General features: G+C 41.9%; 1 protein-coding gene across 5 annotated transcripts; it reads left to right on the top strand.

Annotated features, from left to right (window-relative positions):
• Nucleotides 1–23,887: 23,887 nt before the first annotated feature.
• MMP12 (matrix metallopeptidase 12) lies at nt 23,888–63,371 on the top strand. Of its 5 annotated transcripts, XM_077893259.1 has the most exons (14): nt 23,890–24,240; nt 24,440–24,531; nt 43,289–43,479; nt 48,550–48,621; nt 48,893–48,955; nt 50,072–50,319; nt 50,901–51,049; nt 51,133–51,258; nt 54,066–54,227; nt 54,777–54,900; nt 60,270–60,403; nt 60,766–60,925; nt 61,670–61,773; nt 62,679–63,371. In XM_077893259.1, the coding sequence occupies exons 6-14, from the start codon at nt 50,102–50,104 to the stop codon at nt 62,777–62,779; spliced, it is 1,278 nt and encodes a 425-aa protein (XP_077749385.1). In that variant the 5' UTR covers nt 23,890–24,240; nt 24,440–24,531; nt 43,289–43,479; nt 48,550–48,621; nt 48,893–48,955; nt 50,072–50,101; the 3' UTR covers nt 62,780–63,371. The 5 variants fall into 5 exon arrangements, with proteins under 5 accessions (XP_077749383.1, XP_077749385.1, XP_077749386.1 ...); XM_077893260.1 differs by lacking the exon at nt 24,440–24,531; XM_077893261.1 differs by lacking the exon at nt 43,289–43,479.
• The last annotated feature ends 8,718 nt before the right edge of the window (nt 63,372–72,089 follow it).

Here is a 72,089-nt window from a genome sequence, read left to right as displayed (position 1 = left end):
TCAGCAATCAGACAAGAAAAAGAAATAAAAGGCATCCAAATTGGCAAGGAAGAAGTCAAACTTTCACTATTTGCAGGTGACATGATACTCTATGTAGAAAGTCTAAAAGACTCCACCAAAAATTACTAGAACTCATACAGGAATTCAGCGAAGTCATAGGATATAAAGTCAATGTGCAGAAATCTGTTGTATTTCTGTACACCAATAACACAGCAGCAGAAAAAGAAATCAAGAAATCGATCCCATTTGCAATAGCACCAAAAACAATAAGATACCTAGGAATAAATATAACTTAAGTAGTAAAAGATCTGTGCCCTGGAAACTACAGAACACCGATGAAAGAAATTGAAGAGGGCACAAAGAAAGGGAAAAGTATTCCATGTTCATGGATAGAAAGAACAAATATTGTTAAAATATCTATACTATCCCGGGACACCTGGGTGGCTTAGTGGTTGAGCATCTGCCTTCAGCTCAGGTTGTGGTTCCCAGGTCCTGGGATCAAGTCCCGCATTGGGCTCCCTGCAGGGAGTCTGCTTCTCCCTCTGCCTGTGTCTCTGCCTCTCTTTCTGTGTCTCTCATGAATAAATAAATAAAATATTTTTTAAAAATCTATACTCTACAAAGTAATCTACACATTTAATGCAATCTTTATCAAATTACCACCAGCATTTTTCACAGAGCTGAAACAAACAATCCTAAAATTTGTATGGAACCAGAAAAGACTCCAAATAGCCAAAAGACTGTTGAAACAGAAAACCAAAGCTGTATCACAAAGGCATCACAATGCCAGATTTCAAGCTGTATTACAAAGCTGTGATCATCAAAACAGTATGGGCCTGGCACAAAAACAGACACATAGATCAATGGAACAGAATACAGAACCTAGAAATGGGCCCTCAACTCTATGGTCCACTCATCTTCAACAAAGCAGGAAAGAATATCCACTGGAAAAAAGACAGTCTTTTCAATAAATGGTATTGTGAAAACTGGACAGCTACATGCAGAAGAATGAAACTGGACCATTTTTTTCACACCATACACAAAGATAAACTCAAAATGGATGAGAGACCTTAATGTGAAATAGGAAATCATCAAAAATTCTAGGGAAGAACATAGGCAGAAACCTCTTTTTTCTCCTAAGATTTATTCATCTATTCATGAGTGACACAGAGAGAGAGGGAGAGAGAGAGAGGCAGAAACATAGGCATAGGGAGAAGCAGGTTCCCCACAGGAGCCCAGTGTGGAACTCAATCCCAGATCCTGGGATCACACCCTGAGCTGAAGGCAGACACTCAACTGCTGAACCACCCAGGTATACCAGAAACCTCTTTGACCTTGGCCACAGCAATGTCTTATTAGATGTGTCACTGGAGGCAATGGAAAAAAAGCAAAAATGAACTATTGAGACTTCATCAAGATAAAAGGCTTTGCACAGAAAAGGAAACAGTCTACAAAACTAAAAGGCAGCCTAACAGAATGGGAGAAGATATCTGCAAAATGATATATACCAGATAAAGGGCTAGTATCCAAGATCTATAAAAAACTTACCAAACTCAACACCCAAAAAACAAATAATCCAGTTAAGAAATGGGCAGAAGACATGAACAGACATTTCTCCAAAGAAGATATACATGCGGCCAACAGACACATGAAGAAATGTTCCAAGTCACTTGTCATCAGGGAAACAAATCAAAACCATAATGAGATCTCACCTCACACCAGTGAGAATGGCTAAAGTTAACAGTCAGGAAACAACAAATGTTGGTGAGGATACTGAAAAAGGGAAACCCTCGTACACTGTTGGTGGGAATGCAAGATGGTGCAGCCACTGTGGAGAACAGGATGGTGATTCCCCAAAAAGTTAAAAATAGAGCTACCCTATGACCCAGCAATTGCACTAGGTATTTACCTCAAAGATACAAATATAGTGATCCAAAAGGGTACCTGCACCTCAATGTTTACAGCAGCCGAACTATGGAAAGATCTCAAATGTCCATTGACTGATGAATGGATAAAGAAAATGTGGTCTCTATACAATGAGATGTTACTCAGCCATCAAAAAGAATAAAATCTTGCCATTTTCAACAATGTGAATGGAGCTAGAGATTATTATGCTAAGTGAAATAAGTCAGTCAGAGAAAGACAAATACCATATGATTTTACTCATTTGTGGAATTTAAGAAAGAAAACAGATGAACATATGGGAAGGGAGAAAAGAAGGGAAACAAACAATAACACTCTTAAGGATAGAAAACAAACTGAGGGTTCATGGAGAGAGGTGGGTGGGGGATGGGCTAGATGGGGGATGGGCATTAAGGAGGGAACTTGTGATGATGAGCACTGGGTGTTGTATGTAAGTGATGAATCACTGAATTCTACTCCAGAAATCAATAATTCACTATGTTAACTAACAAAATTTAAATTGAAAAAATAAAATAAAAAATAAAACAAATGATGAAGCACTCTTTGCAGTACTCCTGAGAAATTATATGGGTGTTGCTGGGGCTCAAAGCTTCCAGGCAAGATCTTGGAGCATGATGTTCTACACCCTCTTCCAGAAGATCCATAGTATGTGCTAGTGTATTAAAGGTACAAGTACTCCTGTGGCAAAGAAACTCTTTAACTTTGTTGAATAAGATTTCCCAAACATATGTGAACGTAGAAGATTATTTTCTTTCTTTTAGCCTCATTTTTAGAAAGATGTTTAACTCGGTTTCAGAAAAAAACTTCATTTGCTTGCATAGTCTCTCTTCTGCAGAGATAGATGATAGATAGATAAGAGATACAAAAATAGATATACAGTCAAGATTATTTCCCAGATCCTGTCTCTGCTCCAGTTGCAGTTCCACATTCCTGATTTGATTGGTGTTACCTGGAACACTTTAAGGAAAGTTCGTTATGAGTTGAGCACTTGGTCCTCATAGGATCTGCTATAGAATATGTAAGTAAAATATGGAGAACCCACTCAAGCAGCTATTCATGGACGACATGAAGAAACCAAGTGACTTTTTCTTGAGAAGCCCTACTACGTCCACAAATGTTGAAGTACAAATACGAGCTAATGTGCAACTTTGTTCAAGTGGACTAGCAGCCAGTAACAGTCTCTGCATCATATAATTGGGATGAAAACTTTGAAAAACCTCTAAGAGTGAATCTCTAGTCCAGAGGTTTTGGAATAGGTGCAACTGAGAAGATCCCACGCTGGTGTGAATCATTTTGCCCCTGAGATTATCCTTGGAGAATTTTCATGTCCAATTAAAAATAGTGTCCTGGATCTCCACATCCTTGTGTTAGGATACAAATGCCGAGAAATATACCTCACAGAACCTCTCAGAAAGAGATAGCACCGTACCTAGCTAGCTACGTCGTGGTCATGGAAAACAACCGGATTTTAAGGATTCTTTGCAAGGCTGTGAGCTTTACAATTGTTCCACTAGGTGGCACTGGCAATACTCTTTTGAAATGATGCAATGTCCCGATAATTTGTTTAAGTCACAAAACTAGAGCTTCCTTGCTGAGTGTAGGACGAGGAAGCTGGTAGAATGACTGATGCTTTAATTCCTGACATTATGCCACTGATTTTCAAATAAGGTTTGTGTCCCTGTCACTTACCCCTCAACTTGGGGAAGCTTCCTTCATGGAAACAGGCGTCAGGACGGTGTGTCTTGTCAGGTCACCACGACATGTGGCAAGCCCCTTGGAGCCAGGACTTTGAGTCACCAGGGCCCCTGGGTGGCAGACTTGAACATGCCCCACAAAATACACAACATGCACACAGCACAGAGCTGCATTCTAACGGGGAGCCAAACCCACTGACAACAAGAGGAAAGAAGTCCCCAGACCCCTAGGCCTGGGACCTGTACACTCACCTCTCAGGGGAACAGACCACCTAAGGTTTCTGAAGCTTCCTTCTGTCATGATTCAGTTGTCCTAATTTAGGGAGATTGGATACCTGCCATCCTGGAGTGTGCCAAATGCTGATCTAGAATTTCTCACCGCTCAATAAGCACTCTTGTTTAACCTGAAAGGACAACATTATGCCCTCAAATTCCGTACTGAGAGAAGGAAAAGTTCTCCTCCATATTCTCAGAATTCATTATAATCCACTCTAGAGTCAATCACTGAAAACTGTCACTGCACATCAACCAACCAAGAAACGAGCGTGGGGCAGATGCTATCCAGCCAACCTGTGAGTCTTGTGAACCTGGTTGTCACAGAGCTGGGCTCACACAAATCAAAATCAGAGCTTCATGGTTCATTACAAGTGAGGATCTCGCTGTTTCCATTTTCATAGCTTCAAGCTGGCTCCCAGGACATCAACTGGGCGTCCTCAGCAATGTTCCTACTTCCTGTGCCAAAAACATTTAAAATCGGTAACCCAAAGTGTGTTTTGGTTTGTTTTTTAGTATTTACATATACCAGCAAAATGCCTTTACTTGACAGCCTTCCCCGTCTTTCCTTGGACATGCTGAGCACTAAATGCCTGGTACTGGTCACAGTAGAGCAGTCACGGCCCCCTCCGATTCTGTCTGTAAAGGACTTGCTTTCTGTGGTTAAGGCATGGCCGTGCTTGGCTGGGTGCTTTAGCCAGCCTGTGTCTGGGCTCCTTGAGAGCCGCGTGGCATGTGCCTCTCTTTGCAAAGCAGTGAAAGGGAAAAGGGATTCTGAGAGCGCTAAGTACCTCTGAGCATGTGGGGAACAGTGTGTACACTTATGTTGGCTCTGTTTCTGGAAAATTCTTGTCCGGATCATTTCAAGGTAAGCAGAGGACTGGCACACTTACCATTGATGCCCACAGCCATGCTTAACTTTTCTGAGTGCACTCATCAGCTTTATCCCTCGTAAACAAGATGCCCTGCTGACTTCCCGGCCTCATAGGGGACATCTGAACCACTTCGTGGTTGGAGCAACAGCAAGATAAAATAAAGGTCAAGGAAGCAGGGCAATGGGGAGGTGAAATGCTGGACCATATTGAACAGTAGCAGTAACAGAAGCAGAGCATCTGAACAGCAAAACGACTGAAATTATGGGGCATTAGCTGGCAAATGAACTAATGAGTCAGAGCTAGTTCACCAGAACTGCATTATACATTCTGTACACGTATGATGCTTCTGCTTGATATTTACATTTAAGTTCAGAACATTTCCTGAAATCTCCAGATGCAGCAAATTTGGGAGTGGGGGGATATGACAATACTATATGTAGTTTGTTTACTGAAGATGAAAAAAATTAGAGGAACCAGTTAGATCAGTGGATTCAGGGCTTTCATTTACAGCTAAGAAACTGAGGCCAGGAGATAAGAGGTGATGTCTCCAAGATCTTAGGACAGTGTTGGAGATGGGTCCATTGCAGTCATCCCATCTTCCTCCTTCCAGGAGAATCCCCTCTACCCCGGGCCAGTGAACTAGGTGTGCAGACACACTGCTCATCACAGATCACAAGACACACTCGGTTCTTCCACAAGGCAACTGCCACTGTGATGGGCCACAGAGAGCTGTGTCTCTCTGGCCTTGGCTCATTGCTGCACCCTGCCAGGGAGAATTTGCAGCTCATCCTCTCCTCACAGCTGAGGTTGCTGGACCCTGACTGACCTTGGTCAGGAGCCATCGAAGGGGCCCCAGCTCAACCACCCAGGACTCAGTGAAGTATTTTCTCTGCCGGGACAACGTTGGCTTTGTATCCAATTTTGGCCCCCTGGTTTCTATGTTTTTCTAGGTTTGGAGCCCACACCACAGACCCTACTTTTGAGTGCTCCAGGGTGTTTCTACCCAGATCTTGGGTAACTCAAGGTCAGGTCCTTGCTGCAACCCAGAGGGTGGGCCTCCTTATTTGTGAGGCACTGGCCCTTTCCTACAGTGAAGACACAAACACTGAAACAAATACAACTATCTCGCTTTTGTTTGGTCTATCCTGCAGGTCTTCAAGTTTTCTTCCCCTGTTGTGCTCAGAGGTCAAGCTGGCTTCTTCACCAAGAAAGGAGCTGTCAGCTATGAGGACTGACACCTGTCCAGCACTGGAACACCCCCTTGGGACCCCTACACTGAAAAGTGTCAGCACAAAGCCAGCCACAACCTTTGCTCCTTCAGCTCTATCAATGTCACCTCCTAGAACATACAGATTCTGGGACCCCCTCCAGATCTTCTTTACCCAGAGTCTATGCCTGTCCCTGACATCTCTGAGGCTCCTCTTTCTACCAAATTCTTCTTCTCTTCCTCTCTCTGGCTTTGTTTGGCATCACTGGAGACCCCAACACGGAAGTATGTGTCCCAGACCTGTAGACCATCCACCCGTATCCAGCAGCCCCTTGGCCACCAGTAGGGATGCACGCATCACTGAGGGGTTCACCCTTGGTAGAACAGCTAGTGGAGGAGACTCATTCAGACCTTGGCAGTAGGGAATTCAGGGGACCCGTGATCTAGAGCAACCCTGTCCAACAGAAATTACAACACATTCACATACATAATTACAAATTTTATAGAAGCTACATTTAACAAATGAGAAAAAAATAGACAAAATAAGCTTTAATGATATTTTATCTCAATATATCTAAAATATCAGTATTTCAAATATAATTAAGATTTTAAAAATTAATAATAAGATATTTTACATTCTGTTTTTCATATGACATCTTTGGAATCCAGTGTGTATTTTATGCTTACTGCCAATAGTCTCTGCTCTGGTTAGTCGAGGTTCTGGTGCTCGGTAGCCATCTGTGCTGCAAAAGAGACAGAGTAGGTGTGGATGCGGCCCTGCACGTTGGCAGAGCAGCCAGAGGAGAGCAGAGGGGACCCTCCACGTGCAGCACCGTGGATCCCTTCACTTTCTATTAGCCGCCTTTTGTCTTCGTCCTATTCCAAATTCACCCTGATCTCGTGAGAACGCCCCTGCCCCTAAGTCCTGCCGTCACTGCAGCCCAACAACCCTTTCCAGCCTCCCTCCAGGAACAATGTGGAGGGGCTGTGGGCAGAATGGGCCCACTGCAGCCGTGTGCGGGGCAGGCCACACCAGAGGCCACAGCTGAGAGTGTAATACGGGCATGTCACCATCTGTGGAACCTGGTGCTTAGGGGCAGTGCTCAGCCTGCTCCCTGGGATGCTGGCGTGCTACCTGCAGACGGACACAGCTTCTCTAGGCCTTGACGATGAGCCCCAGCTCATCTAAAGTGACGGCGGTAGTAATGGAAGAGGACCTCCATACTCTCCTGGGCGCCACAACTGGTTCCGTGCTCCACATGCATTAATTTACTTACTGTCACACAAGTGACAACAAAGCACAGAGAGACTAAGAGCCTGTCCTAAGTCACACAACTGGTGTGGGGAAGGCTAGGGATCTATATGCAGATATTCAAACTGAAATAGTGCCCAGTAGGGGTGGATCACGGCTGCAGGGGTGAGGATGACTGGGCTCACTCCACCAGACGTGAAGCGCATACCCAGACCAAAGCTGAGGTCACAGCTCTAAGTCCTTGCACTTCATGTTCACATGGTCTGTAGGCCACTTCTCTTTGGTTTAGTCCAGTGACTAAGTGTTTCTCTACTGCTCTGCTTCTTGAGGATATGGAATTCTGGCTTAAAACTTCCAAGAAGGAGCAGGACGGATTCCACAATAAGAACCTCAGTCACCCACTTCTTCACCGTTAGGTAGGAGTCACCTACCTCCTCCCGGTTCTGGGTAAAGTGGAGGTTCTTCCCATGGTGCTGAAGGCATCTGCTCAACGACCGTCTTGTCCATGCTGAGTGGGCACTAGAATAGGGACACACAAGCTTAGAAACAAGGAAGCAGAACCCAGTAAGGATTTATGATTATTTGTCCGTGAAATACAACTTAACGTTTGTTGGAGCAATAGTTTTCCTTTACTGGATGTCTTCTCTAGACCCGTTCCAAGTATTATCTGTATTTCCTAGATATTTGCTAGAGGAGAGACCCAGTGGCTTCTACATTGCAAAGATTAGCCAGTCATCAAGGATTTCTCCCAAGGAAAGGTGAGGACGAGGTGGGATGACAGTCACTGCCCTCTGAGGCCCGGCCCAGCTGAGCCTAAAATCCTGCAGTGTAGTCAGAAGGGGTCCAGATGGGATCCTAAACCCATTTCCTCCCATGCTAAAACTGCATAACCAGCCACGTGACCCCATCAGCTGAAGCACACATCTTCCTCTTTTCCAACCACATGCCTGACTATTCCGGCATCGGTAACTGAATCAGCTCTGAGCACGCATCCCGTGGCTGAAAACATCAAATCTCCTGAGTCTAATCCCATTCATTGTTTTAAATCCATAGGGAGTGATGTAGTCATTCTACAGCTGCACGTTCACCTGGCCTCGCCCTGAGGGTCCAGTGCTGGAAGCCTGTCTCACGCTGCCTGAGGGTGCACTGGCCCAACTCCAGCCTGCCTGAAAGCCCTGCCTGAATTCCTGAATTCCATCTCTTTGGGAAAAGAAAGAAGATGCATTAAGGTGTTTCCTTTGGCAGAATAATCATTGATGATTCTTTACTTAGTGAGGAAGAACTAAGACTTTGGTCCCGAGGGCAAAAACACACCCTATGGAAGCGTGGTTTTACACTAGCTGAATGCCTGTTACCAGACATGATGATCGTGAGATCATCAGAATTGAGTCAAGCTTGGGAAGGCCCTTGGTGTATGCCCTCCAGACTAGTGCCCATAGTCGAAGCTCTGGGCAACAGGCACTCTACTGATGATAAGACCATTGCCCAAATCTCTTAGAGTCAAATTTAACTTTGAGTGTCTTATTCATTGCCTCTTCTTCACTAAACATAGTAATTCTGTGTATACAGCTGATGACTTCTGCTTCCTGGGGTGGTTGTATATTCCTCAGAAAGGAACTGAAATTAGGTTTAGGTGTAAAACTGGGCCAAACCATCCAAGCAAGAAGTTTAACTAAGAAGTGCCAGAAACATAATTAGCCAATCATGTGAATTGATAATACAGGTTAAACATACAAAATATCAGCTGATTTTTATTTTTTTAGGATTTTATTTATTTATTCATGAGAGACACAAAGATGAGAGAGAGAGGCAGAGACACAGAGGGAGAAGCAGGTTTCATGCAGGAAGTCAGATGTGACTCATCCCAGGACCCTGGGATCATGACCTGGGCCAAAGGCAGACGCTCAACCATTGGGCCACCAAGATGCTCCAATATCAAGTGATTTTTAAAACAGGGATTAAACACCTCTCCACGGCAGAGTGTCCTAACCGCTGGGAACATAAATGGTGGTTGAGGGTAGAGTAGGCTGGGAAACAGTGGGCACCTGAAATGGACTGGGCTCCCCTCCTCCCCTCTGTGAAAGTGCCAAGTCCCAGTGACACCTGAAGTAGATGTTCTCTGGGGTGCATAACTCTCCTGTGAGACAACACACAATTCAGACAGTCCCTGAATTAGGACAAGTGAGACAGGTGCTCATTCTTTCTATGCAGCACTGAGCAGTTTCAATTCTAATCTGTAGCAAACAACGGCAACCTTGGAGTCCTCCCATGTGGGTGGTTCCATGGGGGTGGTCCCATTGGTGCTGGTCCCCATGGGAGGTGGTCCCCTAGGGGAATGGTCCCTTGGGGTGGTCTCCATGGGGCATGGTCCTTGTAGCCAGAGCTATGGTGAGTTGGTAATGGGATAACATTACCAACTGGCTGGGGCCAGTTGTACAGCCTTGAATGGATCTGGCATCACTTGTTCTGCTTCAGGGTCATATAGACTACAGAAATTCCCAGGTTCCTGATCTTCTGACTCAAAAAGACCCTTGTATATGAGGTGCTCCCTGCTGGCCTGGAGGAGGGCTTGCACACAGGATCCAAGGGTTACAGGCATGAGGGAAAGAGGAGAAGGTGCGGGGGGGGGGGGGGGGGGGAGGGGGTCACGAGGGTCCCTGGAGAGGAGGACTGTGATATTTGCAGCTCTTTATCTTGCTGCTCGCTGCTATGGATGTAGGACCTTGGGAGATGTGTCTGCCCCTAGTTGGGCACAAATGTAACAGTGGTGGTTGTGTGGTATGTGTGTCCTCGGGGGCACGGGCCTTGGGAAGGGTGCTCACTCTTGCCATCTTCTACAAGCCCAGGGCACAGCTCTGTGCATGAGCTAGCTCACTCTTCTTCCCTCTTCTTCCTCAGGGAAGGAACAAATCCTAACTGATAGGATGGAAGGAAGCACAGTAAGCTCACTCACTGCATTTAGAGCTGGTTTATTTCACAGAAAAGCTCCTTTCATATTTCCCATAGTGAGAAATATTCCATCCTTTGCAGTTTCCGGTCGTTCTGTAAAACCTGTGACTTTTGTGTGGGATTTCCTGGTTTAGACCAATGGATTAGGGAGAGTTGTTAGTACATGACGGCTGAGCCAGTACAAACTCGACAGAGAAAATACAGCCCTGCAACAAGCTGGAGCTAGTAGGCCATTGGTAGTGTAAAGAATGACTAATTTATAGGAAAAAAGAAAACCATTTATAGTATAAGTAAATTTTATTATAGGTAAGAGTTTAAAAGCAAATGCTTAATTAATAACCCAGATGTTCTTGCTCGACGCTCGCTGCATCTCTGTGGCAGGGATGGCATTTATTCACCCTGCAGCACCCGGTCTTGCCATCATGCTCCTGTGCCAGGAAGTGTAACGTGTCCCAGACGATTCAGAGCAACATGAGGAGCAGACAGATGCAGCTGGCCCTTGGACAACCACACACCTGCCTGCAGATGTAGCTGAGCCTGCCCTGCAGCTATGGCCACCTAGGAGTCCCCGCCTTGAGGAGGGTCCGGGGCTTCTGTGCCGCAGAGCAGCCCCAGTGGGTGAGGACTCGGGTGCCCAGTGCAGTGCCCTCTGGCCCTTGGCACCCTCCTCAGCTGCAGCCTGGCCTCCTGCCGCTGGCTCTAGGCACTGGGCCTGACCTCCACCCAGGCACCTAGCAGCCTGCAGCCCTGCCCCTCTCCATCCCCCACCCCCCAGGCACAGGGGCAGCATATGGCATCCCTGCACCCATGGCCTAGTAAGATCTTGGGAGCTGGGGAGTGTGGTTGTGAATAAAGGCCTTGTGTCAACTCTTACAGAAAATAAGGGAAGGGAGGCCCCTGGGTGGCTCAGTCAGTTGAGCTTTGGACTCTTGGTTTTGGCTCAGGTCATGATCTCGGGGTGGAGGGATCAAGCCCCACGCTGAGCCCTGCCCTGGGCATGGAGTCTGCTAGGATTCTCCCTCTCTCTCCCTCTCTCTCTCTCTCCCCCTCAGCCCCTTGCCCCTCCCCTATACCCCTGCTGCAAGCTTGCTCTCTCTAAAAACAATCAATCAGTAAAAGTGTAAAGTGGACCCGTGCAGTTCAAACCTTCAAGGGTACCTGTAGACCCCTAGTCTAGTGACTCAGGATGCTCCTCCTCTTTCAGCAAGCACGCATTTGTCGAGCATGTGAACCTCTCCCCTCCAAAGCCGTGCTGGCACTCCAGACTTCACAAAGCAAGAAGGTGCGTGATTGACTCCAGTTTGGTTCTCTGATGTCACTCACCTCATCTCCTTTGTTCACTGCCCTTCAGCCACACGGGTGCCCTTCTGCTCTTCAGACAAACCAAGTTCATTTCAGCCCCAGGGTCTCTGTAGGTGCAATTCCTCTGCAGAGCCCAGCTCCCTGGCTCTTTGCACAGCTGGCTCAAGCTCCCTCTTACCCGCCTAGCCCCAGGTGGCAGACCCACAATGGTCTGCAGTGTTTCCTGCAGATCACAGCTGTCTGGAAGCATCATTTGTTTGTGTGCGAGGAGGTTCTGTGATGACAGCGGGATCTGCCCATCACACTGCGGAGTTAGCTGCTGTGCACGGCCAGGCACACATACACCTTCCCCGGATGAGTTGTGTGCTGGGAAGTCTGGGTCACTGTCCTAGCTCTGTTGCTCATCAGCTATGTGCCCTTAGGAAATTCACTTTGCATCTTTGAGAAGCACGTTCATCGTGTGTAGAGGATGGAGCCCTGTTTGCCCAAGCATTTGCACACACCATCCGAGAGGCCTCTGAGGCACATGCCAAGATGGGAAGCAGTGAGAGTCACCTGCGTGGGAAGCCTCCCACCCTCCTACCCAATGCCACCGCAATAAGGATATTTTACTTTTATTTTGCTAGACATTTGGGACTTACATGTAAGATTTCATTTGAAGAAAGGTCTCCACATTAATATTAAAAATACCAGTTTTTAAAATCACTGATTCTGGTCATTAGGTCTTCTTCCATCTTGAATTGTGACAACATCCGAAGCAGAAGTCACCCCTCTGGGCTTTCCTCAGCCAGCTCGAACTTCCTGTTACTATTCCCACTACCCGCTTTTGGAATCATCATCCAAATTCAGAACCTCAGAGTTATTTTTAACAGTCCCTTCTTCTTCCTCTTCTCCACACAGCCAGTTGCCCAATTGTCCCAAATGCCTTCTCCATCCACTTCATATTTTCTGTTCCCCAAGAATGGAAATAAGGTCCTGTGTAAGCCCTGGGTCAGGGGGTCAGGACTGGTAACCCTTGGCACGTTACAGTAGCCGCTGCATGGTGCTCCCTGGACACTGTGCGGCTGATCCATTACCCACACAACTACCAATTACTTGCTGTGGGTGAAGTGAGTCTCAACAATGTGCCCTGCAGGTGTCCTGGACATGGCTACACCATCTGCCAGGCCACAGCCCGCTTCACAGCTCTGTACACGGGCTCACCAGGACTGGGACGTGGGATCCCACCTTCCCAGCCTGGCATCTACATACAGCCTGGCTGGTAGTGGTCTCTAAGTCTACCAGCAAAAGACTGCTGTCTAAACAGTGGCGGTGGATTAATCCGGTGTTTCCTCCTGGGAAGTGTAAATGCAGGATGTGAGGGAATCTGCGGGCATCAGGTTGGACCCCTTCTGATTTTCTTAGCAGACATTGACAGAAGTTTTATTACCAGGCTCATGTTGCTGGTGAGAAAACCATAACTTAGAGAGGTGAGGAACTTTCTTAAAAGCACAATCAGGAAGAAAACGGAGCAGGGCTGGCCCCATGTGGAGCTGAGGAACTTGTGCTCATGGCCACCCTGACGCATTGGTCCCACCGCACAGGTGGCAGAGGCCTGTGTCTGAGCAGGGTGTGTGCACAAGACGGCCTCAAATGATTCTGAAGAACTGCACGTGGGTGGACATGGGGGCCTGTAAGCTCATGTACAGCTTGTACATGGGAGCTTATGGGCCACGGAGGGGTACGGGATGCAGGATGACGGGCCGGGGAAACAAGCTTCGTATACAAACCGCAGACTAGCTGGTGGGTCAGCCCCAGGGTCTGGGGACTTGGGGGCTGCCTGGAGGTGAGACACACATGAATGCGTCTACTATAACCCTCCGTGGCCTGTAAGCTCCCATGTACAGAGGAGACTCTCGCACATGGACCAGATTGAAATGTTGAGCAAAACCAGCAAGTTTATAATAAATGTGTGGTTTACACAGAGGTTGAGGCTGCCTCTCCTGCGGATGGGAGTGGCTGCATCTCCCCACCATCCCCCTTGATGCCACTTCAGTGGGCCAGGCGGAGCCTGAACTCATCTGATTCGGGCAAGGCTCATCCCTTAGACTGTGACTCCTCTGCAGAGAGGTGAAACTGCAGGCTTCTGGAACTCCTGCTGGACGTCTTCGCCCAAGGGCTCCTGAGTGATCACTTGTACTCCTAGAAGGCAGGTTTGGGCACGGGCTGGAGGCATTGTGGGCAAAGCTGATCCCAAAGAGTGAAATCCCGGTCCTTTAGGGTCCGGGGGACCCCGTCCTGTGCCCTGGCCTTCACAGTCTTACTCCTTCTGTGTCTCATGGGGGGCATCTGAGCCAAGGGTGGTGGGGCAAGATAGACAAGTCTTTTCAAAAATTATGAAGGTAAAGAAAAAAGAGTTTGATTTGAGCCCCAGTAAGTACAGGTGTCCTGGATACAGTTTCCAAAAGAGAGAGCTCCGGAACAGGAACATTTGGTGCAGGATTGTGTGTGGTTTTCCAGAGGCACTGCCAGGTATCCAGACGAAGGACTTCCAGGAAGCCACAGACTCTTGTCTCACGCTGGTAGTATGTTCAAGCACGTTCAATTATGATCTTATGGGAACCAGGGTGGTTTTCTGGGTTTTTTTTGTTTTTTGTTTTTTCTTCTTACCTTTACATTTGGAATGCTCCTTTTTGGTCATTATTTAAATGAAGCAGCTGGACGATGTGTGCTCTGGGCCAACACAGCATGCACACTGAGGTTCTGCTGAATCATTTTGACCTCGGTGAGTGCCCAGGAGCAGGACTCACACTCAGGGAAACTACAGAATTTCCTTCATCTGCACGTCCTTCATGAGGGGCTGACCTACATCTGAGGAAAGGGAGCGGTGCATGGAAGCCAGTGGGGTTTCCACTCTTCCACTCACCTCCTAACGTGACTTACACACAATCATCATGCTCTACATCGGCGATGGGAAAGTGCAATCTCCACTTCATTCTTTCATTCCCGCCAACACTTACTGGTGGCTTTCAGACTTCAGTGTGGGTCTTACCTGGGCTCCTTACTCAGAATGCAGGTTTCAGGTCACGGCTCTGGAGGGTTTCAGCCCTCACCCCAACACTCACGTGTCTCCTACTCAGTCTGGTTCCTGGCTTCCCACCTGCTTGAACGTTGCTGTCCTGGCTTGGGCTTTTCCCTCCTTTCATCCAGTCTTCTTTTCCCTGATCAGATTATAATCTTTGAGCTTGGGGGATGTGTGTTTTCTTTGTCTAGTACTTCTGAAGATGTGCCTCACATATTTACAAATATCCATGAGAGTCCTGATCGGCCAGAGGTTGGTAGGAACTGCTCTTCTGTACCCATCATGCTTATGTCAGGGCTGAGTTTGAAGGAGAACGAATTGTCTTCTAGGTGAGAGAACCAATCAGAAAAGAAATTGATAAGGTTTTCCACTAATCTTTGATAAGATTATTCAAAACATCCTAGAAAAAAAACAGAAAATGAAATTTTAAAATCTTTTTGTTCTTTCCGGGATGTTTTTGATCATGTGATTTTATCTAGAACATGATCTAAAGAGGTGAAAGATATTTTGCCTCCCTTTACTCTGTACTTAGGTCTCATCCATCACTTTCTTTCATTAAAAATTGATAGAAAAGAAAATTTCAAATTAGTGAAGAGCACAACACATATGAGAGGCCAAGTCACGTACTATTTATAGGTCTTTGTTTTTTGTTTTTTTTTTAATGATAGTCACACAGAGAGAGAGAGAGAGAGAGGCAGAGACATAAGCAGAGGGAGAAACAGGCTCCATGCACAGGGAGCCTGACGTGGGATTCGATCCCGGGTCTCCAGGATCACGCCCTGGGCCAAAGGCAGGCGCCAAACCACTGCGCCACCCAGGGATCCCCTTATAGGCCTTTGTTCAGGGAAGAGAGAAGGTTCCTGTCACTTCATGTCTATTGAACTACGTGTCACTCCCTTGCCTAAAACCCTCGGTGCTTCCTCTCAGCTCTCAGGATTCCATGCAGACTCATCAGTGTGGCTTATAAATATCACCTGCTCTGACCCAGTGCCCGACCTGCCCCTCCAGCCTGCACTCTGGTTTCATAGCCCTCTGTCCCCTCATATCCCGCCCTCTCGCCACCCCATCCTCAGTCATTCTGCTTCAGTTTCTTGAAGATGCTATAGTCTGCCTCCAACCCAGCTTTTGTATCTGCTATTATTCCTGTCCCAGCTAAGTCCCTCTTCAGGTCTCATTTTAAATGTCATCTCATCTGGGAGCTTCCCCTGACCTGAGGTCTGGGTCAGGGGCATGACCCTCCTTTGTTCATTACAATCACCTGTTTCTATTCTGTATTCTCTGTGAAGAACGTAAGCTTGGTTTATGGCAGGCAAAGGAAAGCTCTTAATATATATGCTTATACACACTCGTATGTACACACACATATTGTATATACACACATCAAGCAGGAAAGATGTGAAATGATTTGTCTCACTTCTCATGGTCTAGTGCTCTGTTGTCAGGTTCTCTTGAGGGCCAGGCTCAGGACATCCCGGGGTTACTCCGTAGTGGGGGTTAGTCCGCAGTGGGGGTCAGTCCGTGGTGGGCGTTACTCCGCAGTGGGGGTTAGTCCACAGTGGGAGTTCATGGTGAAGATGCCGAGGGCATGAGGGAAGGTGACGGAAGCTCTGCAGGCACATGGCCAGTGCCACCTTTGGAGCAGGGCAAGAAAGGCCCCAGAGGGACCCCATACTTCAGAGAGTCTTTCATATCAAAAACACTGAAACAGAGAAGCTGTTTTCCTATTTGAAATCCCAAGAAGATGTTTTGAATATCTGTTAGCTCCTTACGTGGACAGTATATGGGAGGAGGATGTATAAGATGAATTGGCGCTTCACGTCAGCAGGGGCAGGGCTACGGGTGGAATGTATACCTGCGTGTGGGGGTGGGTCAGGCAAGGAGGAGGTCTTCCATTATGTGATGTCTGCGTCTCTGCAGATGAGGCTTCTTTGTTCCTCTCTGTTGGTGCCATGTACTGGGGAAGGTGCTTAGAACTGTGCAGAAATCTTGAGTCAGAAAAGGGACACATTGAGGAGGTCACCTGAGTGCTTTGGCCTGATGAGTCCTGACCCTAGGTCTGAACGGGGCCAGTCAGGCCACAGAGTCCAGAGCCCAGCTTCTGCCCTGCCACGGCAGACCCACACCACCTTCCGTGCTACAGGCACTGGGGGACGTGTGGGGATGCACACATTGCAGGGAGACATGGGGGTTCACAGGTTCCTGGGCCCCCAGTCCATGAGCCCACATCTGTGGCAGGTTGTCGGCTGGAAATAAGAGCTGAGCCATGGGCATGGCTTGGTTTATAACTTCTAAATATTTAGATATGGAGTAGGTGGGTCTCCACTTGGATCCTTCCTTGTTGCTCCCCAACATTATGCATACAGTTTTGCTTAATAGTCAAAGGCTCCTGTGCTCCTTAACTCTTTGGAATTGGGCATCATTACTCCGTCTAACTTTCTATTCAAGGACTGTCTCATCTTCTAATGTGTGTTTGTACTGATTCTCCTTGTGCCCACACTGACTAACTGAACCACTCACGTTCAAAGTCCCTCTGAGAGAGGATTCCCTGGCTGGCCAGTCACTGCTCAGTGTGGAGTCTCCCTGCAGGCAGACCTTCCATGCCCATATCCTGAGCCCACGTGCTGGCCCGTGAGTGCTGTGGGTGAGGCATCCCTCTCTCAGGTGTATCCGTGGCCACGCTGGCACGGCAGTGTCCACTGAAGCAGGTGACTTTGGCTGAGAAAACCACTCTGTGCACTGGCTCTGCAGAGGCTGTGAGCAGAGCCAGCCTTCTGAGCCACCAACCAGTGCATGCTCTCTCCCTCATCCCGCTGGAGACTACTCTTGCATTAATTTTTTCTTAAGTCACATGTGATTATTCTCATTTCCACCTAAACCATGCCAGCTAAGGAAAGGTATGAGTCTAAATTAAATCATTCTGAGTCTTCTGCAAATGAGGAAGGAAGAATAAGAAGTCTTCAAACTTCAATACCAGATACAGAGTTTTTCAGATTATTAGGAAGGTGCAGTCTGCTATTTCTCTGTAAATTTACTCTGGTATCAGCAATCCCTCATGTGTGTGGGAATGATTTCATTTCCTCTACAATGGCCAGTAATAGTCATCATAAAATTAAGACGGTGAGGGGAAAACAGCCATGTCTGTATGTCGACAACAGATTAATTTCCTTTCACGACACAATAGTTTGAGGCACTTTTTGTGACTATGTTTGTGTAATTTATACATAAGGTTAGTTCTAGAGCTTCTATAGTCCTCTCCATAAGCTGGCCTTAATACTAGGCTGGCCATTTTTTGGCCTGGCAGTTTGGGCACATAGACCTAAGCAGCCTTTGCAGAGTTCAATGCTGCTCTGAGTCTGTGCTCAAGAGTGAATCAGGAGATTGACCTCTGTTTTCCTTCATGCTTGACATTGGCTCCTCACGGGCCTTCCCCCTCAGGGGATGCAGCAGGACCCCAGTCTCCCCCAGGACCCACCGGCTCCCTGCAGCCAGTTGAACAAGGTGTGAATGTGGATGGCACAGGCTTCCCCAAAGTCCTTGTCTTATCTGGGGGAGAAAGGAAGGGACGAGTGAGAAAAGATGAAGCTCAGGGGTCTTGTACACTCCAGAGTTCACATTCTCAGGATCAAGAAGAGCTTCAGATGTGGGATTCTCAACTGGTCATTCACTGAAGCCAGTTGCCATGTGTAAAATGCCCACCATCTAGCACCAACCTGGAGGGTCTAACATCAAAGTCAGGGGTGGGGATTGCCATGTGGACATGTTTTAAGATGCTGATGGTAAGGGTTGTGCTCAGGCAGGGCTGAACACCTGATCTGGATGAGAGGAGGAGGTTTACAAGTGATTTGGAGGAGAGGTTTACAATGAACTTTTATTTTTCGCTCCATCACTGGGCAAAAGCTTGCTAAATGACGGACATTGGGCGTTGGCATTCTTCCTGCTTCAGGAGGGGAGAAGCTGGGCTCCCAGGAAATGTGCTCAGCCCGCCACAAGCTCTCAAGGATGAGTGTGCAGAATCATGGAAGCAGAGTCACTTAGCAAAGAAGTCTGCCTGACTTTGGATATCGACTTCCCTGTGAACCCCCTGGTGACTCAAGCGGCTTCTGGTGCTCAGGTGTTGTGTCGTGTTGGCTCTGGGGTAGTGTCAGTGTCAGGTGTCTTTGGGACACCACTATGAAGACAATTGCCACCACATTATTGAAAAGTTAAAAACAGATTGGAATGTCACGCAGCAAAAACAAAAACAAAAACAAACACAAACCACTTTTGATACATGTGAAAAATGGATAAATCTTAAAAACAAAGTAAGTGAAAGAAGGTAGTGACAAATAGTTATGTGCTGCATGATTCATTTCTATCCCATTCTAGAAAAGATGAAAAAGCACATAGACAAAAATCAGATCACTGGTTCCCAGGGACTGAGTGGGACAAAGGGATTATGCAAAAGTCAAAGGAATTTTTTGAGGTGATAGAGATGGTTTACATATTTTTCCCCCCACTACACTGTATTTATTAAAGGACAGTATGGCTGAGACTTATGAAGTGATGCATGGTGGTCACATGAAGTTTCAATACTGGGATTTGGTTTGTATTTCACACCAGAAGTGAGGTGTTGAAATAGTCTGGATAGAATGGATAGATCCTGTCCCATAGGGAAAGACAAAAAAATATGCTGTGGCGATTCATGTTTCTAAAGACAAAGATGTCCCAAAGTGGTAGAAAATTCTTTTTTTTACTATGAGAAAAAACATATAACATACAATCTATCCTTCTAGCAAATGTTTTAGGTGTGCAGTACCATTCTTTTAACTGTATCCACATTGTCATAGGCAGGTCTCTCGAACTTCATCTTGCATGACTGAGTCCTCACCCGCTGAACAGCAACTCTGCATTTCCCCTGGAAACATCCTGTACATTCTGCTTCTGAGTTTGGTTGTTTTAACTATCTCATGCAGTATTTGTGTTTCTGTGACTGGCTTGTTTCACATACATGCCAGTCTCAAGATTCATTCATGTTGTAGTGTATGGCAGGTTCTTCCCTATAAAGCTAAATAATAAATAATATTCCATTGTGTGCATATACCACATTTTCTTTGTCCAGTCATTCTTTGATGGACATCAAGGATGTTTCTGCCTCTGACTCTTGTGAATAATGCTGCAACATGAGAGCCCAGATATCTCTCCAAGATCCTGCTTTCAATTCTTCTGGATAAATATCCAGAATTGGCATTGTTGGATCAGGAGGTAGTTCTATTTTTAAGTTTTTGAGGAAGCTCTGTACTGTTTTCCTCAGTGGTTGCATATTTTATATTCCCACGAACAGTGCACCCAGCTTCTGACTTCCTCAATCCTCCCCACTGCTTAAATTGTTTGTTTTTTAAAATAATGATCATCTTAACAGGTGTGATGTGATGTTTTATTGTTTTGATTTGCATTTCTCTGATGGTTACTCATTGATGATTAATGAGCATCTTTTCATGTATCTGTTGGCCATTTGTATGTCTTCTTTGGAGAATATTTATTCAAGTTCTTTTCCCATTTTTAAATTGGGTTATTATGTTCCTAAAATTAATTTATTTATTGCTATTCAGTTGTTGGAGTTCATTAAGTGTACTTTGGATATTAACCCCCTCTCAGGCATGGTTTACAAATATTTTCTCCCATTCTGGAAGTTGCCTTGTCACTATGTTAATTGTTCCCTTTGTTATGCAGAGGTGTGTTAGTTTGATGCAATCCTAATAGTCTATTTTTTGCTTTTGTTGCCTGTGCTTTTGGTGTCAGATCCAATAAATCATTTCCAAGACCCAATCATTTCCATGTTCTGAAGCTTGTCCTCTAAGCTTTCTTACATTTAGGTCTTATCCAGCTGGAGTTGGTTTTTGCATACGGTGTAGGGTAAGTTTACAATTTCCTTCTTTTGTGTGTGGAAACCCAGTTTTCACACCATGGAAGGTGAGGAACAGAAATCCTTTGTATTGCTATCTCTTTCCCAGTCAATTCTCAGTGTTTGCTTCATATATGCAGGTGTTCAAGGCTGGGCGCATATGTACTTGTAACTGTTGTGTCTTTCTGGTGAATTGACCCCTTTACCTTCACATAATGTCCTTCTTTGTCTTCTGTGTCAACTTTTTACTTAGACACTCATTATTTATGATACAAGTATGGCCAAGTCAGCTCTCTTCTGGTGGTCATTTGTCCGAAATATCTTTTTCCATCCTTTGCTTTCAGCCCTTGCATGTCTTTAATCTAAGGTGAGTCTCTCATAGACGATATGCAGCTGGATCTTGTTTTTTGATCCTTTCATCACTCTGTGTTTCACAGCTAGGGAGTTCAATCCATTTGCATTTAAAGTAATTATATAGAGGAGGATTTGCCCTTGCCATCGTGGTCAGAGCCCTCCTCTGCCCCGGGGCTCTTTGCTCCATCTCCTGCAGCCGTCCTCGGTGTTTCACTGATTTTGTTTATATGTGTGACATGTTTTCATCCTACTCTCATTCTCTTTTATGTAGCTTCCTGAGATACTTTCTTTGTGAATATTGTGGGGTTGACAAAAAACATCTTATGGTTATAACAACCTGCTTCAAGCTGATAACTTAATTTCAGCTGCATACATACCAAAAGTACATTTTTACATCTGCCTCCCAGTCTGTTATTATGTCACAAATGACATCTTTCTGAAATTTATTTATTTATTTATTCATTCATTCATTCATTCATTCATGAGAGACACTGAGAGAGGCAGAGACACATGCAGAGGGAGAAGTAGGCTCCCCGCTGGGCAGGGGAGCCTGATGAGGGACTCTATTCCAGGGTCCTTGGATAGTGAACTCAGCCGAAGGAAGACACTCAACAACTGAGCCACTATCCATTAACGTATTTTTATAGTTAAAGTTATTTTCTTTTTTTTCTTTTCTTTTTTTATTTATTTATGATAGTCACAGAGAGAGAGAGAGAGAGGCAGAGACACAGGCAGAGGGAGAAGCAGGCTCCATGCACCGGGAGCCCGACGTGGGATTCGATCCCGGGTCTCCAGGATCGCGCCCTGGGCCAAAGGCAGGCGCCAAACCGCTGCGCCACCCAGGGATCCCTCATTTTTGTTTTTAACTCCTCTAACAGCATTAGAAGTGATGTACATACCACTTGTGCAGCATTTCAGTATTTTGTGTTTGTCTATATATTGGCCTTTACCAATGAGCTTTCCACTTTTCATGTGCTTTGGTGGTGCTTTTAGCACCCTTCTGTTTCAACCTGAAGACCTCTCAAACCTTTTCTGTGATATGTATTCTCAGCTTCATGGTAATTCTGAACTGGATGGATTTGCCAGGTGTTTTTGTGTTTTGTTTTGTTTTGTTTTGTTTTTGAGCTTGCAATCTTTTACTTCCTGGGGCATCTGTCTATAGGTGCAGGTTCTCTTGAACCAGCTCCTTTCTTTCCAGTGGTGCCAAGGCTTCTAGAGTATGCCAAGCTCCATGGTTTCAGGCAAGACAAACACTAGTCCCTTGGGCAGTGCCCTGAAAAGTCAGAATGTTGGACTTAGACTCCACTCTTCTCTTTCTCCTGAAAAGGGAATCTCTGTTCATTCTACCATGTATCTTCTGAAGCAGCAACATACTGCCGAGCTATCCTTTTTCTTAGAGATTCCTATGGGTCCATGTGCTGGGTCCTGTCTGTGCTCTGAGACAAGTGAGGAAAAGCCAGTCCCTTGGGAAGATCAGACACATGTGCCAACACTTCCACTTTCCAAAGTGAAACTAGGAGTTGGATGTTTTCTTCCACTCACTCTGCACTGAGCTGGAGGGAGGTGGCATGGTGAGTGCGCCTAACCATAGCCTTTGTTCTCGGTGCCCCCTGAAATGATGCCATTTCCCATCAGACTTAGTGTAGAACAAGGCAGTTCCTGGGGCAGCTCCCTGGAAAGCCTGAATGTGGGTGTTGTGTCCAGTCTTCTCTTTTTCTCCCTAGGGAGAGGCTGGGAGCTGGGCATTTTCTCCTTATCCATTGCGCTGATCCAGAAGGAGGTGCTATGGTGAGTACATGTCACAATTTTGCTACTGGCTTTGATTAGGCTAATTTTGCACTCACCTGGGATGCAGGAGCCACTTACCTGATTTCTGGATTTCTCACAAATGGAATAGGTCCATGCATTATTGAATCAGTATGTTCAGATGGGGAAGGATCCCCATTCTGCCATCCTGCTGACATTACTAACAAATGATTTATGTCCTGCTTGTGGTGGTTGCTTGTATACATTTGCCAAAACTCACCAAAATATATATCTTATTTTATGTAAGTTATACATCAGTAAAGCTGACTAAAAATAAATTCATTAAAAAATTAATGTAACAAAGTTTTTTAAATCAACAGTATGGCCTAAACTGCTCCTACATATTCTTTCAGTACTCAACAGTTTATATATCTATCATTAAATTCCATTTAGAAAATAACATTGCCTGGATAAAATTTTATTGACATATGGGCTATGCTTACTTTTACTGTATTTTCTCTCTCTTCTCAAGATTGATTCCAGCCAGACTCTGTATTTTTCAGGACAGTGAAGAAGCCATCATATAGCGATGGAAATTTCTAAATAAAAAGTAAGTTGCATCCTATATATATATCACTGCATTCTCAGTGCCTGAAAAAAATGTCTGATATGTAGTAGACATTTGTTAACATTTCTTTGAATAAATGAGTAAAATTTTCTTCTTTGATAGGCCACTGTCAAAATAGTGAAGAAAACTAGGCCTTCAAGTCAGATCCTGTTTTTGAACCTTGGTTTTGCCAGCTAGTAGTTGTATGTTTTTCATCTGAGCCTCATTACTCCCACCTGTACAAGGGATAATAATAATCCAGCACACGTGAAGTGAGCTTCCCATGAGCTAAATAAATGGCAACTTTCCATCGTCTGAGTGTCATTACCCAAAATATTCTTTTTTTTTTATTTTTATTTATTTATGATAGTCACACACAGAGAGAGAGAGAGAGGCAGAGACACAGGCACAGGAAGAAGCAGGCTCCACGCACCGGAAGCCCGACGTGGGATTCGATCCTAAGTCTCCAGGATCGCGCCCCAGGCCAAAGGCAGGCGCTAAACCGCTGTGCCACCCAGGGATCCCAACCCAAAATATTCTCATTGGTTCTTTTCACCCAATAATCTTGACTGATTCATGATAGCTTGTGTTAGTTCTAATCAACATTTGAGACACTTAAAATGCTAAGGAGAGTGGTTTTTTTGAAATTTTACGCTTCTCCCCCCAATCCAATTACATTACTCATTTCTGTTGTTCATGGTTAATAGAGCCTAGAAGTGCCTAACATGAACTAGACTTTATAAATGTTGACTTATTTAATCACATGTTACAGCCATTTTCATGCTCTCAAACTCTCTCCTTGGCTAACTGATTGCTCAAGAACTACCTGAGAGTGGAATTTGGGTGGAAGGAATCTCATCTCAGCTGTTCCTACCTTAGTCTATCTGCTTTCCTCTACAGCCTGAGGCTTGTAGTCCTGCAGTTCATTTTCCTCTTGCCTCTCCAGTTCTTGTATTTCTTGGAGGTAGCTTCTGGTTTCAGCCTTGGCTCTGCAGTCTTGACCTACTCATCTTGGGACCCCTTACCCAGTCACGGGACCTTTCCCTCCCTCCACCACCCATGACCCACTGTCATAAAAGGCAAACTTCAATTGATGTTCTGCAAACATCATCTGTGGTGAGTGTGCTGCTCCATACCCTGGGTTTGTGGTATTTGCTTCAAGCTGTTTGTTTGTTTTTTTTTCTAAAAAATAATTTATTATGTACTTATATATAACATGTATTATGGTGTATATCTCTAATGTATATTGTAATAATTTGTTACATTTGTTATATGATTTTATTTTTATAATAGATATTAATTGTGTTTATTATAGAAAGAAAATGTTACAGATATCACTGATATTCTCCATGTCCCATGGATCCAAAAGTTTTCTGTTTGAACTAGAAGTTGACTCATTGCTCCAGGGTAATACATACTTGATTGAAAATTACTCAAAAGTTTTTTTCTAATTTTGATTTTTTAAATTAATTAATTGTGCTATCTTTGTTTAAAATTTTTATTTAAATTCAATTTAGGTAACATATAGTGTATCGTTAGTTTCAGGGGTAGGGTTCAGTGATTCATCAGTTGCATATAACACCCAATGGTCATTACATTATGTGCCTTCCCTCATGCCCATCCCCCAGTAACCCTCTCCCCCACCTCCCTCCTTTCCAGTGACCCTCGGTTTGTTTCCCAGAGTTGAGTCTCTTATGGTTTGTCTCCCTTTCTGTTTTTATTCTATTTTTCCTTCCCTTCCTCTATATTCATCTGTGTGTTTCTTAAATTCCACATATTACTGAAATCATATGATAATTGCCTTTCCCTGGCTAACTTATTTCCCTTAGCATAATATCCTCTAGTTCCATCCACATCATTGCAAATGGCAAGATTTCATCCTTTCTAATGGCTGAGTAATATTCCATTGTATATATAGACCACATCTTCTTTATCCATTCATCTGTCGATGGACATCTGGGCTCTTTCCGTAGTTTGGCTATTGTGGACATTGCTGCTGTGAACATTGGGGTGCAGGTGCCTTTTCGAATCACTATGTTTGTACCTTTTGGGTAAATACCTAGTAATACAATTGCTGGGTCATAGTATAGTTCTATTTTTAACTTTTTGAGGAAACTCCACACTGTTTTCCAGAGTGGTTGTGCCACTTTGCATCCCCACCAACAGTGTAAGAGAGCTCCCTTTTTCCACATCCTTGCCAACACCTGTTATTTCCTGACTTGTTAATTTTAGCCATTTTAAGAGGTGTAAAGTGATTTCTCATTGTGGTTTTGATTTGTGTTTACCTGATTACAAGTGATGTGGAGCATGTTTTCATGTTTCTATTGACCATGTGTCTGTCTCTTTGGAGAAATGTCTGTTCATGTCTTCTGCCCATTTCTTGACTGAGTTTTTTATTTTTTGGATGTTGAGCTTGATAAGTTCTTTATAAATTTTGGATACTAACCCTTTATACATATGTCATTTGCAAATATCTTTTCCCATTCCATAGGTTGCCTTGTAGTTTTGTTCATTGTTTCCTTCACTCTGCAGAAACTTTTTATCTTGATGAAGTCCCAATAGTTCATTTTTGCTTTTATTTCCTTTGCCTCAGGAGAGACAGATCTGGAAAAACATCACTAAAGATAATATCAGAGAATTTGCTGCTGGTACTCTCTTCTAGGATTTTTATGGTTTAAGGTCTCACATCTAGGTGTTTAATCCATTCTGAGTTATTTTTGTGTATGGTGTAAGTGGTCCAGTTTCATTTTTTTGCATGTTGCTGTCCAGTTTTCCCAACACCATTGATTGAAGAAACTGTCTTTTTCTCATTGTGTATTCTTTCCTGCTTCATCAAAAATAATTGACCATATAAATATGGGTTTATTTCTGTGTTTCTGTTCTATTCTATTGATCTATGTGTTTATTTTGATGCCAATACCATATTGTTTTGATTACTACAACTTTGTAATATAACTTGAAATCTGGAATTGTGATGCCTTCAGTTTTGTTTTTCTTTTTCAAGATTGCTGTGGTTATCCAAGGCCTTTTGTGGCTCCAAACAAATTTTACAATAGTTTTTTCCAGCTCTGTTAAAAATTCCATTGGTGTTATGATAAGGATTGCATTAAATCTGTAGATTGCTTTGGGAAATATATTGGGTCATTTTAATTTTAGCCATTCTGGTAGCTTGGAGTGCTGGTATTTCACTGTGATTTTATTTTATTTTTTTAAAGATTTTATTTATTCATGAGAGACACAGAGAGAGAGAGAGGCAGAGACACAGGCAGAGGGAGAAGCAGGGTCCATACAGAGAGTCTGATGTGGGATTCGATCCCAGGACTCCAGGATCACACCCTGGGCCAAAGGCAGGCACTAAACCGCTGAGCCATCCAGGGATCCTTCACTGTGATTTTAATGTACCTTTCCCAATTAGTGTGTTTTCATGTGCTTATTGACTATTGGAATAGTCTCTATTTTGTGAAGTGTCCTAGTTTTTAGCCTATTTTTAAAAAAATTGAAATGTTTATCATTTTCTTATTGATCAGTAGTTTTAAAATATACTTTGTATATGAATTCTTTGATATATAAATATATGTATATATTCTATATAAACATACATAGATTTATGAACAACACAGGAAATCTAAAAGCTAAGAGAAAAGATGGACAGATACCATCACACACACAAAATTTTTGAGGCTTAGAATGATGAAAGACACCAAGACAGCATATTATATATAACAGACACGATATATACACATACATGATATATATCATATATATTATATATATATAATTTACTATATATAAATATACTGTGTGTGCAATTGAACCAGCCAAATCCATTATAAGAACACTATAAGAATGTTCATACCAACTTTATTCCCAATTTCCCCAAAATGGAAATAATGAAATATCCAGAATGGATAAAAAATAGTGACATTTTCATAATATGGGATACCACACAACATAAAGAATAAATTTCACTTGGATGCAACAACAGGAGTGAAGGAAGCCAGACACAAGATAGTACACATTATGATTCTATTTATATAAGGTTCAGGAACTGGCAAAACAAATATTTATTGATAGTCATTAGATAGTAGTTACATTTGAAGTGTTCTTACCATTGGAGGGAAGGAGAACAAGGAAGCCTGGGGTGGGGAGCTGGACATATTCTCTCCTGATGTGGGTGGCAGTTACACAGGTAGATACATGTGTAAATGTTAACTGTGCTGTATGCTTATGATTTGCATACTTTACCACATGTTACCCATCTCTTCCATCTCACCCCACAAGGGTAAAGATTTTTGTCTATTTTGTTTACTGTTATATACCTTCAGTGTCTGGAATGTAGCTGTCACATAGCGGGTGCTCAGTATTGAATGAAAAGTGTTTGAATGAATGTATCCTGGCACAGTTTTCACATTGAAAGAGCACCCCCTGGTAGCTGTAGCTGTAAACCAGATTTTGGTGTTTGATCTCCTTTCCTTAACACGTTGCTTGTTAATTGAATCATGCTTAGAAAGGATTAGTCTGTAGAAGGAGCCCACTTGAAGATGTATGTGCAGAGGAAAACCACAGTGGCATTGTCTGGACAGGCATCTGCACAACTGTGTCGCGGTTCCCAGAGCTCCAGGAACAGCGCCACTTGTTTTCAGCAAACACGTCTAGACAGCTGTGAACAGCTGAATCATATGCAGTTACAAGAACCTGGAGAAACTTTGGCCTGTATTCAAAAAGAGGATTTTGACAAGAGTTTAGGAATTAATCTATAACAAGATGAAAGTTAAGAAGAGAGAGTTTACAAGAAAACTTGATGTAGGACAAAGGTAGCATTTTAATTCTATTGGGGGCATGATGGTGCATTTGAAAAGTAGTTCTGGGACAGCTGGCTATGAGAAGAAAAACACTAGCTTCCTATTCACACATGTAGAATTAAATTAGGGATCAATTAAAGACTTATGTGTAAGAAAAAAGATAAGATATAAGAAGACAGTTTATGAGAATATCTTGATTACTTTAAGAGTATGGGAGATACACTTAAGCAACATAGGAGATCTGAAAGCCTAAAGAAAAAGATGGGCAGATATTATCACTTAGGAAACTTTTCCTCAAATGTCTGGAATGTTAAAAGACACTGTAAACTGAGTCAAAATGACAGCCTGGAGAAAATATTTCCTATGAATATAATAGATAGAGTCATTTCCTTTATAAATATGAAAGAGCTGTTACAGATATGGAAGATGAAAGAAAGTAACCAACACCGGACACTTCAACCTCGCTGGAAGGGACCCTACACCGCGATCCTGACCACTCCCTCCACTCTCCAGGTCGACGGGATTACTCCTGGGCCCACTACACCCACGTCTGGGTCAGCCGTTCTCACGGACTTTGTTCCAGAATGGAAAAGCCAACCAGACAAGGACAATCCCCTAAAGCTAAGACTGCACCGTTCTCACTTATTTCCCACCTCCAAGACTCCCTAGTCCGAGGTTGTCCTTCAAAATAGAAGGGGATTAGACTTAGTCTTCTTACAACAAAGGGTGGTGGTGGGGTTATGTGCTGCCTTAAACGTAGGATGTTGCTTCTTCGCTGGAATGTAAATGGGAGCGAGAATAGCAACAAGGTTGGTGAGAATCCTGGTTTAATTATCCCCCCTGGCTCACTCTGAGAGCAACCTGGACCCATGATTGGGTCCTTCCTTAGGTTCCTCTGAGAGGGGGAAATGTGGAGGCCGAGAAAATTAAGGCCATTCCACTTTGAGTTCAGCGTTATCACAAGTGCAGCCATCCCAGGCCCCTGTGAAGAAGAGCTGAACTTTACCTTACTTCAGTTACAGGAAGAAAACAGCTTGCAGCTTAACGTCCTAGAAAGCCCCATATTAGAATAAAAACAGAGCCCAAGCCAGTGGCAGGAAGCCCCTATTAGAATAAGAACAGAGCTCAATGCCCTTGAAGGCCCCATATCAAAATGTAGACAGAACTTGAGGAATTGCTCCAGCCCTTCTGGAGGTCCCCGAGACCAGCCCTTAAAACTAAGCTGAAACCCACCTCGGGGTCCAAGTCCCTGCTCCGCTGTGTCGGGTATACTTGGACCCAAGCTCGAGCTTATAAATAAACCCTCATGTGTTTGCAAAAAAATAAATAAATAAAAAATAAATAAAAATAAAAATTGAAATATTAAAGCTAAAATCTTATAATTTTAGGAAGGAAATTCACAGAAAAGTGTATATGTAAAGATACTGAGTCTCTCTAGTAGCCAGCAAAATGCAAATCAAAAGTAATAACATGCCATTATTTTTTTATAAGATGGACAAAAATGAATTCATGTTGTCGTTTCTTTGGTTCTTTAGGGTTGTTTTTGGACATTCGGTCTTTAAATGCTTTTCAAAGGGACGCCTAGATGGCTCAGCGGTTAAGCTCTGCTTTCGGCTCAGGGTATGATCCTGGAGTTCAGGGATCAAGTCCCACATCCATCTCCCTAAGGGAGCCTGCTTCTCCCTCTGCCTATGTCTCTGCCTCTCTCTCTCTCATGAATAAATAAAAATTCTTAAATAAATGCTTTTCAAAGGGTAAAGGGAAACTTAATATTTATTCCCTTGGAAATTGGGACAATTCTGGTTGAGAAGGTCAAATATACAGCATAGGTTGGAAGCATGATCAAGGAGAGGGCAGCTGCTTCTATACAGGAATGCAGGGCTGGAGCCTCACCAGCTCCTGGGGAGGGGCCAGCCTCCAAAACGGGCCCAGAACCCATGTACATTCTCACCTCTCAACATTTTCTGGGAACAAGGCCTTAAAGGGATACTTTTCTCTACCCTTTGTCCTTCGGGCAAGGAGAGGACAACATGTCCTTTCAATGTCCTGTAGAGCACCATGTGACTGGCCCACCAAAGGAGTATCTAATCATGTAGGGGAATGTGTTTTTTTTTTTTTTTTTTTTTTAATTTTTATTTATTTATGATAGGCACACAGTGAGAGAGAGAGAGAGGCAGAGACACAGGCAGAGGGAGAAGCAGGCTCCATGCACCGGGAGCCTGACGTGGGATTCGATCCCGGGTCTCCAGGATCGCGCCCTGGGCCAAAGGCAGGCGCTAAACCGCTGCGCCACCCAGGGATCCCGGGGAATGTGTTTTTATTTGACTCCTTTTTCACTATTGATTGAAACTCTAGACTTAGTGAAGCCCCATGTTAATTTGTAATTTTTGCCTATTAGCAATATCAGTGATTTCTGTCCCCAATGGTTGTGGTTTTATCATCTTGTAGGACATTAACTAGTTTCGTAGCCTCAAATTACTCAAATGCTTGTGCACACTCAGTTTCTCAAATATTATTTGGACTAGTTTCACCATCCTGCTCATTCTCTCATCAATTAGTTGAATAGATCCTTATACAAGTCATGTTTTTTATTTTTCGGAAACTACACTTTGATACTCTTTCTAAACGTTACTGGTTTTCAAAGCCCAGCTCAATGCTCTTTTTTTTTCTAGGGATCTCTAGATGCCCCAGGCGATCTTCCTCTGCTCAGAGTGACCATAGTGGCAACATTTTCCAACCAAAGCCATAGGGTTTCTTGAAAGTGCTGGGGAGCCAAGAAATGGAGAAAGCTGATGAGTGGGAGGGTCGTGTTGCTGTTGGTTGAGCACACTGGGCCTGCTGCCCTGTTTTAGGGATTGTTTCTCTTGCACACAAGGAAGTGTGTTAGACTCTTCAGGCTGTATGGTGTTTCTCCTGATTCCTTGGCTCTGCTTGGCTGCAAGAAATCAGCCGTTGACAAGATATAGCAGAACGAATATGAGTATGCTCCAATAAATTTTTCTTTATAAACACTGAAACTCCAATTTCATATAATTTTCAGATGTCTTGATGTATTATTTTTCTTTCTATTTTTTGACTATTTTAAAATGAGAAAACATTCCTAGCCTTAGGCTGTACCAGGGCAGCAGGTGTACCTGATGCGACCCACAGCCTGCTGGCCCCTGGCCAGCTATGGCCTTTCAGGATCCCACAGTTCTTCCATAAATCATATGCAGTCTATGTTGTTATTATGTTTATTTTTGGTCGGGGCCTTATGTTCATGACCAGGTTGGAATTTTGTGAGAACAGATATCACATACTTCTTTGGAAACCTCCTAAGGAACACGTTCATTGTTTGGAACAAAGCAAGCATGAAAATGTTGAGTAGGAGAAAGCCGTCTTTCCGGGATCAGCCTGGCCTGGGGAAAGTGTGGGTAGTAGCAGACTGTCCTGTGAGCGGCTGGGAGTTTGGGAAGAAGCAAAGGGTATAATCCCTATGGGGAAGTCCTTGGAGGACACCCAGGAAATGAAGTTGGGTGCCATGTAGCACTTTGATTAAGATGGAGAGTAACCAGGAGGCAGATGCCTCTTTCCTATACAGGTTGTGAAATCACAATGGAGCCACCAGAAAAAAAGCCAACTCCTGCCTCCTTGGGTTCCTGCAATGCCTTCCTGTATCTCTAAGCGTCCGGCACTGACGCGGAAGGCATGTGTCTTTCTCGAGGCTGCTCCCTCAACAAGGGTGCCCCTTCCCGCTGCTGTCTGACGGTCTCCAGCTGATTGCTCATTGCCAAGAAACCTGCCCTTGGTAAACTGGACTACAACTTTCCATCCTCTCTCATTCCCAATGCTTACACATGCCCACGTGCTCATGCACACGCACAGGTGTGCACAGGCTCCTCCGCGGCAGGCTGGCACTCATCTTTGTATTTCTTGTGCCTCAAAAGTAGCTGGGACATCGTAGGGACTCGGCAGCCTTTTCTTTTCTTTTTAAATGGGCTTTTATTTATTTTTTTTAGTAAAGTATTATTTATTCTTAAATGACTTATTGCTAATTCCTAACATCACTATAGTCTTTATTGTTTATTGAGATATGGTTTACATATTATAAAATTCACCCTTTTAAAGTGTACTATCTGGTAGCTTTTAGTATATTTACAGAGTTGTGCAAGCCCCAGAATCTAATTTCAGAACATTTTCATCACCCAGAAGAAATTCAGTACCAATTAGCAGTCACTCCCCATTTCCTCTTAAACCCTCATTTACTTTGTATTTCTGCAGATTTGCCTATTCTGAACATTTTGTATAAATAGAACCATTTAATAGTTTGTCTTCTATGATTGTATTCTGTTACTTGGCATAATTTTTTCAATGCTCATCCAAGTTGTAGCATGTGTCATTACTTCATTTGGTTTTATTATTAAACGGGCTTTTAAATAGGACCTCCTTGAATGCAGCCATTTGAAGTTCTCTGAAACCTGATTCTTATCTGGTTTCATCTTTGTGGCTGTGGAGCATGAAGGGAAAAGAGGGAGAAGAAACTAGACTCAGATCTTCACATGAATCCTCCATCCTCCCCTGTAAACTCCGGAGTGGTGGTCCCCAGAGCACCATTGCTGGACCCTACCCTAGGGTTTCTCATCGAGGCGGTCTGAGGAAGAAGCCAGAATCTTGCACATCTAGCAAATTCCCAAGTCAAGCTGCTGCCGCTGGTCTGAACCACACTTCGAGAGGCAGCATTCCAGATTTGCCCCACAACTCCCCTATACCACTAGGAAGTTCTGGAAGCTCATCTTTTGACTTGGGAGCTTCTGGCCTTATGGTTAGCCTTCATTTTCCAATCCCAGACCTCTGATTTCCACCCCAGTCCACATCACTGTTGTCCTCTGACTCAGGCAAAAGAGGATTAAAGCAGCAAAAAGGGATCTGAGATTGTTTCAAATTGAAGTACAAAAAACTGACAAAAGCTTAGGTGTACACGAAGGAATTAGCCTTTGAAGAGAAAGTATAATTATTGAGCTAATACAGTGATCGTCCAAGAAGAATATGGGGCCTCACCAGGGTGGAAAATCAGCTTTTCGCCCAGGAAATCACAAGATGCTGGCCACACCCACATCACCCAGATGGAGATCATCCATCTACAGTGTTTGATACCCTGCGTGGGTCACTGGTTGGGGGCGGGGGGTGGGCTGCAAAAGGAGGGAGGACCAGATCCTGGAGATAGATGTCTTTGTCATACTTTGACCAAGAAACCTGCCCTTGGTAAACTGGACTACAACTTTGCCTTTCTCTCATGCGTTCTCTGTGTAGCTGCCAGAAAGACATTCTAAATGAAATTCAACCCTGTCTTGCCCCAGCTTAAATTCTTCAGGTCCTCCTAGAGCCCTCAGGATTGAACTAGAACTATAGCATAATCCAGGCCCCTGCTTTCCTCCGCAGCCCCACGCACATGCACACATGCACATAGACACACACATGCATACACATGCACACCTGTACACACATTCATGCACACCTGCATGCATGATGCACATGCACAGTGCACACATGCACACAGACGCACACACTTGAATGCACAAACAGGCACATGCATACATAACACACATGTGAACACATTCATGCATATGCACATGTGTGCACACACATGCACACTCACAAACATGTACATGCACACATGTGCACACACACACACCTCTGCTCCATTCTTTTGGGCTTTGCAGTTCTCTTCCCTATTCACCTTCCACACCCCCTGTTTTCTTTATATTCTCACCCCATTTAAGACTCCCTTAAGCTCTGGGAAGCCTTTCCTGACTCAGAGAGAAGGGTGTGTGTCTCTCCTGTGTGCTTCCCCTTCTCAGACTCCAAGACTACAGAGTCACATCTTGATCCCTGTTAGGGCCCCCAGGGGTAGATGCCCCAGGACACATCTTTCTCAGTTGATTGGGATGTTCTACTGTCTCCCCAGTTACACTGCGAGCTCCCTGACAGCAAGAACTGTGTCCCTAGAACCTAAAACCATACCTTGCACACAGTCAGTAAATACTTGTGGAATTATTGGTTGAAAGAATATTATCTTTTTAAAAAAACAATATACATTGGAATTTCTAATTAAAATTTTTATTCTAGAAAATTTGGAAAATGTGGCAGTGTATATAGAAGGAAGTTAAAATCATTTGCAATCCTCTTATTCTGAGGTAGCCCCTTTTAGTTTATGTATTAATTTTTGAGAAAGGGGATGGTAAAAAGGAGAATGTAGGAGCTTTCCAGCAACAATGTGTCTTGCATAGAGGAATGGAATTAGAAGACCAATTAGATGAACAAACTCTAGGTACAAAGTGACAGGCATATGGACCAAATGGGATGGGAGAAAGAAGCCCCAAGATGCACATGATGACTAGGAAGTGCAGCAGCAGGACCTGGAAATTGATTCCAGGTGGCGGCAAGTGGGGAGCAGAGCAGAGGGTGACTATCTGCTGACCTAAAGGTTAATGAACTGTTAAATAAATGGAAGATGTTCAGATTGGATGAATAGTGTCCTGCTCTCATCTATTCCTTCATCAAATATTTACCAAGCACCCGTTCTGCGCCAGGCACTCGTCTGCTTGCAGGGGTGAGGGGTGCGGTGACCCACCACAGCCTCAGAACTAGAGCCCGAGCAGCCACGGCAGAGGAGCCCCCTCACCCACCCTGGTTTGAGCTGTGTCCTAACCTCCGGGCTGGCAAATTGGCAACTGTTCTGAGCAATTTCCTGAGAAGTCAGGGAGAGAACAGATGTTCTGATCACAGGACGGGTGGTGTGGACTTCCTGCAGGTAGAATCAGTAGTCGATCGATATGGAACATAGTAGCATAGCTCATTAGCGCCCATAGAACACTTTCTTTTCCTCCAACTCATGTAGTTGCTTCCTTTTTTTCCTCGTAAAACCCCTTGCTTTCACCTTGCAGTGGGACACTACTGGGTTTCTACGTGAACCCATGCTCCCCAAAGTGCAGCTCTTTATTTTCAGGGGAACAGGTCAATCAGTGAACACAGCCCTGGCCCTCCTGAAGCTTCGGCTTTGGTGGTGGCATGTGGGACAGTGGAGAGAACAGGCAGATTTCAGCTGGGATAGCAATTGGGAGAGTTAAGGGGTCCTCTACAGGATTTTCTAAGAGCAGAGGTCTTCCCATAATTCTCTGAACACATGCATGTATGTTTAGAGCTGCCACACAAGTTGTAGGCCAGCGTCTTTTTGGCCAGGGAAGAAAGAAGACAGTTGCTCCAGACAGAGGTATAAAAAACCCTACTTATGCAATGGCTAGTTTTTGGTTGGTGCCAGATGTGAGCAGGCCAAATTCCTTCATGATGAAAATTGGGAATTAATCTCCCCTGAAGAGACATCCTCTAATAAAAATTTCCATTAATAGTCAATAGCTAGAAAAACCACAGAAAACTTAAGAAACTCTTGAAGAAGAAAAAAAAAAAACAATAAATAAAATGGCCCAGTTATGGTTACACAAGTGTTCACTTTGTGAAAACACTTTGAGATCAGTAATTTGAGATTTATAATTTGGATAGTTTTCTGTGCATATATTATATAGCAATACAAATTTTTTATTTAAAAGCAGAAGGGCAGGATCCCTGGGTGGCGCAGCGGTTTGGCGCCTGCCTTTGGCCCAGGGTGCAATCCTGGAGACCTGGGATTGAATCCCACGTCGGGCTCCCGGTGCATGGAACCTGCTTCTCCCTCTGCCTGTGTCTCTGCCTCTCTCTCTCTCTCTCTCTCTCTGTGACTATCATAAATAAATAAATAAAAAATAAATAAATAAAAGCAGAAGGGCTCCAAATACAGCGTCTTCTAAAAAGACAAGAACAAAACAAACCAGGAAAATCCTTCTGTTTCTCTAACAAGGAGAATGATTGTTGCCTTTGATAGGACATTGAGTTGGCTGTGAGGAGTGCTTTCCCGGCTTCTGACGCTGGAATCAGTGAATGTGGATATACCACATTTTGGTTCCACCTCCTTCACTAGCTGGTTGGCCACTGGCAGATTATTCAAACTCTCTGAGCTTCATGGAACTCATCTGCAAAGTGGGCATACCATCAAAGTCTCAGAGCCATTATGTGCTTGAACAAGGTGATGTGTTAATGGCATCTGGTCCAGTGCTTGACATACAGAGTGCCCACACCAATGTTTGGTCCTTACTTTCTCCCTTTTTAACACCTTCACAGACTTTCCCAGGTCTGAGCTCCCAGTGAAGTCAAAGGGAGATGCTACTAGGACAAATAATGCTAAAGGCTGGAAAGCAGGAGAGGCACCAGGAGGAACAGGGCCAACCAGGCACTGGCATCATGAGTAACAAGGAAAATGTGAAGGGATCCCTGTCATAACTGAAATCCAGCCAGACACGGCAGCTGGAGTGCCAACGACAACAAGGAAAGCTGAAATTACAGTATTTGCTCACTGTGCAGATTATCCCCACAGAAAAATAGGAGGCGTAGGTAAAAAAACAGCAATAGGATGTATCAAAACAGTGGATTTTCCCATGGTATGAGTATAGCAGGGAATTTGGGGTCCCTTTTTGGTACCAGTTTTACAGGAATACTTGGTTGACTCATTAAAATTAAATCAATGACTATTTTCAAGTTTGTCATCTTCTGACATGGGGTTTTGGGGAATTGGGATATTCTGCTGTCAGCAGCCTGTGACATTAACTTGCTTTTCTTAAAATGGTTTTCCCTGAATTTTCCATTCTCCTACACTTGGTGCCTGAGGTAACCTGATCGAGGTTCACCTAGCAATAGAATTTGCATAATCATTAGCTCTAAAACTTTCCTTGGTTATTCCCTTCCTTCCTTGGGGTCCCATCCTGGGCCTTCATCCTCTCTGCTCTGTGGTGGCTTCTTGACATCACATATAGCCCTGGCCTGAGGCTGCAGATTGATGAGTGACACTTGCTTATCATGCATAATGGGTTCAGTGTTCCCCCACTGATACCTCATCTCTTTGGGATGAGGAGGTTGTGGTTTCCATAAATATTCTGCCACCTTAGACCCATGCAGCTTCTATTTTCCTTTATGTATTTCTTATGTAGGGGCCAAGGCCCCAAAATGTGCCACTGGGGCATATCAATTATTTAAAATAAAAGTTACTCAAGAGACAGCCTGGGCAGGAAGGCCACTGAGACTGTCCTCTGTCCCCCTGAAAGCAAGAGATAAACATCCAGGTGAAAGGTGCCCTCCCTGTGCCAGGAGGTAAAGACACGTCCCTGTCACCACACGTGGGAAATTCAGAGCCAAGAAGGCCGTGTCAACCACCCTCGTACTCTTTGCTGATGTGCTATGCCGGCCCAAAGTCTGTTCACAACTCCTTAGTAACTGAAGCTGCCAAAGCTATGTTCTCTTTGTCCTGTCAATGCCCCACAGATTTACCGGCTCTCTGCCTCCAAAGTATAACAATTGCTTGCCTTGGTCATTTCTTCAGGTCTCAATATCTTAACACGACCTCTGTGGGCACGTAGTAAACCATGGGGGTTTTTCTCCTGTTAATTTGTCTCATGTAAATGTATTTCTTAGTCCAGCTGGAAGAGCTCGAAAGTCAGAGGAAGAATTTTTCCTTCCCATCACTTCAATGTAAAGTAATGATTGATCCCATCAATCTGTGACTTAAACAGAGAGATTTGTTTTAAATATTTTATTTATTTATATGAGAGACGGAGAGATAGAGATAGTGACAGGGAGCACAGGCAGAGTGGAGAGGGAGAAGCAGAGTCCCTGCTGAGCAGGGAGCCTGACATAGGACTCGATCCCAGGACCTTGGGATCATGACCTGAGCCAAAGGCAGATGCTTAACCAACAGAGCCACCCAGGCACCCCAGAAGTTTGTTATTTAAAATTACATATTTCTAAAATACAAAAGATACTCCAAAGGTGATACCATATGTATCATTGAGTGGTAAGGTTTCAGCCTTGGCCTAGAACACCTAACCCTGTCTATCCCCAGTGCCTTACAGTCTTCGGCTGTGGCCTCAATCTCTTTAAGAACACATGAGGAAGGGGAAACAGACACAGGAGAGATGACACATGGAGTCCAATTCCCTAACCACAGCATCTCCAGCCTATTTGTTAATATTGTCACTACAGAAACAGGGGCTGGCACTCAGGAAGGCTCTCCTGGTTTCTCACCCATCAGTCTGAGCATATGATACAACTGTTCCTCCTGTCTTGTGTAGGTGGGGACAGGGGAGTGGAGGCAGCTCTTGGCTGGAGTTTGGGCCTGATTTTTGCCATTAGAACTCTGGTCAACAGGCAAGAATAAATGGTGTAGGGAATTCAGTTTGCATGCATCTGTCGGGGAGGAAAAATTTACTTTGCCCTTTCAGGTTCTTCTAATTAGAATAATAATCAGATTGACGTGAGACAGATTAATAGGAGAAAATAAAATTTAATTTCATAAGTGTGGGGAATCCCCATAGACATGAGATTCTAGAGGGAGTCAGGGGCAATGAAATGTAAATGTCATCCTGGAAAGGCAGAAGCAAGTAGGGGGCAGGGTCTTCAAAGGGGAGGAATGAAATTCACAAGAAGGCGACAAACAGTACATGTTTAGTAACAGATGTTTGCTGGGCACTCAGAAACAATGGGACAAAGAGAGGACTTTGAACAAACAGGCATTGCTGGGTTCCTCCCTGTCCATTGTAACCTGTTCATATCATAATGCAGTTCTCTCTCTTCCTGGAGCAGGCCCTCTAAATTCTTTTAGGCAGTTAGGGGAAGGTCAAAGTTTCTTTCCAAGTCTTTTGGGCCCTGATTATTTTCAACTGAAAAAAATCTCCATGCCAAAGTGGCCAACCTCAGGGTGGCCTGTCATCATCCCCTACATGTCATTCAAAAATTTGGTTCTAAGGAATCATTACTAAACACATTCACTCTATAAGAATGAGAACTGAGACAACATGAGCAATGGCAAGTGGCAAATTTATGAGACTAAATGGACTTACATGTAAGTGATAAGGTTGCATGGAAGGCAGCAATCACCTGCTAGAAGTCTCCAAGCTCCAACAAGTCAGGATGTGCAGGGACATTTATCTAGTGGCCTGTAAAGTACTTTGCACTTCTACAGAGAAGGGTGTGGGTGCTCCCTTCTCCACTGCCTGCCCGCCCATTCTGTGCTGAGTCTATCATCTGTTACCGGTCACCATCACAAGGGAAGAGGTCTGGAGATTTAGGGGATGATTATGACCATGACAGGAGCATCTTTGCTGTGCATGGTTTTTCTCAATTTCAAGAATTCTCGAAATTGGGTCTAAGACCACTAAAACTATAAGCAATTTTTAAAAAATATAAACACATTTTTCGAGAGAGATTTATCACCTTTATGACATCTTCAAAGACATTCATAATCTCCAAAAAGTTCTGAGCCACCATTCCACAAGTCACTAAATGGTGGTACAGAGTAGAACATAAAATCTCTTTAATGAATCTGCAACGATGAGGGGAAAAAAGTACTATGGTAGTGTGGACTTAAGATTCCCTTCCATTGTCACAGAGGTGAAATCTGGAAACAGAGCACATAGCCATCCTTACTAGGAAAGCCTTGAAAATTTTGCTCTAGCTAAACTCTGGAATAATGAGATTTTTAAATGAGAAAAGGTTGAATCCATATTGGATGACTTGGGGGTTTTTCTATGTGGCTATCATTAGTGAGAAAAGAAGGAATCAGAGAAATATATGTAATATAATTCCATTTCATAGACAAAATCATGACAAACTTCTTTCCCCCTTACATGAGTGTGAGTATGTGTGTGTACTGTTTAAAAGAAAACCAGAGGCCCACGGTAGCCTGTACATTAAGGCGTCACTTAGTAAACCAAGACTTAATATCTAACTTAATTACAGTTTCACCTCCCCCAGGAATGTAATCTCTAACCAGCCAACCTGGAATGTTCTGGTCAATACTAGTAGGTAATCTGCTCTGAGACCCTTCCTGTCCCTTCAGAAGGGCAGCCTTGCCTAAAACAATGCATTCTTTGCTAATAATTTCCTTTTTCCAACTCCTTCTCCGCCGTAAAAAAAACTTTCCTGTTCTTCAATTTGACAGAGCTCCCCTCTACATGCTAGATGGGATGCTGCCTGATTCACGAATCGTTTAATAAAACCAATTAGATCTTCAAATTTAGTCGATTGAATTTTGTTTTTTAACAATACAATATGAGCAAGAAAGAAAAATGTAGAAGGCTATCTAGATTTTTGTAAAAAATTTATTCATGAGAGACACAGGCAGAGGGATAAGCAGGCTCCCTGAGAGGAGCCCGATGAGGGACTCCACCCCAGGACCCCAAAAATCATTCCCTGAGCAGTGATCAGTGGTTCCCAGGACCCAGGATCACTCCCTGAGCAGATACTGAACCACTGAGCCACCCAGGTTCCCCTATATCTAGATTGTTAATGAAGAGGAACCAGAGAGCAGGATAGGGGGAGTTATTCATTGGAGGAAGAAGACAAGAGGGGGCTGCATGTCAGACAAATGGACTAACAAACAGCAACGAGACCCCTGTGTTGAAAAAGGAAGGTGTCCATGACATAAATTGCATGCATAAGAACTCATTTCTGTAAAATTAGTTGAATGTGTATTTATGGATGAAGAGAGGCAGAGAGGAATAATGACCATGGTGGTGGTCATCTGATGAATGAAATATTCATTGATACTCTGTTCTTCAACTTTTACAAAGTTGATCCCTTACTCTTTTCCTTATAGTTCTTGTAGTTCAAATACATTATGACTGATATGCATTATTATATAATCAGAGAAAAAGATTAAACTTTTATTGTGATAAAAAGAAAAACATTTGCTTATTTTTATCAGGTGCCCATTCTCATTCTCGATGTATAATTCCAGTAGCCACTAAATTAATTATGTTCAGAAATAGGACATAGAAAGCCCGTAAATCAAGGTCTCTGTGTCAAGCACCTTATTTGTGCAGATTCAACATGGATCTGGCATCAATGAAGGGGCTTAGAAGTTGGAAGGAAACAAACTTAGTAAACGCACGTTAGTGGTGTAAGGGAGGCAAAACTGTACCTCCACCCACCCTGGGTTTTCAGACGGAGCTCTTTAACAAAAAGTTTAAGGAGAGAAAGACCGTGAGCTGCATGCAGCCCACATCATGCAGAAAAACCCTAAAAAAAAAAAAAAAAAAAAAAGTAACTCAGAATGGCGGCTCAGAATTCCAGTTCATAGTCCATCTTGCACAAAAAGCAGTATGTTTGCAGAGACCTAACAAGACAAAGGAAAGCAGATTCAGGCTTCCAGGGGCAGCAAACACAGAGAAGGTAAACCATGGTGGAAATGAGTGGAGTGAGGTGTGTTCCTGGAGTCCTCCAGTCTGACTCTGGTAACAGGAGAACTTGTATCTTGCCTCTGGCAGAAAGGGGGAGGGGAGCTTTCTCTGCTTTTACTGTTTCTCAATTGTCTTCAGCTCAAAACAATTTTTGTGCCAAAGAGACATATTTGGGAGTGTTTTTTAACAATACGATATGAGCAAGGAAAACAGCTTCCTTCTGTGTATGAGAGAAAGAAGTCAGAATGAGAACAATCCGCTCAGTCCCAAGTGCAGAAGCAAGGAACACAGAGCCTGCGAGAGGCTTGCGGCAGGGGAGGTGGGGGGTGGGGTGGGGCTTGAAGCAAAGATGCGGGTGTCATGGGAACTGTGTTGCCACAAAACACCTGTGCATGAGCCCTGGAAGACCAGCTGCCCCAGGACTGATTAAAAGCAGGATCAAAGTCTTTCTAAAAGCTGTCAAGGGGATCCCTGGGCGCCGCAGCGGTTTGGCGCCTGCCTTTGGCCCAGGGCGCCATCCTGGAGACCCGGGATCGAATCCCACATCGGGCTCCTGGTGCATGGAGCCTGCTTCTCCCTCTGCCTGTGTCTCTGCCTCTCTCTCTCTCTCTGCGTGTGACTATCATAAATAAATAAAAAATTAAAAAAAAAAAGACTTAAAAGCTGTCAAGAATGTGACTAAACACACAGGGAGTTCTCTGTGTGAACGATTTATGCCTAAAACACAGTTATTTAGATATTATTGTCACTCACTATGAGATATTTTCCATTTGTAAAATGAATTCTAAGCATGATTCATGCTTCCTTGCAGGGCTTATTAATCATCTGATGGAGTTGGTGGTAGAAAGGAGGAAGTTCCTTGCTGTCTCCACAGAGTGGATCTTTCTAGGGCCACCTTAGGCAGGAAATCCCAAGAGCTTGTTATTCATAGTGAAACTGAGATGTGAAACTTGAGTTCATGAATGTTCTTGGTTCTAAGGAAGAGCCTCTCTCCTTTATCTGTATTCGTCTGGGATATGTTAGGTAGCCATCCTGCACAGAGTATTCCACTTCCAATTTGGTAAAGCCATGCCCAGGTGGCTTCATTCGGTTCCCACTCGTGTGTGGGTGCCCGTGTGTGTTTATGTGTGTACTTCCTTCTTTTTGCTTTCCCTTCCCTAGATGTCCTACTTGTCCTCCTCTCTATGGGCCCATGTGATTCTCCAGCTGGGCCCCATACAGTTTACTTTGGTCAAGAGCCTGGCATATCCCAGTGGAAGAGCACTAGCTCAAAAATGATCTCCCTCGCAAACTAGTAGTGCTGATTGCATGTCTTCCAGTAAAGACTAGTTATGACTGCACATTTTTCTGGTGGAGAGTCTTAGGTCAATATTTTGAAGTTCTTTATGTCTTTTAGAGTGCTCTATGGCAATGAAAATGTCCATGAGATTAGTAGCTCTTTAAGGAGTCGTTAAACAATACCTGATTGAAAAATTTGTGGAAAGGCAGCTGAGAGTGAGAAAGGCTTCTGAGGAGTCTAATGTTTTTGGTTGGAAATGGCTCAGGAATTGGGATGGGCAGGCATTTCAATATTTCATAAGTATTTTGCTGATTTAGGGACAGGCATAGAAAAGAAACTGCTTGCTGCAGAAATGTGAGCACATGCCTATGCTAGGTCCAGGGAGGTCCCCTCTATATTTTTGTTTCAATTCCTTTAAAATCAAACACCTATTTATTGACTGCTTCATCATACTCCCCTTGTGTTCTCTGAGGCTGAAAAAGGGTCCATGACCATTGGTAATTTATAAAATGTATGCACTTCCTGGAAAAGTTAGATAAAACATTGAGAAAATTATATTTGAAATGTATGAATAGTAACAATGATGACGAGGAGGAGGGTAGAGCACACCCACGATGCAGAAAGGACCATGTTAAATAGCCTGTATAGGTAACGAGTATGAACCTCAGTTCAGCTGCGCTAGATATGATGCATTTTTAAAACACTTAACCTCAAATCTGAGGTTCCATCGGGCTGGCAGAAGGTTCAACTTCAACCACTCTTGCATTCTATGTCCTCCATTTCAGTTTGCCCAGCCTGTGAGTTCTTCTCTTCTGCTGAGTTGCTTGTGTGGCAGCCCCCTTCGGGGAGCTAGACACACCAAGCCCAGATCCCATTGCCCTGCTGCACCACACCTGGACAGCGCAGCCACGGACTGTCTCCCGGACAGTGGCTCCTGGAGCCACAGACTCCTTCAGTACTTCCAGCATTGGCTCAGGTAGAAAATATCCCTCTTTTCTCAAACCGTAGCCATTTCAGTGGATTAAGCTTCTTGGAAAGAAGGCCGAATGAGAATAATATGATCAGTGTCATAAACGTTGAGGCAAAACCACAGAGTTGGCTCACCGCTTGAGTAGAGCTTGAAGGAAAGGAGAGAAATATAGGGAAAAAATGTCCTGGTTTAAAAACTACCTAATCTCACTCTTGAAGAGAACTATGTAGGTTCTGTCTAATCCATTGATTTGTTTTCTGAGTTGATCTAACTCACAAATATAGCTGATCAATCCTTTGTGAGAATGTCACAGCTTCTTACTGACACAAAGTTCAACAGATTTGCCTTCTGTGGTCTAAATAGTGCCTCTGAAATCCAGTTCCCTTGGCTTTACAAACGTCTTCCAGAGGCTGTGCCTCATATCAGCCTCTGGGAGATGCCATGTGGGGCCAGCAGATGTGGTGTCGTTGTCAGCTACTGACTAGCAGCAGGGGGTCTACGCTACTACAGGTCATATGTTCTCAATGGAGGCAATATTCTCCCCCCTAAGTGGGTAAAATTGGTCACTGGGGGCAAAAAAAAAATCATCTTTTTCTTTAATGTATAAAGGACAGATAACCATAGTACATATAAACAGATACATAGTATATCTCTGGTATTAAAATTTCATGAGAGTAGGTCTAAAACCTCTGTTTATGGGGGGCAGTGATGAAAGAAATGTTGAGAGACATGCTGTAGGTGTTACAAAAGGAGAACCAACATCTATGGTCAGGCTGTTAAGGTGCCAGGCATAGCACCAAGCAGTTTCATGCATCATCTTATTTAATCCTCCAAACAGTTGTTTATGGATGAGGAAGCTGAACTTACATGACTTGCCCAAAGCCACACAGTTTGTAGGTAGCATAGCTGAGGTTTGAGGCCAAGACTCTTTCCAAAGCCTTGCTCTTCTCGTTAAACCAGACTGTAAAATCAAAGTCGGTGTGGACATATCTGCGTCATTATCTTCACCCTTAGGCATTCACCTTGTTGTTGGGGAGAAAGAACAAGAAAATAAACAGTTGACTAACAACACATATGTGTCTGCTACCACGTTGTGTCTGCTTTGTGATATGCGCATAAGACGTCTGCTTCCTGCTGCAGTTCACGTTTCACACTTAGTTTATTGTTTGAAGGGGCACCACTGGCTGCCGGGAAGAAAAGGGACCACAGAAGGAAACCACAGTGACTTTTACCTTCATTGTTTTCCTCCCTCCATTTTCTCTCTGTGGGCTGCACCCCATGGGACCAATCTCACTCCTGAACTGCACTCTCTGGTTTTCTTGCCAGTACTCGGCAACTCCCCATTTGGGGGTTGGTGAACCTGGTGATACAGTTTGAGATTGAGCCCTGGTTTGAAAGGCAACATATTTCTAACCAGTTACTCTGATGTTCTCTGCCTTATGGACAGTTGAGTAGCAGCCCCATGTAGGGTCATATTCTAGGTCATTCTGGAAGAAGATGGGAGGGGACTCTAAGAACTGTCTCCACCATCAACATTCGCTCTTCTCTGGGCTGTTTGTGATTCTATGCTGGGTGTATGTGGATGCACTTGTGGTTAAAAACCATTATTTAGGTTGACTTTTCTCCTATGTGGAAAAAGTTAGCTGGTCTAACCCAACCATGGCATGACCAATATTCAAGAACAGAGGTAAAAGGAGAAGGCAAAGAATGAACTTTTATTAAAGTCTGTCATATGAAGGTAGGTGCTTTCATGCATGATGTCACTTATTTTTTACAAAACCTTAATATTATCCTCATTTTACATACAAAAAAAATGAAGCATGGAAAAGTTAGTCTAAGTGCACACAACTGGCTAGGGTGACTTTTAATGTCCATGTTCTTCAGGGGTGCTCTTCAGGGTCAATTCCTGGGGAGCTCTGGCAGCAAAGTCACTTAGCAGTAGGACATTCCTCAGGCCAGGGCAGGGAGGAAGCACACAGAGGTGATTCTCCAGAGAGTAGACCAGGAGCTACCTCCCTGGGCATCCGTTTCACCTAGAGCTTCCTCCTGGCCCCCACAACAGCCAAGGGGACACCCTGCTTTAACTGAAAAGACTGAGAGTATCACAGTGTCAGTGTGTAGTGTTTGCAGTAGTAAGATACCCAGAGGAAGACAGAAATCTGAAGAAAAATCAAAGTCATATGTACCAAAATGATATGTGCTGTAGCAACAAGGCAGGGCAGAGTCAGAACACCTCCCAGATGGCTCCTTAGGCAATTCACTTCCTTCTTCTGGACTCCCCAGTCTTCATCCATAAAAGGAGAAGGTTAACTAGCTGAAATTTTCTTCCTACATGAACAGGCTATTGGTGAAAGGGTCAGTTATGGAATTTCTTTGTATATTTGGGCAACATTTCTCTTCCCTGGTCCTTGCTGATGACCATGTTCTCATTTTCCTCTAGATCCTCAGGGATGACACCCCAAATAGTTGAAAGTGATTATATCAGGGATATGCCTTAGAATGACCTGGTGTCTGCCTCAGGAAGGAAACAGTGTAATAGAGAATCATTGTGCTATAGACTTTGCTTTTTACTAAAGAAGATCTTGAAAAAAAAAAGAAGAAGAAGATCTTATCAACAAGTGGTCCCTGTTATGAGGGCCTCTGACCTCGGCCACTTTCTGCTCTCCTTCACATGGGCCACTGCCAGTGACCCCCTGATTCTAACTTCCCTCAGCGTGTCCCCTAGAAGCAGTCTGGGCCTGGATCATAATCTTGTAGCTCCTTCGGACACAGGAGAGGGGTCTGGGCACGAGGCGATCGCCCTTCTCATCCCCATTGCCAACTCTTCTAAACGTCTTCCCTGAGAGAGAGCAGTAAAGGAAGAAGATTAGCAAGTTGCTAAACCTGTAAGGTGTGTCAAGCAGTAGGCTAAGTACTCTTCCCTATAATTTAACATAATCCTGGTAACAACTCTTGAGGTAGCTGCTATTTTTATTCCAATTTCACAAACGGAGAGATTAAGTCTTATACAGATTAATGACTGTGAAAGATTGTAGAAGGAGCGAAGATTCTCAGGCTGGGTAGACTTGACCCCAGAACCTAAGCTCATAGCCCCTGCAATGTTCTACGACTGCTCAAATGGCCCTTTCCCTCATACTCAACCCCTGTGGGGCATTTGGTAAGCCAAGACCAGAGACCATTAAAATTTGGGTATAGTTTTGTTTTTATTATTGTTTTTGTGAGGAAATTTTTTCCCCTTCCTTTGTATCTTGGGCATTTTTTCCCCTTCCTTTGTTTCTTGGGCATTTTTGCCTTGTATCTTACATCCTACACTTTCTAGACTTCCTGAAATTCTTCCCCAAACCAGACCCCTTCCTGGTATGATGAGTAAGACCAATTCTTGTATGTTCTCAGTGTGGTTTAGGAGCACATCCTCTGTATAACGATCGCTCCCACAAAGAAAGTTTATTCTTGATATTCTATAGGCCCTATTCTCCAACAAAATTCATCCATGCCTATTTCTTGAGCATCTACTAACCTCAAGGCAGTCTTAGGCACAGAAATACAGTGGTGAGCAAGGCGGACAGACTCCACTCTAATGGAGCAACATTCTGCTGGTAGAGAACCAGCCCGACCCATATTTTCTGATAAATCCCACTTTTTCCTGCTTTCTAGCCAAACCACTATGCTTCATTTATGATTCTTGAGTTCAGTATCTGACAGAATTACTATACAATACTTCTACATGATCTTCCCCTTCATGGATCCTAGAGCCATACCTGGTTGCAACCATAAGCTGCATGACACTCCTTTTGGGCCAAGAAAGGAAATGAATATTTGTGAGCATGTATGGTAAGTGCTCACATTTATAATAAATGTCTTGTTTCATCATCTCAAAAGCCTAAGGAGGCAAAGATCATTATCCTCATTTTCAAATGGAATATCTGAAGATCCTAGAGGTCAAGTCACAGAGCTTGAAAAGGGCAGAGCCAGAGGGAGGATGCCAACCAGCTACAATGCTCCTACAAGTGCCTCCTTGATTTTCTGGAATGCCAGCCTCAGGGAAAGGCTGGGAGCAGCTGGCAGTTCCCAGGGGGTTGGGAGGGAGGTGGGTCACAGCAGTGACTGAATCCTAACCCACCACCGGTGGCCCCTCTATGAGACCATCCGCACAGAATTGAGAGACAGCCCCCCCAGCTCCCATGTCTACCTGTGTGATTTATGCTGGATTTTCAGATGTTTTTGTCTCCAAACATTCTCTGTGACTGACAAGCAGATCCTGTGTGAACAGAGCAACCAGGCCAAGGGAAAGGAAGCTGAGCAGATAGGGAGGTAGATTTCAGAGGCAAACCTTTCCTATCTTCCACAGTTGAAGTGTTGACATTAGGCTGCCAACTCCAGCCTATTAGGGAGGTATGGGACGTGTCCTCTGGAATCTCGACCCAGGTACACAGTTGGGATCGGGCATAAGTTAGAAGAGGATCTAAGCTTGAACAACACATAAAGCAGACATCAAAGCATCAGGATGTTATAGACTTTTCTGTGTTAAACTTCAAGTCTCTATATATCACAGTTCTCTAGGGAGCTAGAGTCAGCTTGGAGAGGATTCTTCTACTTTATTTTATTCATTTGACATTTTAAATTTTGTTTCTTGAAAAAGCTTATTTCACCTACAGTAAATATAAGGAAATTATTATAGTAAAAATTCAGATACTGAATTTTCTAAACATACATTTTAAGTTACTGTTACATTTTCAGTGTGTAGTGTTTCTCACCTAATGTGTTATTCTATAGGGCTTATTTATTTTGAAGGATATAATAAAATCCTCTGAGTTGTTGAATGATGAGTTTGGTGCTTATTGACCCATTGTGGTCCTAGAAAAAGATCTGTGCTTGTGTTTGCGTGTTTTTGAGATAAATCAAGGGATGATATCAACTGTGAGTCACTCGAAGGATTTCATATTCACAGAACATGGCCTAAGGACTATATAAGTAAGGACATTTGAGGAACTTTGTACTGAGAAGGAACTGGGTAGGTTGAGTTGAGCCATTCGCAAGTTTAGAATGAAGTTTCTTCTGTTGGTACTGATCCTGCAGGTCACTGCTTCGGGTACCATTCCTCTGACCAACTCTGCAAGCTCTAAAGAAAATGATGTGGCATCCAGTCAAGTAAGTATTGACACTAGAGTATTTACCCAGCTTGATTTTTGTCTTTAAAATTTATTGCATTGACCAGTTTTATCTTGAAAAGTACTAGCTGAAAACTAGTTTAGGAGACTACTTGCTTCTAGCCCTGTAGAAAGGGCTAGAAAAGTGCACAGCTAGTTTGCCAAAGAGAATGTAAGAAAGTGGTATTGTTTCTTTGCCAAAGAAAATGTAAGAAAGTGATATTGCTTTTGAAGGAGTGTTATAAAAGTCTCCAATTGAAACTGTCCTACAGGTCACTGCTTCCAGACCTGTTCCACTGAATAACTCTGAAGAAAATAATGAGACATACGCTCGGGTAAGTATTGACACTTAGAGTATTTACCCAGCCAATTTTGTCTATAAAATTTGTTGCATTGACTAGTTTTATCTTGAAAAGTACCAGTTGAAAACTGGTTTAGGAGGCTATTTGCTCTGAACACTATATTTTTCTTTGCCAAAGATGAATGTAGGAAAGGCATTGGTTTTTGAAACCATGTTATAAAATTGGTGGATGAACTTGTCCCTTTTACTAAAAAGCTTTGGCTGAGGAGAGTTAGTTCAAAATAATTGGAGTTCTACTTCTGTTCAATATTTTACAATAATCATTTAATGCTATTTAATAATCTGAGGTTTGAGCAATGGCTTGGTTATGTAACCACTTCAGCCTACCATGATGATTCAAGAATACTTTTTACTTTTTACTTTCAGACATCCCAGATATTTCTTCATGAGCATGTTTTAAAAATTGGATTTTTTCCATTTGTTTCTTTTCCCTAATTATATAAGTTTGGACAATCTCCCCATTCTCTAAAACTCTTTCAACTTTGCATTTGCCAGAGTTGTCCGTTGTGCTAAGCATTGGATTCCTTTTTTTTTTTTTTTTTAGATTTTATTTATTTATTCATTCATGAGAGACAGAGAGAGAGAGAGACAGAGAGAGAGGCAGAGACACAGGCAGAGGGAGAAGCAGGCTCCATGCAGAGAGCCCAACATGGGACTCAATTCCTGGTCTCCAGGATCACGCCCTGGGCTGAAGGCAGCACTAAACCACTGAGCCACCCAGGCTGCCCGAGCATTGGATTCTTAAGCAGGAAAATTTTATCCCAACTTAAATTGATAATTTATGCATCCTGACAATAAAGGTTTTGCTGTTTACTTGATGCCATGATATGCTAGATACTGAAATATATTTTAACAGATGGAGACAAGGTCAAAGGGGTAGAGACATAAACGTGTTTCCAGTGGGCTTCCAGTAATCAATATTGGTAATAGTTTGGGGCTCACCTTAACGGCAAAGAGAATTAAGATTTTTTTCTCCGTATAATTAATTTTCTCATACATCGTTCAGAAGCACCAATGTGCTGTTGAGTCAAACATACAGAGCTCCATCAGAAACCCCTCCATGTACTATAACTAAATGTATTTTTTTCAGAGGTACCTGGAAAACTTTTACGGTTTTGTGATGGACGGAATTCCAAAGACAAAAATGGGAGTTGGTGGGAACTTGATGGAGAATAAAATCCAGGAGATGCAGCAGTTCTTAGGGCTAAAAGTAACTGGGAAACTGGATGCATCTACTCTGGATATGATGCACATGCCTCGATGCGGACTGCCTGATGTTCAACACTTCTCCACGATGCAAGGGAGACCAGTATGGAAGAAACATTTAATTACCTACAGGTAACATTGTAGCTGTGCACTTTTCTACCTTCCCATAGGTCTGACGCCCAGAAACCTGAACCACTCAGAGAGAGCCCCAAGTCTGGAAGCAGATAAGAAGCCTCCCTCAGTTGTTAGCATTTCCCCTGTGTTGATATTCATTCTTTCTAGAAGCGGGGATTGTTCACTCAAGGAAGAGTTGTTTGGCTTGTCAGCCCAGAGCAGAGTAGAAAGGCTGCAAATAAAAACTAAATCTATAATAAATAATAGACACGAGAACATTTTATAGGATGGTCAAAATGGATAAATGCAGAGGTCTGGGAGCAGAGGCAAAAGGCATAAGCTTCTTTGAATGTAAATCCTTCACAAAGAAAACCCATACATTGTAAATGAGAAGAGATCCAATTAGAGTCCCTTTCAGGAGGAAGCTGCCTAAGGATACACAATTCTGTAGCTAGTGATGCAGGTTTTTATTATCTAGACTATCGATCTATGAAATGATTCCTCTTCCACCAATGCAGGCAAAAATGAAGTATCACAATAAAAGAATTAACACATAGCTTTAATATATTTTTCTCTCTTTTGTTGTTTTGCTGGTAAAGAATAAATAACTACACTCCTGACATGCAGCCTGCAGATGTTGACTATGCCATCCACAAAGCTTTTGAAGTATGGAGTAATGTGACCCCCCTGAAATTCAGGAAGGTTAATTCAGGAGAGGCTGATATTATGATACTTTTTGCATCTAGAGGTAAATAACATAGACTTATTTCATCTGTATTGTTGGCATGACCTATAGCATGTGAAGGACTGATTTTCCTTCCTTTTACAAAGCTCATGGAGACTTCAGCCCTTTTGATGGCAGAGGTGGCGTCATAGCCCATGCTTTTGGACCTGGACCTCAGATTGGGGGAGACATGCATTTTGATGAGGCTGAAATCTGGACTAAAACCTACAAAGGTAAGAAAAGAAACCATTAAAAAACCCTAAAACCAAAACCAAACAAAAAGCAAAGAAAAAACCAAAATCACTACACATGAAAAACCCTTTATAGATCCTAAATTACATCCCACTTTTGAAAGGATGTATTCTGAAAATGATTAGAGGGTAGAAAGACTCATTCTGATTATAATGTGTCACTAAATAAAATGTAACACTTTGTCTCAATTTCACCCTCTATAAGTTGAGGATACTGAGCTAGGTTATCTTAAAGATCAGTTTTAAGAATCCTGAGGATGAGCTAGTTCATTAGTGTGAACTCAAGAACCCTAAAAGCCATAGTTTAGAAAGGTAAAAACTATAATTTAGTCAGTTTTTGCCAAGTGGTCCATAAACTCAAGCAAACACAGATACTAAGTATGGGTATGCCAGCAATGCTAGGGTAGGGGTTGTCTGCATGATGCATTATAAACTGACACTTTCTTAGATTTATAGTGACACAGAATGATGAAGTTATAGTGCAGAAAATTTAGAAATCCCTGTAGCAAAACACAAGATTATATGGTCATATGGTCTCTTGAGGTTCCGAGGTTGGAACAACAGAATGTCCAGGGGATCATCTGACAATGCCTTGTGTGTATTCACAAAGGAGGCTATAATTCACTATCCCTCTCAGACAGTTGGGGGGAGAGAAATAACTAGTCTCCCCTGTTTGAAGGAATCAGTATCCATTGGAAAATTCAAACCCTCATATCACAAGCCTTACTAATATTTCCAGGGGGAAATTCTAGATTATGACTAGCTCATGTGGAAAGTAAATGGAAAGTCTTCAAGATGGGCTCTACTCAGCACCCCCTTCTCTGTATATTGCATACCTCAGATGGCAGTGTTTTCATAGACCAGAAAGGCTATTTGTTTTAGTCTGACACATGGCCTAAGGCTTATTAAATTCTTGACTGAGAAGAGGAGTTTTGCATCATCAAAAGACAAGCTATACAGAATTAGGTCCACATTGAGCTGCAAAGCCTTAGCTGGTCATGTGTTAATTGATGATCAAGGTTATTTTGGGTGTATAGTCTTTTCATCTGACATGGTAGACTTGGGTTGGTTAGCCTCACAGAATGTTTTAGAATTCTAAAGGACTTTAGAAAAATAATTTAATACAGATATTTATGGAGAGAGGAAATTAAGAGCAAAAAAAGGTTAGCAGCTAGCTCTTGGAGAAGCTGGGACAGAATGAGCATTTCCTAGCTCTCTTCTTTTAACCTAGTGTGTAGTTTCCACCTGTCTGTGTTGCCTTATTTTCACTTGGTGCAATTCTGTGCTTTCAAAAAGCTAAATTACTTATTAAAATTATAACTTAAAGTGCTGACTGTCCGCCCACTTTTTTGACCCGGTAAATTAAATGAACAGTTCTTTCAGTGGTTGCTGAGTTTCTATCACAACATCAGATAGGGGTGCTGTTTGGTTACAAAGATAAAGAGGACACAGTCCCCCATGGAAGAGCACACAATCTAGTGGGAAATAGATCACACGCAGAAACCCATGATTCTGATATAAGGCATTATGGGAATTGAAAGTAGGAGAAATTCAGATTTAGGTCAAATTGTAATAGGTTTTGCCTACTTTCCCCAGTTTTAGGCAGAGTGCAGAGAGTGAGTCTTTGCTTCTTTGCTTCTTTCTCATTCTCTGTGAGTTAGCTGCTGAGCCCCTGGGTTAGAAGAAATGCTCAGAGGATCTGTGTTCCTAAAGCACACCCAACCCCCACCCCAGGAGAAGTGTTCTCTCATTGTTCACACCTGGTGCTGGAGAGTAGCTCAGGACCAGCCCCCACAGCTGAGTGGGGTGTGACCCTGGGAAAGTCAGCTTTTCTGAGCTTTGGTTTTGCCATAGGAAAAGACAAAAATGAAGGTGTTGGACTAGAACATAGGTAAATAAAATAGCAGTCAGGAGCTATTCAAATCTTCTCAAAACTGAGAAATTTGATATATACCCCTTTCTGTTACCTACAAAGGTACATTCTCTAGAACATACAGAAAAAAAAAGAACAGGTGTGACTGTAATTGGAGATATAAATATGTCTGCAACATAAGCATAGACTTTGATTTCATTTTGAATCATTTACAGTAAAAGAATGAGCTTTTGAGCCAAGAAATTTAGATTTGAACCTTGGTTCAAGCACTTAGTTTGGTCCATTAATCTTGCTGAAACTGTGTCCTCATTTGGAAAGAGAGAGCGCAGTAGCTTCCTTTCAAGTCACATACGGAACAGACGTGCTGTGACACAGACCTGGAACTTAATATGGCCTTATATCTGGGTTTAGTAAAAGATGGTTGGCAAAAACTTTTCCATATCCACTGAAGCCCAATCAAGAGTAAAAGCAGAAAAAAAAAAAAGAGTAAAAGCAGAAAGGAGCAGAAATGATGTGGAACAATGAGAACAATTAAACAGAGCTACAAATTATTCTGGAAATGTCCACAACAGAATATGTGTCAGGTATCTGCTGGTGCTGAGATCCTTTTTGTCCACAGTAGGACATTTGACAACATTTGGAGACATTTTTGGTTGTCAAAACTGGAGGGGTTTGCTACTTGAATTTAAGTGGTGAGCCCAGAGATTTCTAAACACCTGGAGAGCCCTAACCACAAGGAATTATTTGGCCTATAATGTAGGCAGTGCTGACATTGAAAAGCCTGGGTCAGAGGGAAAGGAGATAAGTATTCCCAAATGGGTTCCTTTTCACTGTATCAGATTTCAGTTATATAATTGTTCTCTGGATGCAGACATATTTCACTGCTCTTTTCCCCTTCTGGTTGGTTTCCTCTTAGGCACAAACTTGTTCCTGGTTGCTGTCCACGAGCTTGGTCATTCCTTGGGTCTTGGCCATTCCAGTGATCCAAAAGCCATCATGTTCCCTACTTACAGTTATGTTAACCCCAACACCTTTCACCTCTCTGCTGATGATATACATGGCATTCAATCTCTCTATGGTGAGTTGAATTTCTTTACTGTTTTGCCTTACAAAGATACTCTTATGAAGAGTCTCATAGTAACTATATTTGAATAAAACAGTAACCTCTGTCTTTTGTCTTGAGCCTCAAGAAAACCCTATGAGGGAGGTAGCACATATATTACCTTCATTTTGCAGAAAAGCACAGGAAACCCAGTATGCTAATCCCATGACAGGGGCAGAATCTGAGCCTTCCGGTCTCAGATTTGGTCTTTCTGTCCAGTACACCATTGTCTTTGAAGAAGGCATGCAGAGAAATAATCTGCCTGGAACAGGAAAACTAGAGTGATCAGATTTTTCTCCTCCATGACGTGACATTGAGACCATGAGGGAGAAAGATCTTTATTGTATGCTTCCTGTGAGTGTGATAGGAAGCATAAATTGCTTTTTATGCATTTTTCATCCAGAAAACTGAATGTTTTATTTTTTATTTATTTTTTTAACAGAATGTTTTAAAAAGAATGGTTCTTCCCTGTAGCAGTTAAAATGCATATTTTTTCCCCTCATGCTTCTTGAAATGTATTTTCAGGAGGTCCAGAAAAACACCAATTCTCATCAAATACAGATGGTACAGAATCAGCCAACTGTGACTCCAATTTGAGTTTTGATGCTGTTACTACAGTAGGAAATAAAATATTTTTCTTTAAAGACAGGTAAAATCATCTTCATATCTAACCAATATTAAAGGCTCTGTCCTAGGATTTTTAGAATGTTTTGTCAGAGATTGGTGGGAGATGATGGAAAATGAAGTAAATAAAAATTAAGGAGAGACTGGGACTCACTTCTATAGGAAGTAGACAGCCTGAAGGTTTCGAAGGGAGAGGGTGGTGTGATTATATTTGTGTTTGATAAGAAGGCTGATAGGTTAAAAAAATGGATTTGCAAAAAGAATCTGGGGTGAGGAAAGACCAGGCAGGAAGTAAAGCCAGACTACTTTAATCACAGGTAAAAATGGTCGTCTAGGACTGCAGGTGAGACAGTACCTATTTAAAAGTCTTGATGGTTCTTGATTATAGAGAAAGGAATTCCAGGATAACTTAGAGCACAGATTGAAACAAATATTGGAGAGGCATGGAGAAGATTAGTATTTGGTATATGCGACAAATATTCTCCATTTTTTAGATTGAAGAATAATTGACATGCAATATTGTTTCAGGTGTACAGCACAATAATTTGATATTTATATATATTATGAAGGAGTCACCAAAATGAGTCCAGCTCCATCTGTCACCATACAGAGTTGTTACAACATTACTGACTGTATTCTCTGTGCTGTATATTACATGCCTGTGTCTTACTACACAACTGAAGTTTGTACTTCTTAATCCTTTTCACTTATTTTGTCTATCCTCCCATCTTCTTCTTGCTGATAACCATCAGTTTGTTCTCTATGAGTCTGTTCTGTTGTTTGTTCATTTGTTTTTTGGGTTTTGTTTTTTTTAGATTTCTCATTTAAGTGAAATCTATGAAATTTCTTTCTCTGACTTATTGCACTTAGCGTAATATGCTCTAGGTCCATCCATGTTGTCACTATGGCAAGATTCCATTCTTTATTACCACATCTTCTTTATCCATTCATCTGTTGATGGACATTGACATTGTAACCGTATGTTGGGTATTGTAAATAATGCTCCAATGAGCATAGGGTACATATGTCTTTCCCAGCTAGTGTTTTGTTTGCTTTGGATGGGTACCTAGAAGTGGAATTGCTGGATCATATGGTATTTCTATAATTGACTTCTTGAGGAACCTCCATATGGTTTTTCACAAGTGGCTGCACCAGTTTGCATTCCCACCAACAGTGCACAAGGGTTTCCTTCTTTCCACATCCTCACCAACACTTGCTATTTCTTTTTTTTTTATCCTAGCCATTCCAACAGGTGTCAGGTGATCTCTTCTTATGGTTTTGATATGCATTTCCTGATCGTTAGTGATATTGAGCATTTTTCATTCATCTATTGGCTGTATGTCTTCTCTGGAAAAATATCTATGCAGGTTGTCTGCCTATTTTTTGTCAGATTGTTTGATTTTTTTAAAATATTGAGTTGTATGAGTTCCTTATATATTTTGGATGTGAATCTTTTATTAGATATATCTCTTGCAAATATCTTCTTCCATTAGAGTGTTTGCCTTTTCATTTTGTTCATGGTTTCCTTTGCTGTACAGAGCTTTATAGTTTGATGTAGTCCCTCCCACTTGTTTATTTTTGCTTTTGTTGTCCTTGTCTGAGGGGATGGATAAGAAAGAAAAAAGAAGAAAGAAAGAAAGAAAGAAAGAAAGAAAGAAAGAAAGAAAGAAAGAAAGAAAGAAAGAAAAGAAAAAAAAGAAAAGGAAAGGAAAGGAAAGGAAAGAAAAGAAAAGAAAAGAAAAGAAAAGAAATTTTCCAATGTTCTACATCATTTCCACTCCTTTCTGCTTTTACTCTTGATTGGGCTTCAGTGGATATGGAAAAGTTTTTACCAACCATCCTTTACTAAACCCAAATATAAGGCCATATTAAGTTCCAGGTCCTCTGAGTCACTGGGGACTGTTTCATACCACATCTGTTTTTTTCTTTCTCCCTTCCTCCTTCCTTCCTTCCTTCCTTCCTTCCTTCCTTCCTTCCTTCCTTCCTTCCCTCCCTCCCTCCCTCCCTCCCTCCCTCCCTCCCTCCCTCCCTCCTTTCTTTCTTTCTTTCTTTCTTTCTTTCTTTCTTTCTTTCTTTCTTTCTTTCTTTTCTTTCTTTCTTTTTTAGAAAGAGACATTTAATGCTGTTCTTAAAAAAAAAAATTCAGGCTTACATTTAGATCTGCCCTCTCGATTGTGACCAAGGCTACGCTGCTCATATTTGCTGGGATGCATGTGCCTCCCCCATGGAACGGCAATGATGGGGGCCCCAGAAAGAGAGGTCATCAGAGGAGGTGAATATGATCCAGTCCTGAAGTCCCCCAGTTTAGCCAATTTTTGGATGAGGCAAGACAGAAGTGGAAGCAGGGCTGAGCTCTGCTGGTCAGGGCAGCTGCCTGCCTTGGTCTGTAGGGAGATGGCTGGGGCCAAGGGCTTAGGATAGGGGAGGTGCCTGTGACCCTCCTGAGGGGTAGTCCCAGCAACCAGGGGTCTGGGAACATTTGCTCATCAAAGCTTTCGTATTTGACCTTTAGCAGAGCAGAAGCTAGAAGACTCCTGTGGTCCCCTTTGTGGTGCACACGTGTATGCTATGTGCACAGCTGGTGGTGGCAGCCTAATCTCTGAAGCCAGTGTCAGAGAGCTCACTGCCCATATTTTCTTCTAGAAATGTAATGGTTTCAGGTTTCTACATTTTAATCTCTAATTCATTTTGAGTTTATTCTTGTGTATGGTGTAAGAAAGAGGTCCAAATGGATTCTTCTGCATGTAGCTCTCCAGTTTCCCCAATACCATTTATTGAAGAGATGTCTTTTCCCTGTTCTCAGATCCTTTGTCATAAATTAGCTGACCACTTAAGTTTGAGTTTATTTCTGGGCTTTTTATTCTTTTCTGTTGATCTATGTGACTGTTGTTCTGCTAATACCATACTGTTTTGATTAATTTAGCTGTGTAGTAAAGTTTGAAATCTGGGAGCATATTACCTCCAGCTTTGTTCTTTCTCAAGATTGCTTTGGAATCTTTCCTGGGCCATACAAATTTTAGGATTCTTTGTTCCAGTTCTGTAAAAAAAAAAAAAAAAAAAAAGTCCTATTGGTATTTTGATAGGGATTACACTGAATCTGAAAATTGATTTGGATAGTATGGATATTCTAACAATGTTGCTTCTTGCAGTCCATGAGCATGTATATTTCCATTTATTTGTGTCTTCTTTAGTTTCTTTCATCAGCGCCTTATAGTTTTCGAAGTCCAGGTTGTCCACCTCCTTGGTAAAATTCATTTCTAGATATTTTATTTTTCTGATGCAATTATAAATGGGATTGTTTTATTAATTTCTTCAGATAGTTTGATATTAATGTATAGAAATACAACAGATTTGTATATTGATTTTATATCCTGCATCTTTACTTAGTTCACTAGTTTTTTGGTGGAGTCTTTAGGGTTTTCTAATTATAGTACCATTCCATCGGCAAATAGCAACAGTTTTGCTTTTACCTTTCCAATTTGGATGCCTTTTATTCTTTTCTCATCTGATTACTGTGGCTAGGACTTCTGACAGTAGATTCCATAAAAGTGGCAAGGGTAGACTTCCTTGTCTTGTTCCTGATCTTAAAGGAAAAGCCTTCAGCTTTTCACCATTGAGTATGAAGTTAGTGGTGGGTTTGCCATACCTGGTCTTCATTATGTTGAAGTGTGGTCCCTCTATAATAATTTTAATGAGAGTTTTTTTTATCATGAATGGATGATAAATTTTGTCAAATTCTTGTTCTGTGTCTATTAAAATAATCATAATTTTTATCCTTCATTTTGTTAAGGTGGTATACTGCAATGATTTGTGGATATTGAACCACCCTTGCATCCCTAGAATAAACTCCTCCTTGATAGTGGTATATGATCCTTTTAATGTATCATTGAATTTGGTTTGCCAATATTTTGTTGAGAATTTCTGCATCCATGTCCATCAGGGATATTGACCTATAATTTCTTTTGTGGTGTCTTTGTCTGGTTTTGGTATCAGGATAATGCTGGCCTTATAGAATGAGTTTGGGAACTCCTCTTCTTCTTCTTCTTCTTCTTCTTCTTCTTCTTCTTCTTCTTCTTCTTCTTCTTGAATAATTTGAGAAGAGTAAAGATTAAGTCTTTTTTATTCGGTAGAATTCACCTGTGAAACTGGTCTTAGATTTTTATTTGCTGGGAGTTTTTGATTACTGATTCAATTTCATTTCTAATAATGGGTCTGTTCAAATTTTCTATTTCTTCATGATTCAGTCTTAGAAGATTGCATGATTTGGGGAATTTATATCCACTTGTTTTGGTTGTCCAATTTATTCACATGTAATTGTAGTTGTAGTCTTCTATGATCCTTTGTATTTCTGTGAAATCAATTGTAACTTCTTTTGTATTTATGAATTTATTTATTTGAGTCCTCTCTCAAATTTCTTGATGAATCTGGATAAAGGCTTACCAATCTTGTTTATCTTTTGAAATAACAAACTCTTAGCTTCACCAATTTTGAAAATATTTTTTTAGTCTTTTTTTTCAAATTATTTCCACTCCAATCTTTATTATTTCCTTCTTTTAACTTCAACCTTTGTTCTTTTTCTAGTTTCCTCAGCTGTAAGTTTAGATTATTTATTTGAGGGGCTCCTGGATGGCTCAGTTGTGTGTCTGCCTTCAGTTTGGGTCATGATTCTGGAATCCTGGGTTTGAGCCCCATGTTGGGCTCCCTGCTCAGTAGGGAGACTACATCTCTATTCCCTCTGCCACTCCCCCCACTCTTGCATTCACTCTCTCTCTGTCAAATAGATAGATAAAATCTTTTTAAAAAGATTATGTATTTGAGATTTATCTTATTTTTTGAGGTAGTCCTATGTCACTATGAACTTCCCTCTTAGAACTTTTTTATAGTAGCCCCAAGATTTTAGAGTGTTGTGTTTTCATTTTCATATGTCTTAAGTTATTTTTATTTCTTTTTTGATTTCTTCATTTCTTCATTGATTGTTTAGCAGCACATTATTCAGCCTCCATGCTTGTGGGTTTTTTTCCAGTTTTCTTCTTGTCATTGATCTTTAGTCTCATTATTCTTCATTTTTGAGATTCAAAAACTGAGACATTTGAGATAAATAAATTCTTTTATAAACTGGTGAAGGAATTGTAGGTATAGTTTAGAACCCAGATCTCTTGATTTCAAGTGTCAGGGTATTTCCATATGGTGGCTCGCCTATTAAAATCAGTGTTATTACAAAAGAATCTATTAAGATCCATTCCTTGTGGTGCTCCTATCAAGATATCCATGGAGCAGGATGTAAAGACATTGGATAAAAACATTAAGCCATTTCACAATCTTTCCCAGTGAACGAACATTGGTGGTTCTTGAGTCTATAGTGATTTTTAACATGTGTTAAATGTTTTTCATCAGATTCTTGTGGTGGAGGCATCCAGAGAGTCCAAAGAACAGTGTTACTTTAATTTCTTCTTTGTGGCCAACCTTACCATCTGGCATTCAAGCTGCTTATGAAATTGGAGCCAGAAATCAAGTTTTTCTTTTTAAAGGTAACTCTAATGTTTAGTTTGCTACTGAGTCAAGTTTATGGAAGAGAATAAATGAAGGAAATACTACTAATTTTTATAAACATAGAGAAAAGCCCTCCAGATTTAATTAATAGAAAGTCTGAACTATGAGCTAAAAAATAGCTTAAATACCTAGGTAATGTGTAAAGATTTCAGGAAAAGTTTGTCCAATATAAGATCGTGATATGAAAAAATACAGAACCATTGGATATAAACCATGTTCAAGAACAAGGAGCAATATGTTTTGGAACTATGGGTACAGAATTATGTTGTTTGTAGTGAGTCAGTATTTCCATTACTCTTTTTGTATGATTCCAGTGCATGCTTTCTCTTTCTCTTCACAGATGATAAGTACTGGTTAATTAGCAATTTGAGACCACAGCCACACTATCCCAAGAACATACATTCTTTGGGCTTTCCTGACTCTGTGAAAAAAATTGATGCAGCTGTTTTTAACCCACTTCTCTATAAGACCTACTTCTTTGTAGATGATCAATTTTGGAGGTGAGCTTTAATGATTGGTATGGTGACTCCTAAAATTCATGAAACAGGCAGGGAATGGGGTTTTCAGTAGGTAGGTTTTCTGTGTAAATTCCCAAGGATCCCTGACCTTCCTAGGAGAGGTATCAAGGGAGCATAGATCTGGACTATTACTGTCATCCTACTTCTCTTCCCTAAATTTTGGGATTCTGGTATGAGATAACACATAATGTGTTTTTTAAAGGAACACTTTAAGTAAAATGTCACGTCATTAATCACAGTAGAAGTACATTGGAGAACAGTGGCTTAGACATATGAGACCCAGGATTCATACAGTCTGAGGAGTGTACTCTTCAGATACTTTTTAGAACCACTTGACCCAAGGAGACAAAATGAGGAAACCATCTTCTGAGTGGCAGCAAATCCTGTAAGGTCTTCACCTATAGGAAATTTGACAGTTGGGCTCTACAAGGCAGGACCAGGCACGGGTGGAGGCATTGTACAGCAATGGAGAAAGTTCCTGACCAGAACTCAGGTTCCTGACCAGAAAGTTCCTGACCTAGAGTCTGAGTCCTGTAGGGACATGGAATAAATCACTAGACTGTTTAGGTCCTTGGTTTTCTTCTCAGTGCAACTGAAGTTGCCTTTTCAGGAAAAGCCTTTCAAGAGAGAATAGGTAGGTCTTGTGGTTTGTGTCATAAAATATCAAACTCCTCATCATGAAATACAGTTTTTGATGGAGGTCCTACTGATTATTTCTTTGCTCAGGTACGATGAGAAGACACAATTCATGGACCCTGGTTATCCCAAATTGATTACCAAATACTTCCCAGGAATTAAACCTACAGTTGATGCAGTCTACTATTATAACAGTAAGTAGATCAGGAAGCCATGGAGATACTGGAAATCCCTTTTTAAAACTCTGAAGATTATAAAGCCTTCAAAGTCAGAGAATGGGGACCCAAATCAGAACAGAACAGGACCCAACAGTTCTCCATAGGGCCCCTGAGGGAAAATTCATAGTCTGCTAGGGTTAGAATAGGTGGGCTCAAAGAATGAGTGGTGTACACAGTTTATTTCTAGGGTGGTCTAGCTGGTGGGAGCATATGATTCCATGCATCTTGAGTCTCTGGAATGTCTGACCATGTCAAGCTGCACAGCATCTGTGAGAGAGTGTATGGCAAGACTTAGGCAAGCTGGCCTCACATACTTTTTTATGCCTTACATTTTGTACCTTCCTTGTAGCCCCTCCCACACTGCATGGGCTCATGTGGACTAGGGCTAAGGGTGAGATAAGAAAAACTTGAGAATGTTGGCATTTGTGTTGAGAATATCTTCAGGCAAGGTCAGCCGAAGCAAACTGTTGGTTGGGCCAAGGCATTTTGTTTTTATTCCCATTGCCATGTCTTTCTTACTTCTCCATCAAGGCCTCTATGTGCCCCACCTGGCTCCAATTTCTTCCCTCCCACTTTGAGTTCTCCACCTTGAGTGTGACTTTTCAAAAATGGTCACATCTTAATAGTCAGCTTTTAAGACCAATCTTCTCAATTAAATTAATGAAGATATTTAGTGGTGAAATGTTTGGGCAGTAAATAGATATCCTGAGGCAGGATACTGAGTGCAGGGGCCTAACGTTTATATTCTCAAATGTCTAATATAGATCATCTTTAAAATTTGGTCTAATATAGATAATCTACAAAAGCACAGATCTGTGTGTTTTTTTTTTTTAAGAAATGCAAGTGAAGAATTAAACTATTCAATATGTTTTTATTTTTAGGACACTACTATTTCTTCCAAGGACCTGACGTATTTGAATATGATGTCATATCCCATCGTATCACCAAAAAGCCGAAACAAAGTATCATGTCAGGTTGTTAGGAATGGTATAATTAGTGATGTTGGTCAATTCACTTCAGTTTAATTATTGCATACTTGCTATGTGCCCAGTTTACATGAACAGTGACATGTGTCATGAAATAAGGTAAAATCCATAGGCCATAGATAAATTATCACATATATACTTTGAAGAGTACATTGGAGAATATATATATATATACTCCTATACTGTCACTATACTGTATGTAAGGTTTTTTAATTTTGAAAATCATCATTGTCAATTTTTACTTGATTCAACTATTAGGCTTGAAAACAGACACTTTTTCAAGGGGCAACAGAATATTTTGGTCCTTAAACATCTCAAAACTGAGAAATTATCATTATTTCTTTGCCTTAACTACCATTAAGAAATGATTAGTTTCTGTGGCCATCAAATCTTTCAGCAAGTATATAATTTTAATTCTTTTGAAATACAAACATAATATACCAGAAAATGACAATTAATGTAACATATAAGTAAATTATATAATTATGGTCATAATGTTATTTTATTCTGTTATCAGTGTTGATTTTTCTAAATCTTATATAAAGTATATATATTTTTCCTTTGCTCAAATAAAAATTTGAAAGAAAATATTTGGTTCCTGAGAATTTTTTCCTGAATAACAATGTCCATTTCAAAAACAGTTCTGAACCTACTCCTAAGTAAAACAAGCCTCTACATAAGTGGTGAATTATGTAATAAGGCAAGTGGGAAGAAGTTGTATTTGCTTGGCTACTCATTGAACACCACTAAATGCCTAGTCTTGAGTCAAGAAAGCATTCTCCAGACCACATGTGCCCCAGAGGAGCATGCCCAGCCTATGATCATGAGCCTGGAGAGGAGGAGAACTGTAATGGGAACTTCCCGTTCCCATGTAATTTCCATTGCAGCTTGGGCCTCACAATGTGGGCCACATAATTAATTGCTGTGTGACCTTGATGAGACATTAAATCCCTAACTTTAGGAAAAAGCAGTAGTGGTGGCCACCTCATTGATTTATTGAGAAAAAAATGATACATGATGAGCACATCATGCTGGTAGCTTGGACTGCCTTTACCAGGTTTCTTCTCTGCCCTGACACACATTTTCCTTATTTTCTGGATTGTACATACATGTGTTAAAGCTCCAATTATGATGATATGGGTGGCTCTGTGGGTTGAGCAATGGACCCTTGGTTTTGGCTCAGGTCATGATCTCAGAATCAGGTGTTCAGGCTCTGTGTCAGTAGGGAATCTGCATCAGATTCTCCCTCTCCATCTGCCCCTCCCTGTGCTCGCGCGCGCGCGCGCGCTCTCTCTCTCTCTCCCCCGCCCCCCTCTCATGCATGCTCTTGAATAAATTCTAAAAAATCTTTAAAAAAAAGATGATATGGGTTTCTGGAATGTTTGTAGTTTTCAATTTATTTGCAGAAATTGCTGACTGACATTAATCATTTTTGATTAATAGAATGAACTGAGTTCAGAAAGTATGAGGATCAGGAAGATCTAGATGGGAATGGAGTTTTCTGTCCTTCATAGCTTAGAACCATTCCCAAGTATGTGCTTCTTCAGTTTAATAGTCCTGGCTTTGTCTTTGCCAGGTATAGGGTCAAGTTGTTCTGAGAAGAAATGTTATTTTCCCACAGGACACTGCATGCTGGACATTCTTCAAAAGAAGAAAGTTCCCCACAGGATTAGCATCAAAAGAAAACAGTGGTATCTGGGTTGAATTGTCTTTGGCCTTCGGTTATTTGGAGGAAAGCTGTTTCTCCTAAATGATGACTGCATTAGAATAAAAGCCAAGAAAGAGTATGCCCTTCTCATTCTCATCAGTGCTAGTGAGAAATGTCTCCAAAGATTTACAAGGGAATCCTTTGTCCCTCTATCTCCATTTGTGTTCTATCTTTACATTTTGTTTAACAAATCCTTACAGCATTAACCATGTGCCAGGCACTGTTCTAAGTGATAAGTGCACACACACACGTGCACACACATGTGTGCACACACACAGAGCCCACTTAAGTTTCATTGCAAGCATGAGGCAATGCTACCCTCATTTTTCAGATGAGAAAACCAAGACAGTGAGAGGTAAAGTTTTGCCCAAGGTCACACAGCTCTGGAGCTGCAATTCAAAGCCAGTCAGTTTGACTCTAGAATCTGTTCTTAACCACCACAAAATTCTGCCTCTCAAAATCATAAAGTGGAAAAAAATCAAAATAGACCCTTCTGGCACTCTGCTCTGTACTACTTTGTACTTTCACTTGACCTTTCAGTGGAAAGGTCTTTAATCTGTCACATGGATTCCTTGTACATCCAGTCCAGGGAATATCACTTTGCCTTGGAAAATGTAATAGTGCTCTCTTGCTAATGTCAGGAAAAAAACATCCAGTACTTGGAAGTTACAAGTGTCTTTCCAATAGAGTGCTGGACATTTGTCTAGCAGATCTTCTGGAGAATAGCTGATTTTACGAGAATGAGCACCTTTGATTTTGCATCAACCAGGCTATTTTATAAATCCAGAAGGACAGAAATAGTATAAAAAATGGCACTAATGCATTGTTTCTTTTGACAACAATGCAAATAAATGTTACCTATTAGAAATATAACTGATTTCTGCCTGGTAGAAGAGACAACCCCAAACATTATATTTTATTGCCCTATAAGATATTGATGCATTTATGTCATTAGAAAACTCATTTTAGCATTTCTTATTGAATATATATTTTTCAGATCTTTCTTTAGGCCAATTCCCTCATTAGTTAGTGAATTGGATAATATCTTTAATGTGCTCATCCTATATTTACATAAAAGTCACTTTAAACTTTTTTGAAAATTATACTTTATGAGTCAACCAACAAAGGAGAGCAGAATGCTGTGCATTTTTTGGTAGAGAAGACTACATGCTAGTCCAGCAACTTCTCAGGCCAGACAGAACTCAAATCTAGTCCTCCTAATCCTGTTACCTCCTACACTCTAACAGTGTAGAGAAGGACACTGCCCTTGCACAAAAGAAAGGAAAAAAATATGCCACTCTGGGTGACATAAAGTTTCCCAGTTTCCCTTTATTTTTGCTTTTGTTCATTCATTGAAACATATTTATTGAGAATATGCTGAATTCTAGAACTTGTGATAAGCATGAGGGACCCAAAGAGGACTGAGATCATTTTTGCCTTCAAAGGCACAAAATATGGTAAAAACATGAAAAAGACAGACATGTAAACAAGAAAATCACTGCATAATTAAGTGGGTAGATTAACTGAAGTATGTACTAGATGGAAGTGTCAGTCAGTCTCTGCCAAAGAATTCAGGGACCACAGAATACTGTAGAAAACAGTATTAGTGATGTGTTTTTAAAGCACGAGAGAAATCTGTCAGGCAGAAAATGTTAAACTAAAGGGATTGAAGACAGAAGAAGCCTTTTCAAAAACCCACAAAACACAAAGAACAGCTTTTAAAAAATGGAGCATACAATAGGAAGGAAGGAATGGCAAGAATAAGACACCAGATCATGAAGTTTCTGTCATGAGTTTGATGTTGGTCTCAAAAATAATATGATTTCATTGGTGGGACTTAAGATAGATAGAAATGACTAAATTGCTTAGTAGAAGATGTTTTTGGTGGAATTTTAGATGTCGATGAGAAGGAACTAAGGCTAATCCAAAACAGAACAATTACTATATTATTGCATTTGTCCATGCAATAAACATTGAAAATCTAAAAATGTATCCTAGGTATAGGTAGGACAGAAGTAACATTCAAGTGGGGGATATTATAATAGCTAGAAGTGAGAGTAAATAAAGTTCACTGACTGCTTTGCACATGGGTTATGACTGAAAAGAAATAATAGAAGTTGATTTTTAAGGATCTTGTTTAAGAAATTATCGTAAGGCAATAGGCAAGGAAAAGCAGGTCATGGAGGAGGTAGTGGTGTAGTTGATGGAACAGAGATAATTGGGTCCATTGAGTCTGGGAGCCTTAAGACATTCACGTGGGGATGTCCAGTAGGTAACAGAATGGGATCAAGGCCCAGTAAAAAGAAATGAAAATCCTGTATTCCATAGTGTGTAGGTGGAGGGTAACAACACAGTGGTTAATGGGATATCCCAGGAGGAGCAGAAGTAACAGTCTTTACAGTATGCATCATCCCTCAGAGTGACCTTCTAGCATTACTATTAGAATATCAAAATATTCTAAGGTTGTACTATACTGAAAAAAAAAAAAAGGATCATACTTACTTATGTAAGAAAAACTTCCAGCTCATAGGGATTAAAATCCAAGGCTTTGTCTTTTCTATGTGTTAGTAAATAAATAGAACTTGTAAGGATCACTTTTGTTTCTGGCCATATTGGAGTAGTGAGTACTGAATTCTCCTTCCTGCTGTGATTAATTTTTTTAAAAGATTTTATTTATTTATTCATGAGAGACACACAGAGAGAGAGGCAGAGACACAGGCAGAGGGAGAAGCAGGCTCCATGCAGTGAGCCCCATGCAGGACCTGATCCCGGGACTCCAGGATCAGGCCCTGGGCCAAGGGCAGGCACTAAACTGCTGAGTCACCCAGGGATCCCTTCCAGCGATTAATGAAAAGATTGGGCAAAATGTATAAAGCAGCTGATTCCATTCACTGGGAGCCAGGAAATATAGTCCAGAAGAGAAGAGAAGCAAATGATGCAGGCCCCCAAATTTTCCTTGCTTTTCTATCTTCAGGTAGTTTCTAGAACACAGCACATGGGAAGAGATTCCCAACAGAACACAGTGGACTCACTGAGTTGAGGAAACAGACATTGAAGTTCAGGGAGATGGAAATGGCTGCAACTGGCAGAACAGAGCGTGGAAGAGGGGAACACTATAACCCTATACAGAGAAAACATTCCAGAAATGGGGAAAGTCATCCCCTTGTGTCTGTCAATGAATAAAAAGCTGCATATGTACCACCAGGGAGCTATTGACTGAACAATCCCCAGAGGTTACACAGGACTGGGAGGGGCTTCAGTTCCATCCAACCAGTGGCGAGATAGTGGACATTTGTGGCAATCAGTAAAGCTACCACAAGAGGAGGGCTAAAAGAGCCCTAGAGTAAAGGCTACACTGAACTCATTCTAAAAATGCTTAAAATCAAACTTCAAAAAGTCATAGTGATTTGTAAATTACTTAACTGCCTGCTACAGCTAAAAATTAAACACTTTTAAAAGAAAAATTAAAAATAGAAATATCTAACAAAGATCATCCACAGTGTCTATTATCTAATAAAAACTTACCAGCTATGAAATGAAGTTTGAAAATATGACCCATAATACAGAAAACCGTCAATAAAAACATATGCAGGAAGGATAGAGATAATGAAATTAACAGAAAAAGGATGTTAAAAACAGTTATAAAGATATTTCAGGGTTCCATGGAAAACATGGACATTATATGGACAGAAATGAAAGATATGAAAAATGAGTAAATGGAACCAGAGCCGGGAAATGCAAATTTCCGTTGGATTCATTTTCAGATCGGACTAGTCATTTGTTAGTTTCTTGTTGCTGGTTCATGTCTGTGGTTTCATCATTTGTTTCCTTATACCTTAAATTTTTTTGTTATTCTATAGCCTTGATTTAATCATTTAAATTTCCAAAGACCTTGTTGGTCGAAATGTGTTATTTGCTGTTTCTATTGACTTTCATTCCTAGAATTTGTTCCCTTGTATTGTGACCTAATATTAGGTGAATTCATGGGATCCATTTTTAAAAATCTTAATTTGCCGCAATCTAGAGGGTCTAAAAAAGGACATGCTTTTTTCCCCCCTTAAAGATATTGGTTATTGCTTCTATTAGGAAGCATCTGAAACTACCCGGGTCTCTTTCTAGGATTTGTGGCAGTTGCTTTTAGATGCAGAACCTCTCTCTTATAAATTACTCAAGATTTAGTACCCTCAGGGTCCTTCTAACAAAGCATTTGACCTTAGAGAATTCCCTTTTTTTTCCCACAATTTTTCTTGGCCAGCTGCTCATTCATCCTTAATCTAGCTTCAGCTCATGGTGTGTGTGTGCATGTGTGTAGGGTGAATGGGAAAGCCCTAGAAATTTCAAATATCTCCTACAAGCCCAGGAAAGCCCTGAAAAGTAAGTTTCATTAAATTTGAATCTGTTTTCCATGAAAAGGCCCTTAGGAATAAATCGTCTGTATACTGCAGGAAGTAAAAGAGTAGCTTGTCTCTCAACCCATTGCAAGTATCTTGGAAAGCAGAGTTGTCGACAGTGACTCACTGTACAAAGTCCATGATATTGATAAGTTAGGAAATCTGTACTGTGATTCATTGTCTGATCTAAATCAAGTTAGTTGACCTCTTGAGTCTCAGGGAAAACAGTATATGTCTGTGAGGTTTTTCCAAGGATTAATGTAGGTGAAGCTCCTAGAACTTCCTAGTTATTCACCTGAAGCTTGTCTCTTCCCATCTTGACTTCCTTCTGACCCAGAATTCCCCAGTCTTGCTTCTGTCCTCCCTCACAGGTATATTCACACCCCAACAACCTCTCTGACTTTTATGGGAAGTAGAGAGCCCATGGTCTCCCTCCTCCATTGTCTCCATATTTCCTTCCTTCCCCATCACTTAAGATCATTCAAAGTTAGAGTCACCTCATTTTTTGCCATCACTTTAGTTATCCAATGATTATGAATAATATTTATTATATGCCTAGAAGTTCATATATACTTTCTGTTATATATATATCAAGCTTGTAGGGTAGATTTTTATAGCCATTTTAAGAACAAAAATGAAAGGGCAGTTTTTTTCGATGTCACAGAGCTGGTAAGTGCCAGACTAAGACTTGAACTGAGGGCCATTTAACCCCAAACTCAAGCTCTTTTTACTATGCCACTTTTCTTCTTTTGGCCAATAATCTTTTAATTAACAAAGAACATGATCTGATGCTGTTTGGCCCCATGACTAATGGCAAGATAAAATAATCAGTAAATTACCATCAAAACCAAAAATCCTAGTCCTTTTCTGTACTTTTTAGGAGCAGTCGAGTTAGCAAGAAAATATCTTAAGGGAAATGAGAATATAAGTGAGGTCTGAAGAGACATTTTTGCACTTAAGCCCTAAATTCATGACTTAGAACAGCATGTTCCCATTCCATAGTTGAATAACATATGACTTTGAAAAGAAACAAGGATTGTGAAATATGTTTTGGACACAAAGGTATCAAAGTGAGTATTTATGCTGAGAACCTGAGAATTGGGTTTTTTGACAAGCACTCGGAAATTCACAGCCAGCAAGATTTTGTGAACTTTTTCAGGAATTGGAACACTAACTAACCTTGGTGAATGAGGAGGCTTTGTGTATTTCTGATCTTAGTGACGCATAGTGACTGCTCCCAGATATGTGTCCTAACTGGGTCACATCTGGGCAGCATAAGTGAAGAACACGGGCAGGAAAGCCTGGATTTGAAAGGGGGACATGGAAGTCAGGGGTCGTATATTGATGAGAGGTGCCCCCCAAACTGAAAACTGGTTATCAGACAGGCCTGTGTTAAGAGACACATAGAGGGTCCAGTTTTTAAAAATATGAAAGCTTATAAGATCACATTTGTGGAGACAGTTAAGTCCAGGCTAAGAGGGAATATGAACAGACGAGATATAGGGATTAGAATCAGTCTGTAGACTTGTATTTTAGTGTGTTTGGGTTTTCACTGGACAACATTTGCATCATCTTTCCTACTTAGTTTGTTCATGGACTTGAGCAAATGTTTTACTCTCCTGAGCTTCAGTTTTTGCACCTGTGAAGTGAGGATACTGATCTTCACCTGATGGTGCAGGTGTAAAGACCAGACGTACTACCCGTAACATGTAGGACACATAGTAGATGATTCATATATAGTTTCTTTCTTTCTTGAAGAATGAGTCTGAATATACATCTGTTTGACCATATTACACACTGCAAGAAGACTCAGACATTAATTACCTAAAAGTATGTAAAATAATGAAAGTTCAGAACCCTGATTCCATTTTTCTCACAGTATACTTTTAGTGGGGAATAAGCTGGAGCAGCACCATGAGGTTGGGTGGGTTCATCCTGCCTTGGTCTTTACCCAGTGCTCATTTTAGCTTTGACCACAATATAAGACTTCATTTTGTCATTCTTACATAATGTGACCCCTCCACACATGTGTCAGCTTTACAATTGTGACTCAAAAGAAGATGATATGTCCCAGAGCTGTGGCAAAGCAGTGCCTAGGACAATTACCACAGATCTGTCAGGGCAATGAACATTACTGGTTTTAGGTATTTGAGAAAAATGTGAAGAAACCTAACTCCCAGAATAAAACACTTATGAATTCCAGAGTTTAAGCAAAGAAAATATGGATAGCAAAAGAAGAGGCCATTCAGCCAAGGGCTTTCATCTATCACAGAGGTGCATAAGCTATGGGGTAGAAACAAGTTTTCCAATTAGAGTCTGAATATACAAATCTATTATACAGATTCTATATAACAGAACGTTGACCCACAATCTGCGGCAATCTGCCCAGGAAACCAATTCCTTCATCTATAATAAACAACTCAGAAAGTTAGCCTGCTACAAGTCAGACTTGCAGGAACCCAGATCGTGATCTCTAGTAACAACCCAGGACGCCGAACAATAACTTCTGTGAAAATCAGTCCAAAACGTCCAGGACTTGACTGACAACTTGTAGCTTCCCTAATATTTGTCCCTATTTCCAAATCTACACCACTCAGAAAAAGCCAAATATGAAGCCCAAACAAATAGCACAGATGCCTGGCTTCCAGTTCACCCCTGTACAGCTTCCTCATGCCAAAAGCCCCCAGGCAGGATACCCACGAAGCCCTACCTTTTTCCACAATAGTTTCCCATTCCTCTCCCTGCTATTGAATCTCTGCTGAAACACAAGTGATGGTGGCTGACTCCCTTGTTATAGCAAGCTGTGAATAAACAATCATTCCTTGTTCCCCTTTGGTCGGTCTTCATTTATTTCCACACCAGGCAAAGATCTGCCAAGTCATAAAAAGAGAAACCGCCTTTAACCCCAGACCAGGTGGTTTCGATTTTTCTCAAGGCCATGTCATGCCTTTTTCACCCTGCCTATTCTTTTTCTAACTGGACCATCTCTTTCCCTTCTCAGTTCTTTTTACTTCTATCTGTAGTCCTTCAGGTTTTCCTTATATTTCAATAAGATGATTATTATAGCCCCTAAACCTATCAACTTCACTTTCTTCATATTGTAATCCACGCCAATCCCTACTACCAGATAAATCCCATAGAAGCAGAGTTCTGATGTTTATCTGAACAAGAACAGTAACTGGGAAAATTTTCATTCTAATTAGACAA

The sequence above is a fragment of the Canis aureus genome, chromosome 3 (assembly GCF_053574225.1).
Source record: "Canis aureus isolate CA01 chromosome 3, VMU_Caureus_v.1.0, whole genome shotgun sequence".
NCBI lineage: Eukaryota > Metazoa > Chordata > Mammalia > Carnivora > Canidae > Canis > Canis aureus.
Note: the sequence above shows the minus strand (reverse complement) of the source record. Positions and strands in the feature narration are given on the sequence as shown.

Coding starts and splice junctions, on each gene's coding strand:
- MMP12 (XM_077893257.1), top strand. CDS start 24,184: ATGACCCACTGTCATAAAAGGCAAACTTCAATTGATGTTCTGCAAACA. Junction 60,404..60,765: donor TCAAGTTTTTCTTTTTAAAG/GTAACTCTAATG, acceptor TTCTCTTCACAG/ATGATAAGTACTGGTTAATT. Junction 61,774..62,678: donor TGCAGTCTACTATTATAACA/GTAAGTAGATCA, acceptor TTTTATTTTTAG/GACACTACTATTTCTTCCAA.